We start from the raw sequence: 72,089 nt of genomic DNA, 5'->3' as shown, positions 1-72,089 counted from the left end.
ACTACCCCTGGTGGGCGGTTCGAGAACTGCCCCTGGTGGGCGGTTTGAGAACTACCCCTGGTGGGCGGTTCTAGAACTACCCCTGGTACTGGTCGGCAGTTCTAGAACTACCCCTGGTGGGTGGTTGCAGAACTACCCCTGGTGGGCGGTTGCAGAACTACCCCTGGTGGGCGGTTACAGAACTACCACTGGTGGGCGCTTGCAGAACTACCCCTGGTGTTGGTGGGCGGTTCGAGAGCTACCCCTTGCGGGCAGTTCGAGAACTACTCTTGGTGGGCGGTTCTAGTACAACTCCTGGTACTGGTGGGCGGTTCTAGAACTACCCCTGGCGGGCGGTTCCTAAACTACTCCTGGTGCCGGTGGGTGATTCTAGAACTACTCCTAGTGCTGGCGGGCGGTTCTAGAATTACTCCTGGTACAGGTGGGCGGTTCTAGAATTGCTCCTAGTGTACAGTTCTAGAAATACCCCTGGCAGGCGGTTCCTGAACTACTCCTGGTGCCAGTGGATGATTCTAGAACTACTCCTAGTGCTGGCGGGGGTTTTAGAATTACTCCTGGTGCTGGTGGGCAGTTCTAGAATTACTCCTTATGTGCAGTTCTAGAACTACCCCGGCGGGTGGTTCGAGAACTGCCCCTGGTGGGCGGTTTGAGAACTACCCCTGGTACTGGTGGGCAGTTCTAGAACTACCCCTGGTGGGCGGTTCTAGAACTACCCCTGGTGGGCGGTTGCAGAACTACCCCTGGTGGGCAGTTGCAGAACTACCCCTGGTGCTGGTGGGCGGTTAGAGAGCTACCCTTTGCGGGCGGTTCGAGAACTACTCTTGGTGGGCGGTTCTAGTACAACTCCTGGTACTGGTGGGCAGTTCCTAAACTACTCCTGGTGCCGGTGGGTGATTCTAGAACTACTCCTAGTGCTGGCGGGCGGTTCTAGAATTACTCCTGGTACTGGTGGGCGGTTCTAGAATTACTCCTAGTGTACAGTTCTAGAACTACCCCTGGCGGGTGGTTCTAGAACTATCCCTGGCAGGCGGTTCCTGAACTACTCCTGGTGCCAGTGGGTGATTCTAGAACTACTCCTAGTGCTGGCAGGCGGTTCTAGAATTACTCCTGGTGCTAGTGGGCAATTCTAGAATTACTCCTAGTGTGCAGTTCTAGAACTACCCCTGGCGGGCGGTTCTAGAACTACCCCTGGCGGTAGTAGAACTACTCCCAGTGTGCAGTTCTAGTACTACTACTCCTGGCGGGCGGTTCTAAAACTACTCCTGGCGGGGCAGTTCTAGTAATGCTTCTAGTATGCAGTTCTAGTACTGCTCCTGGTGCTGGCGGTTCTAGAACAACCAATGGAGGGCGGTTCTAGAACAACCCCTGGTGCTGGTGGGTGGTTCTAGAACTACTCCTAGTGTGCAGTTCTAGTACTGCTCCTGGTGGGCGGCTCTAGAGCAAAACCTGGTACCGGTGGACGGTTCTGGTGACTGTGGAGCGGTCATAAAACTACCCTCTGGTGACTGTGGGGCGGTCATAAAACTACCCTCTGGTGACTGTGGGGCGGTCATAAAACATACCCCCTGGTGACTGGTTGGGCGGTCATAAAACATACCCCCTGGTGATTGGTGGGGCGGTCATATAAAACATACCCCCTGGTGACTGGTGGGGCGGTCATTAAACATACCCCCTGGTGACTGGTGGGGCGGTTCTCAAACATACCCCCTGGTGACTGGTGGGGCGGTTCTCAAACATACCCTCTGGTGACTCGTGGGGCGGTTCTCAAACATACCCCCTGGTGACTGGTGGGGCGGTTCTCAAACATACCCCCTGGAGACTGGTGGGGCAGTTTTCAAACATACCTCTTGGTGACTGGTGGGGCGGTTCTCAAACTACCCTCTGGTGACTGTGGGGTGGTCAAAAAACTACCCTCTGGTGCCTGTGGGGCGGTCATAAAACTACCCTCTGATGTCTGTGGGGCGGTCATAAAACTACCTTTTGGTGCCTGTGGGGCGGTCATAAAACTACCCTCTGGTGCCTGTGGGGCGGTCATAAAACTACCCTCTGGTGCCTGTGGGGCGGTCATAAAACTACCCTCTGGTGCCTGTGGGGCGGTCATAAAACTACCCTCTGGTGCCTGTGGGGCGGTCATAAAACTACCCTCTGGTGCCTGTAGGGCGGTCATAAAACTAACCTCTGGTGACTGTGGGGCGGTCATAAAACTACCCTCTGGTGACTGTGGGGCGGTCATAAAACTACCCTCTGGTGACTGTGGGGCGGTCATAAAACTACCCTCTGGTGACTGTGGGGCGGTCATAAATCTACCCTCTGGTGACTGTGGGGCGGTCATAAAACTACCCTCTGGTGACTGTGGGGCGGTCATTAAACTACCCTCTGGGTGACTGTGGGGCGGTCATAAAACTACCCTCTGGTGACTGTGGGGTGGTCAAAAAACTACCCTCTGGTGCCTGTGGGGCGGTCATAAAACTACCCTCTGATGTCTGTGGGGCGGTCATAAAACTACCCTTTGGTGCCTGTGGGGCGGTCATAAAACTACCCTCTGGTGCCTGTGGGGCGGTCATAAAACTACCCTCTGGTGCCTGTGGGGCGGTCATAAAACTACCCTCTGGTGCCTGTGGGGCGGTCATAAAACTACCCTCTGGTGCCTGTGGGGCGTTCATAAAACTACCCTCTGGTGCCTGTAGGGCGGTCATAAAACTAACCTCTGGTGACTGTGGGGCGGTCATAAAACTACCCTCTGGTGACTGTGGGGCGGTCATAAAACTACCCTCTGGTGACTGTGGGGCGGTCATAAAACTACCCTCTGGTGACTGTGGGGCGGTCATAAATCTACCCTCTGGTGACTGTGGGGCGGTCATAAAACTACCCTCTGGTGACTGTGGGGCGGTCATTAAACTACCCTCTGGGTGACTGTGGGGCGGTCATAAAACTACCCTCTGGGTGACAGTGGGGCGGTCATAAAACTTCCCTCTGGGTGACAGTGGGGCGGTCATAAAACTACCCTCTGGTGACTGTGGGGCAGTCATAAAACTACCCTCTGGTGACTGTGGGGCGGTCATAAAACTACCCTCTGGTGACTGTGGGGCGGTCATAAAACTACCCTCTGGTGACTGTGGGGCGGTCATAAAACTACCCTCTGGGTGACTGTGGGGCGGTCATAAAACTACCCTCTGGGTGACTGTGGGGCGGTCATAAAACTACCCTCTGGTGACTGTGGGGCGGTCATAAAACTACCCTCTGGTGACTGTGGGGCGGTCATAAAACTACCCTCTGGTGACTGTGGGGCGGTCATAAAACTACCCTCTGGGTGACTGTGGAGCGGTCATAAAACTACCCTCTGGTGACTGTGGGGCGGTCATAAAACTACCCTCTGGTGACTGTGAGGCGGTCATAAAACTACCCTCTGGGTGACTGTGGGGCGGTCATAAAACTACCCTCTGGTGACTGTGGGGCGGTCAAAAAACTACCCTCTGGTGACTGTGGGGCAGTCAAAAAACTACCCTCTGGTGACTGTGGGGCGGTCAAAAAACTACCCTCTGGTGACTGTGGGGCGGTCAAAAAACTACCCTCTGGTGACTGTGGGGCGGTCATAAAACTACCCTCTGGTGACTGTGGGGCGGTCATAATTTACCATTTGGTGATTGTGGGGCGGTCATAAACCTACCCTCTGGTGACTGTGGGCGGTTCTCGAACTACTCCTAGTGTTGGCGGGCGGTTCTCGAACTACTCCTATTGCTGGCGGGCAGGTTCTAGTACTGCTCCTGGCGGGGAGGTTCTAGTACTGCTCCTGGCGATGCGGTTCTAGTACTGCTCCTGGCGGGGCGGTTCTATTACTGCTCCTGGTGGGGCGGTTCTAGTACTGCTCCTGGCGGGGCGGATCTAGAACTGCTCCTGGTGCTGGTGGTTCTAGTCCTGCTCCTGGTGCTGGCGGTTATAGTACTGCTCCTGGTGCTGGTGGGCGGTTCTAGAACTACTCCTAGTGTGCAGTTCTAGTACTGCTCCTGGTGGGTGGTTCCAGAACTACTCCTAGTGCTGGTGGGCGGTTCTAGAATTACTCCTGTTGCTGGTGGGTGGTTCTAGAACAACCCCTGGTGGGCAGTTCTAGAATGACTCCTAGTGTGCAGTTCTAGTACTGCTCCTGGTGGGTGGTTCTAGAACTACTCCGAGTGCTGGTGGGCAGTTCTAGAACCCCTGACGGGCAGTTCTAGAATTACTCCTAGTGTGCAGTTCTACAGCTACCCCTGGCGGGCGGTTCTAGAATTACCCCTGGTGCTGGTGGGCGGTTCTAGAACAACCCCTGGCGGTTGTAGAACTACTCCCAGTGTTCAGTTCTAGAGCTGCACCTGGTGGGCGGTTTTCGAACTACTCCTAGTGCTGGCGGGCTGTTATATTACAACCCATGGCGGGCGGTTCTAGAACTGCTCCTGGCGGGGCGGTTTTAGTACTGCTCCTGGCGGGGAGGTTCTAGTACTGCTCCTGGTGCTGGCGGTTCTAGTACTGCTCCTCGTGCTGGCGGTTCTAGTACTGCACCTGGTGGGGCGGTTCTAGTACTGCACCTGGCGGGGCAGTTTTAGTACTGCTCCTGGTGGGGCGGTTCTAGTACTGCTCCTGGTGGGGCGGTTCTAGTACTGCACCTGGCGGGGCGGTTCTAGTACTGCTCTTGGCGGGGAGGTTTTAGTACTGCTCCTGGTGCTGGCGGTTCTAGTACTGCTCCTGGTGCTGGCGGTTCTAGAACAACCCCTGGTGCTGGTGGGCGGTTCTAGAAGTACTCCTAGTGTGCAGTTCTAGTACTGCTCCTGGTGGGCGCTTCTAGAACACCTGGTACCGGTGGGCGGTTCTAGAATTAATCTTGGTGCTGGAGGGTGGTTCTAAAACAACCCCTGGCGGTTGTAGAACTACTCCCAGTGTGCAGTTCTAGTACTCCATCTGGTGGGCAGTTCTCGAACTACTCCTAGTGCTGGTGGGCGGTTCTAGTACTGCTCCTGGCGGGACGGTTCTAGTACTGCTCCTGGGGGGTTGGTTCTAGTACTGCTCCTGGCGGGGCGGTTCTAGTACTGCTCCTGGCGGGGCGGTTCTAGTACTGCTCCTGGCGGGGCGGTTCTAGTACTGCTCCTGGCGGGGTGGTTCTAGTACTGCTCCTGGCGGGGCGGTTCTAGTACTGCTCCTGGCGGGGCGGTTCTAGTACTGCTCCTGGCGGGGCGGTTCTAGTACTGCACCTGGCGGGGCGGTTCTAGTACTGCACCTGGCGGGGCGGTTCTAGTACTGCACCTGGTGATGGCGGTTCTAGTACTGCTCCTGGTGATGGCGGTTCTAGTACTGCTCCTGGTGATGGCGGTTCTAGTACTGCTCCTGGTGATGTTGGTTCTAGTACTGCTCCTGGTGATGGCGGTTCTAGTACTGCTCCTGGCAGGGCGGTTCTAGTACTGCTCCTGGCAGGGCGGTTCTAGTACTGCTCCTGGCAGGGCGGTTCTAGTACTGCTCCTGGTGATGGCGGTTCTAGTACTGCTCCTGGTGATGGCGGTTCTAGTACTGCTCCTGGTGCTGGCAGTTCTAGTACTGCTCCTGGTGCTGGCGGTTCTAGGACTGCTCCTGGTGCTGGCAGTTCTAGGACTGCTCCTGGTGCTGGCAGTTCTAGTACTGCTCCTGGTGCTGGCAGCTCTAGAACAACCCCTGGTGGGCGGTTCTGGAACAACCCCTGGTGCTGATGGGCGGTTTTAGAACTACTCCTAGTGTGCAGTTCTAGTACTGCTCCTGGTGGGTGGTTCTAGAACAACACCTGGTGTCGGTGGGCGGTTCTGGAACTATTCCTAGTGAGTGGTTCTAGAACTACTCCTAATTTTGGTGGGCGGTTCTAGAACTACCCCTGGTGGGCGGTTCCAGAACAACCCCTGGTGCCGGTGGGCGGTTCTAGAATTACTCCTGGTGCTGGAGGGTGGTTCTAGATCTACCCCTGTCGGGCGGTTCCTGAACAACCCCTGGTGCCGGTTTTAGAATTATTCCTAGTGTGCAAGTCCTGGTGGGTGGTTCTAGTACTGTTCCTGGTACGCTCCTGGTGGGCGGTTCAAGAACTACCCCAGGTGCCATCGGGCGGTTCCAGAACTACCCCAGGTGCCATCGGGCGGATCCAGAACTACCCCAGGTGCCATCGGGCGGATCCAGAACTACCCCAGGTGCCATCGGACGGTTCCAGAACTACCCCAGGTGCCATTGGCCGGTTCCAGAACTACCCCAGGTGCCATTGGCCGGTTCCAGAACTACCCCTGGCGCCAGTGGGCGGTTCCAGTACTACCCCTGGCGCCAGTGGGTGGTTCCAGTACTCCCCCTGGCGCCAGTGGGCGGTTCCAGAATTACCCCTGGCGCCAGTGGGCGGTTCCAGTACTACCCCTGGCACCAGTGGGCGGTTCCAGTACTACCCCTGGTGCCAGTGGGCGGTTCCAGTACTACCCCTGGCGTCAGTGGGCGGTTCCAATACTACCTCTGGCGCCAGTGGGCAGTTCCAGTACTACCCCTGGCGCCAGTGGGCGGTTCCAGTACTAACCCTGGCGGGCAGTTCTACAACTACCCCTGGTGTGCGTTCTAGAACTACTCCTGGTAGTATACATCTATTCTATATTTTTCTATTTTAACTATTGTATGTACATTGGTGTGAGTGCCTGTCTCTACGGTGTCACTTACTTAACAATGTATTCATTATAAGTTTTTTAAATTTCCTATTCATGCAGAATTTGACTATTTTGTTCAGTTGTTCTTGATTGGTTCTTTGGCATTCCTAGTTTGCCTATGGGCTCAATGCAACAAAATGAGTCATCTAGCGTCAATGAACTTTAACCACCTTCACTGCACACGTCAGTGTTGTGCCCTCCTCTCCCCACCCCCAAATAGCTGCAAAGTCCGAACCTGTATAGTGGAGCCCAAGACCACACTCTGGATCTCTGGCACTCCTGATGTCACGTGCAAGGGCCCCAGGAGCCTCTGAACACCACACTGATATATGTCTGCTCTTCTCCACAACTGAGCAGCAGCAGAAGCCCAGCTAACAGACATTGCTGTCACTGCAAACACTCATTGGATTAACTGACACGATGTCAGTGAGTTTCTGAAGATCCGGATACTGCAGCCATGAGATCTGTGGCTGCATTAGGCAGATGGGACATTGCAGCTAATAGAGAGTAAGAGTGTAACAGAGATGGCCCTAAACTGCATTTAAAGGGAATCTGTCACCAGGTTTATTGCCACCTGATCTGAGAGCAGCACAACGTGGGGACAAAGATCCCCAATTGCAGTGACGTGTTGCTTTCTGGGCTGACTGCTGTAGTTTTGATAAGAGATCATCCACCAGCAGGAGACTGCCACCAGAGGACTAGTAAAGCTTCTGCCATGTAGGCCAACCCTGTCCACACAATGGATGGATAGTTATGTACACTGTGCATAGGCAGAAAGCTACCAATCAGTGGTGTGGGTGGGGTTATACAGAGCCCAGCATTCAGAGCATTTGTAGATCTGCAGCACACACAGTTACTCTGAACTGCACCAAGCGATCCATCACTGTAATCAGGGTCTCTGCCCCTAAGTCATGCTGCTCTCAGATGGGACAGCAAAATCCTGGTGACAAATTCACTAACCCCATCCAGCTTCAGGTGCAAGTATTAGAATTGATTCTCATGCTCAAAATGTAAAGGCAAGTGGCTAATGGCAGGCAATAGGTACAGCAAGGTGTGGAAGAGTTACCTGCAGGATTGTAGGGAACAAACTTCTCAATGTCGGGGTACTGCTGCTCGTCTGTCTTATCAGAAGTGCCAGAAACCTAGTGGGGAACATGGGGTACTGCTGCTCGTCTGTCTTATCAGAAGTACCAGAAACCTAGTGGGGAACAGGAACCAGGTCACAAGCTTCATTTATCCAGTGTTTACCATTAGGTTCTCCATATATGATCTGAAAAGGCGTCAGCCAAGCCCTTGTGGCATAGCTGTGGCCTGGCCATACACTGTTTGGCTAGCAGCCATCTCTCCCAACATACAGATGAGCTCTCATGTGTTCTGTGGGGAGGAGGGTAATCAGCTGCCTCTAAGCAATTTGTGCCTAGCGAACAAGGAGCGGGTATTTGAACTGAACATTTGTTAGGGCAGCCAGGAGCCCCCATACACATTACACAGCTAGATTAGCCAGATATTAGCCCACTTTAATCCAACAGATAATAATGGGACTTGTAATAGTAGAAAATGCCATGTGATCTTCTTGCAGATGTTCCTGTGGCATTTTAGGATTATGTAGATACAAGTCTGTACATCAGTACAGGGCAGAACACAAGAGCGGTGTATGATCAGAGCTGCGGTAATATATTATACCTGTATAACAGATGGCGCAGGCTTTGGCACTTTCCGGTCTCCTTTCAGAGGCTGTCCGTTCTTCTGGGTCATTACTTGCTTGTTGACATTTCCTAGAGCTTTTCTTGATGTTTTCCCACATGATACAGAACCGCGCACTTTGTCCTGGTGGCTTTTGACAAGTGACTTTCCTTTAGGGAAATATAGATCATGTGAGGACGGTTCCTGAGCCAACCATGAGGAGCATCAATGGGCATGATTGTGAAAGATTGCCAACACCAAAGCTGCAGAGGCAAAAGTCTTCCAATGCACAAGGAACAGAATTATGCCCACCTGGATGTCAGGTGTACTAGTAATCCCAGCATCCTGCCCTCATGCCCAAAAGGACTACGTCATTTCTGCACTAAAAGGATTTCACGTGACAAAACCCCACTGGAGTGGCACTTTAACCCCTTACCAACATGATTTGCAGTTACATCGTATGCCAGATGTGACTTCTTGCCTGGAAAATGATGGCTGTGATATTTAGCCATCATCTGCCTTTAATAGCCACATGTAGGCCAGAGCTCCACCTGTTATTAGAGATGGACAGTGGCATTAACAGCGAAATGAGAAGGGAGTCATGCCATGTGCCCATCTGTGCCCCTGTAACACGATTGTGGGATGCCATCACTGCCAGGAAGGAGTCTGCTGAAAAGACCCATGCCTGTCATGACAGATCTGTGAATGCTGGCTATATACTGCAGTATTGCTGTACATAACACAAGAAATCAGATGATTGCATGTTCAAGTCCCCTAAGGGGACAAAAAGGAAAAAGTATAATCTGAACATTCAAATCACCCCTGCCCCTCTATGACCCATTTTAAAATAAAACATATGGGCGTTACTTCTGTAAAAGTCCAATCAAAATATAAAAATAATTTACCTGATCAGTGAACGGCATAAAAACAAAAACTCTCATATGGCTGTATTGACAGAAAAATAAAGTTACTGCTCTTAGAAGAGTAAGAAAAATGCAGAGACAGGAAATAACATGGTCAGGAAGGGGTTAAATTCTGCCACTTCTATAGAAAAATTTAACCCATGTCGCTGACTGCCTTCAATGGCAGCCAAATAAGGCAGAGGGTTAGAGGAATACCGACCTTATATTGTAGCGATCAGGGGTGGTCTTGTAGACTTCTAGGATGCTTAAGAAGTGGACATTCCCTTTAAGCTACATTGTGCAGACAAAGCCATGGCAGTGTAGAAGGCCGACAAGATCTCAGTGGAAAGGCTGCAGGTTTGCGTCTGCATTAGGCAAGTTATAGAGGTAGAAGAGGGAGGAGGAGCAGTGCCATGTTTAGTAATCTGAGCAGGATAGTCAGTGTTCAGCCAGCACTGATGGAGACTGACACCCCAACTCATTACCCAATACATGACAGTCTTAAAGAACCTCTCCCATCAGAGCTTATCCTCTTAATATATTGTAATCATATTATACAGCACTGTACTTACAGTTGCTCATTATACCTTTCTACTGGGCTAATTATTCTCTTTTCTCTGCTCTATGTAGAATTAGGAAGACTCTTCCCTGCAAAAATCATTCCCCTCCTGACCCAGCTGCTCTCATCCCCCTGCCAGGGACTTTTGCAGTGACTTATGACTCATACAAGGAAAACTGACCTCCTGTTTCTACATACAGCTTATAAATATTATCAAAAATGTCCAATCACATTGTAAATATAACGACATCCAAAAATGGGTGTGTCGCAATGGACACATGGACAGTGTAGAGGGTTATGTAAAAGAATGGGAAGCCACTAGGTGGCAGCACAACCTCACATAACAGGATTTTTTATCCAGATGGTTGTGAATCTACTAGTCATTAGGTTACCTGACTCAGGGTCCTTCTAAGAATGAAATAATCATTCATAGATCCCAACAGCCAAATGTAGATGTATTGAAGTACAACAGTGAGACATAATACCTGTGTAGGATTGCAGTGTCAAACCCAGGAAAAAAAAACACAACCCAGACGTACATTTCGGCTTCTGCCTTTAAAATTTTAAGTGCTATACAATATGATGATTGCAATATATTGAGAATAAAAACTTTGATGATTGCTTCTTTAAAGATGGGTGGGCAGAAGAAGCCAAGTTCACTATGAGGTGGACCCCCAATTAACACTTGTGGGGAGGCGCAATTAATTTGTAAAAAAACAAAACACTGGAGTGGTGCTTTTTTTACTGCATTGCTGGAGTGGCGCTTTATATACAATTGCACTGTCTCATACTCACTTGCTGCCGCCTTTGTTTTCCAGAGTTGCTCCCATCATTGTCTGGTGAAGAGTGACCTGTTGGCTGCTCCAGTGTTTCATGGAGCTGCGGAGGTCACTTTCCCATACAAGTCTATGAGAGCCTTGTTCTGGCTTCCATAGAATTGCATTGAGATCTTGTGTCGTAGCTTCTGACTTATGGCCAGTCAGCTGCGCTCACAAGATATTGTCATAGGAACATAACAGTGCCGAAAAACAGTGAAGACGCCGGAGGGCGAGTATATGACCAGAGGCCCTACATTTAAAAGAGCCATCCCAGCGCTGAAAACCAAACAACAATTGGGGACAGGACCGTATATGCCAAACACAGTACAAGACGAACGAGACAGTACAAGGGGCAGACCAAAAACCACCTTGCATACAAAAAACTTACACCACTACAACGGAGGGAACACCAACGGGTAAGGGGATAAAGAATAAAGCGAGGAAAGGAAAAAACCACACCGAGTACTCTTTGCTCCTACTTCACAATACCACGTATCACTCCGATAGTCTGCATGAAAAGCTTTCACCGACAACCACCCTATCAGAACGGCAGGTATTTGAAGGAGTCCCAATACTGCAGAATTAACTGCAGCTGGGCAAGGCTGGGCCTCGTCTAGCACAGAGAGAGAGAATTAACTACCTCCCTGCCAAAAAACACGAAGCACCAAAAACTCAGCTGCGAGAAGTCAGGCTGTTTAATCGCGACGATCTTCGTGGCGACACACCCGTGACAGTACCCCCCCTTCTACGAGGGGCCTCCGGACCCTCAGGGCCAGGTTTATCCGGGTGAGTCGTGTGGAAGGCCCGAATTAATCGGTCTGCGTTAATATCCGACGCAGGAACCCACATCCTCTCCTCAGGACCATACCCCTTCCAATGAACCAGGTACTGAAGGGACCGGTGATTAAAACGTGAATCGATGACCTTCGATACCTGAAACTCCAAGTTACCATTGACCACCACAGGAGGAGGAGGTAAAGGTGACGTTATCACCGGCGCCACATACCTTTTAAGCAAAGATCTGTGGAACACGTTGTGAATTTTAAAAGTAGAGGGGAGGTCAAGACGAAATGCCACCGGATTAATTATAGAGCAGATCCTATAAGGCCCGATGAACCTGGGACCCAGTTTCCAGGAGGGAACCTTAAGTTTTATATTCTTGGTAGACAACCATACCCGATCGTTCACACTTAGGTCCGGACCAGACACTCTCTTCCTATCAGCCATACGTTTGTATCGGTTCCCCATAGAACTTAGATTATACAGCAACCCTTTCCATATCGAAGCGAGTGATGACGAAAATCGTTCCTCCTCAGGAACCCCCGAAGAGCCCCCCCTACTGAAAGTACAAAACTGGGGGTGAAAACCATATGCCCCAAAAAACGGGGACTTACCAGTGGACTCACTCCGCCTATTATTAAGAGCAAACTCCGCCAGAGGTAAGAAAGAAGCCCAGTCCTCCTGGTTCTCTGACACAAAACACCGGAGATATGTCTCCAAACTCTGGTTCACACGTTCTGTCTGACCATTGGTCTGAGGATGAAAAGCCGAAGAAAACGATAAATGCATCCCCCGCCGTGTACAAAATGCCCTCCAGAATTTGGACACAAACTGAGACCCCCGATCAGACACCACATCAGAGGGTACACCGTGAAGCCTTACAATCTCCCCAATGAACACCTGCGCAAGAGTTTTAGCATTAGGAAGAGCAGGAAGAGCGATAAAATGTGCCATCTTGCTGAACCTGTCCACTATAACGAGTATGACCATTTTACCCGAAGATGGCGGGAGATCCGTAATAAAGTCCATAGACAGATGAGTCCAAGGACGCTCCGGGATCTTCAAAGGTAAGAGAGCCCCAGACGGACGGGTACGTGGGGTCTTAGAGCGCGCACAAACCCCACAGGACGCAACAAAAGTTCCCACCTCCCTATGTAAATTAGGCCACCAAAACCGATGCGAAAGGAGATCCACAGTTGCTTTACTCCCTGGGTGTCCTGCCAAAGCTGAGTTATGGTGTGCCTCGATCACCTTTTGTCGCAACTGATCTGGAACAAACAGTCTCCCAGGAGGTCCAACAGGGGCGTCCCCCTGAGCCTCCAATACTTCCTCCTCAAGCTCAGAGAATACTGCCGACACCACCACCCCCTCCTGAAGGATAGGAACTGGGTCATCCGTATTCCCGGCCCCAGGGAAACTACGAGATAAGGCATCCGCCTTTACATTTTTTGATCCAGGACGATATGTGACGACAAAATTAAACCTGGTAAAAAACAATGACCACCTAGCTTGTCTGGGATTCAGACGTTTTGCGGACTCCAGATATAGCAGGTTCTTGTGATCGGTGATGACAGTGACCGGATGGATAGCCCCCTCCAAAAAATGGCGCCACTCCTCAAAAGCTAACTTAATGGCCAAGAGTTCCCTATTGCCGACATCGTAATTCCTCTCAGCGGACGACAATTTTTTAGAGAAAAAAGCGCACGGACGCCATTTACCAGGAGACGAACCTTGTGATAATACTGCCCCTACCCCTACCTCAGAAGCGTCTACCTCTACAATGAATGGCTGTGACGCATCAGGTTGAATGAGTATGGGTGCCGAGGCAAAACATTTTTTCAAGGAGGAGAAAGCTTGACAAGCCTTGTCAGACCACCTAGAAAAATCCGTCCCTTTTTTTGTCATGTGTGTGAGAGGTTTAACCATGGACGAGAAATTACGAATGAACTTTCGGTAATAATTAGCAAACCCCAGAAAACGTTGTAGTGCCTTAAGATTCTCTGGCAGATCCCACTCAAGAGCTGCCCGCACTTTCCCAGGGTCCATACGAAAACCAGACGCTGACACCAGGAAGCCTAGAAACTGGAGTTCCTGAACGGCGAACACACACTTTTCCCAATTGGCGTACAGTTTATTATCCTGCAAGATCTGTAACACCTGCCTAACATGCTCCTGATGAGACACAAGATCAGGCGAGTAAATTAAGATGTCATCCAGATAAATAACAACAAACTGACCCACCAGGCAGCGAAAAATGTCATTAACAAAGTGTTGGAACACTGCCGGGGCATTAGTCAGACCAAATGGCATGACAAGGTTCTCATAATGTCCCTCCGGAGTGTTAAAAGCCGTCTTCCACTCATCCCCCTCCTTCATCCTAATCAGATTGTACGCCCCCCTGAGATCCAATTTAGAGAACCATTTGGCGCCCACGATCTGATTGAAGAGATCGGGGATAAGTAGGAGCGGATACGGATCTCGGACCGTAATCCAATTAAGTTCAAGGAAATCCAGGCAAGGGCGTAGGCCACCATCTTTTTTCTTCACAAAGAAGAACCCCGCGGCCACCGGGGAAGATGAAGGTCTAATATGCCCCTTAGCCAGACTCTCTGAAATATAATCCTTCATGGCCTGCCTCTCCGGACCAGACAAATTATACAACCTAGATTTAGGTAACTTGACCCCAGGAAGCAGTTTTACCGAACAGTCATACACGCGATGAGGAGGTAGTTCCTGACACCCGCTTTCCGAGAACACATCCTCAAAGTCAGCCAGAAATGGGGGTAAGACCCTAGGAGCGACCGTACCGATGACCGTATTCATGCAGTTTTTTTTACAGAATTCACTCCATTGGCTTATCTCTCTAGATTGCCAATTAATAACCGGGTTATGCTTAGTTAACCAAGGAAGGCCCAACACAATAGGAGTGGGAAGACCCTCCAACACGTAACAAGACAACAGTTCTTTATGTATCGCCCCCACCTGAAGATTTATGTTATGCACCGCTTGCGAAAAACTTCCCTGACCGAGAGGCCTGGCGTCGATCGAGAATATGGGGATGGGTTTAGCCAACACACTCAATCGCATACCTTGAACCCGAGCAAACCGAGCGTCCACCAGATTAGCCCCGGCCCCACTATCCAGAAGAACAGATAACCTCTCAGTTCTCGTACCCACCACCACCTCCGCCGGTACAAGAAACTGAGACGAACCTAGGGACGAAATACCTACTCCCAGATTGCCGTCCACCACACAACCTGGAATCAATAGTTTTCCGACGACTCTTTGCTCTGCGAAGGACGGGAAGGACACCCCCCAATAAAATGTTCCTTTCTCCCGCAGAAGAAACACCTTCCTGTCTTGTGGCGCACCGCCGGTCCCCTCCCCCGAAAGGATGTTCCTCCTAACTGCATAGGCTCCTCTGGACTAACCAGGGGAACCTCCATATAAGGGACCCTTGTAGAAGGTGGAGTCATCACAGGGGGTGGAGTTATCCCGCACCTCTCCCGAAGCTGTCTGTCAATGCGAATAGCAAGGGCCATAGCGGCTTCCAGCGACGCGGGAGAGTCATACTGTGCCAACATATCCTTTAATTTGTCAGATAAACCTTGACAAAACTGGCTCCGAAGAGCCGGGTCATTCCACTGGGTGTCCGTGGCCCACCTACGGAACTCTGAATAGAATTCCTCCGCTGGACGATCTCCCTGCTGGATCCTACGTAACTTAGATTCAGCAAGGGAGATCCGATCCGGGTCATCATATACAAGACCCAGAGCAGAGAAAAACCCATCCACTGACCGGAGAGCCAGAGAGCCCGGGGGAAGAGAGAACGCCCAAGATTGGGGGTCCCCTTGAAGGAGCGAGATGACTATTCCCACCCTTTGTTCTTCACTCCCCGATGCCCGAGGCTGCAGCCGAAAGTACAACTTACATGCCTCCCGGAAAACAAAAAACTTGTCCCGCCCCCCCGTGAACCTGTCAGGGAGAGCTACTTTGGGTTCTGATCCGGCTTGCTCCAGGGGATACAAAACCTTGGACTTAACGTCCGCCAGCTCCAAGGACAAACTCTGCAACTGTCGAGCTATATTGGCTACTGGATCCATGGTGGCTGGAGAGAATCTTTTAGTGGGTCGGTGAAAATGTCACGCTGTCTCGGCGTTCAGGAGGTCAGGAGCCTATGCTGACCCTACACTGAGGCCCTGCCTAATCCCTCTACCTGGAGGTACTGTTGATGGTACAGAGGTCCAGGCCGCCAGCGTAAACCTACCTCCTGAGAATCCCTGAACCTCAGTAATCTAGTCCTGAGAAGGACCCCGATCACAACAATTGGGGACAGGACCGTATATGCCAAACACAGTACAAGACGAACGAGACAGTACAAGGGGCAAACCAAAAACCACCTTGCATACAAAAAACTTACACCACTACAACGGAGGGAACACCAACGGGTAAGGGGATAAAGAATAAAGCGAGGAAGGGAAAAAACCACACCGAGTACTCTTTGCTCCTACTTCACAATACCACGTATCACTCCGATAGTCTGCATGAAAAGCTTTCACCGACAACCACCCTATCAGAACGGCAGGTATTTGAAGGAGTCCCAATACTGCAGAATTAACTGCAGCTGGGCGAGGCTGGGCCTCGTCTAGCACAGGGAGAGAGAATTAACTCCCTCCCTGCCGAAAAACACCAAGCACCAAAAACTCAGCTGCGAGAAGTCAGGCTGTGTAATCGCGACGATCTTCGTGGCGACACACCCGTGACAGCGCCCTGCTATCACTTATCACCAGGACGGGGCGCCCTTGTCTGCAGGGCCTGTGGGAGCTGATGCGCAGGCTTTGAACAATAACCCGGCTACAGACCTGCACCACCAGGTCCAAGAGCTGACTAAGAGCGTTGCCGCGCTAACCAGACCTGTGCAGTCTTTACAGGTCTCTTCTCCAGGAAAGATCCAGCTGGCATCCGGACCGGAGGACGTCCCGTGGCGCCGACTGAGGAGGACCCCACCTGCCAGAGGAAGACCCAGCGACCGATACAACGAGGACGGACAACCCATCTGCCGCCGCTGCAATCAACCCGGACATATGGCAAGGTACTGTCATTTAAACGGGCACAACCTGGGGTAGAGGGCCAATCCCCAGGCATAAGATCATCAGGCCCATCGAGCTGGCGTGACAAATACGTAGGGGGACGTCCGGTCTTGCCTGTGGTACTGCATGGCATTCCTATGAGTGCCCTACTAGACACTGGGTCACAGGTGACTACCATCCCGTACGTGCTCATCAAGCGGTACTGGAATGACTCGGACATAACCCGCTACCCAGATGACAACCTGAGCATTATCGCCAGCAATGGTCAGCCCGTGCCACAGATAGGATTTAAAGAGGTGACCATCAAGGTCGGTAAAGTTGAACTGCCGGCACAAGGACTGATCATTGTGGACATTAACCGTCGCGAGAGTCACCCAAAAATAACCCTAGGTACTAACGTAATTGAAAACTGTCTTGCAGAGGTGATTCTTATTTTGCAACAGGTTGCCAAGAACACCAGTTCCAGCCAGTAGCGTGTGCTCCAAAAGGAGATCCGGGCACTGATGAAGCGGCAACAAGTGGAATTATCTGGTGGTGAGATAGGTAGCGTGAGAATGTGTGACCCGTTCCCTATTGCCATGCCCCCGAAGAGTGAGATGATGATTTGATGCCGGGCAGCTATTGGTCTGAGAGGTAGAGACTACCAAGCAATGGTGGAACCCATCTACTCAGACAGTAGGCCCACCATTTTGACAGCGCGGGGGGTGGTCGATGTACGCCATGGGAGGGTACCAGTCCGCATCATAAACATCGGGGAGAGAGAAGTACACCTGCCCCGGTATGCCACGCTAGCCAAATTGTTCACCATAAACCAGAACTCCGTACAGGCCGTGGAACCTTTGCCTCCATTTCAACCAGAGGAAGGTAACGGCTCTAAGAAACAAATGAGGGACTGGTGCCAGCAACTGCATTTGGGTACTGACTCCACTCCCTCACACCAAAAACAGGGAGTCTACCGGGTGGTTCAGGAGTACGAGAGAGTGTTTAGTAAACACCCGCTAGACTTCGGGCGAGTAAAGGGGGTAGAACATCACATCCCCACAGGAGACCATCCTCCCATAAAGGAGAGATACCGACCCGTACCCCCTGCACACTATCAGCACACCAAGGGGATGTTAAAAGACATGAAGGAGGCTGGGGTAATCAGGGACAGCTGTAGCCCCTGGGCAGCTCCAATAGTCTTAGTGAAAAAGAAAAACAACACCATGAGAATGTGTGTAGACTACAGGAAGGTCAACCGTATCACACACAAAGATGCGTACCCGTTACCAAGGATAGAAGAGTCCTTAGCTGCACTAAAATCTGCTAACTTCTTCTCTACTTTGGATCTCACTAGCGGGTACTGGCAGGTTCCTGTAGCAGAGGCAGATCGGGAGAAGACCGCATTCACCACCCCGATGGGACTCAGCGAATTTAACTGTATGCCGTTCGGGCTCTGCAACACACCAGGAACCTTCCAACGGTTGATGGAATGCTGTCTGGGACACCGGAACTTCGAGACGGTCCTATTATACCTGGACGATGTCATCATCTATTCCAAGACCTATGAGGACCATCTGGAACACCTGGCAGAAGTGTTTGAAGCCCTGGCAAACTATGGCCTAAAGGTAAAACCCTCAAAGTGTCATCTACTGAAGCCAAAGGTACAGTACCTGGGACACGTGGTGAGTGCTGACGGAGTGGCTCCCGACCCTGACAAGATCACCGTGATTAAGGACTGGCCAAGAACATCCAGCATAAAGGAAGTGCGGCAGTTCCTCGGGTTGGTAGGCTACTACCGAAGATTCATTCCCGGTTTTACCAAGAAGGCAGCTCCTATGCAGGACCTCCTGATAGGCCAGTCCAGGAAGGCCAAAAACCAGAAGCCACCCTTCAGATGGGAAAAGCTGGAAGAGGAGTCATTCCGCCAGCTGAAGATGGCCCTCACAGGGGATGAAATCCTGGCGTACCCTGATTACAGCCAGCCCTTTATCCTCCACACGGACGCAAGCAACATCGGGCTAGAAGCCATACTGTCCCAGATCCAGCAGGGGAGAGAACGGGTAATTGCTTACGCCAGCCGAAAACTGTGACCCACGGAAAGAAACCCTGAGAATTACAGCTCGTTCAAGCTAGAGTTCCTGGCAGTGGTGTGGGCGGTAACCAAACATTTTAAGCATTACCTTGCCTCTTCCAGGTTCACGGTGTACACGGACCACAACCCGTTGACACACCTGGACACTGCAAGACTGGGTACCCTGGAGCAGAGATGGATGGCCCGCCTGTCCAATTATGAGTTCACGATCAAATACCGGGCAGGACGCTCCAATACCAACGCGGACGCCCTGTCCAGGATGCCAAACCGACCGGACGGAGGGGGAAGATCCAGAAGAACTGGAAGAGGTCGAACTCCCTGCGTTCCACCGTCATGGGATTACCCAGTATTCCCACCGTGTGAGGGGCCAGCGATCCGCTACGTTCAACCCCTTACCCCACTACAACTGGGCGGAGACGCAAGACAGTGACCCCGCAGTCCATCTGGTGAAGGAGATGCTGACCCAGGCTGACGCCCGCCTGGACCCAGACGCTACGGAAGAGACCAAGCAACTGTGGACGGAAAAAAGCAGACTGTTTCTCTACAAGGAGAAGTTGTGCCGCAGAATGGTCAATTCCCGGACACATGAACTGATCTGGCAGGTTGTGGTACCGAGATGGGACGCAGCTATGGTGCTGGAGGCTTACCACAATGGGGCAGGGCACTTCGGATGGAAGAAGCTGGAGTTCCTGCTGCGTGAACGGTTCTACTGGATAGGCATGAGAGGAGCCATTGAGAGATGGTGTAGAGACTGTGGCCCATGCAATCTAAGAAGAAGGGACCGTGCCAGCCAGAGGACTCCCCTGCAGCCCATCATCACCAGGCAGCCGCTGGAACTGGTCGCTCTGGACCATGTTAAACTGGCTCCAAGCAGAAGCGGGTATGTCTACGCCCTAACCATCGTGGATCACTACTCCCGGTTCCTAGTGGTGGTCCCCGTCAAAGACTTAACAGCTCAAACAGCAGCTAGGGCCTTCCAGCAGCATTTCTACCACCCACATGGGTATCCGGAATAGGTGTTGACAGACCAAGGACCAGCCTTCGAAGCGGAGGTCTTCCAGGAGTTCTGCAACCTGTACGGCTGCCGGAAGATAAGGACAACGCCCTATCACCCCCAAACCAATGGACTCTGCGAGAAGATGAACCAGGTGGTGATAGATCTGCTAAAAACATTGCCCCTGGAAGAACGCAGTCTGTGGCCTGAGAAACTGCCTGATCTGGTGGACCTGTATAACCACATCCCGGTAGGTTCCACCAACTGTACCCCGGCTTACCTAATGCGAGCAAGACCTGGTAAGCTGCCTGTTGACCTGGATATGGGAGTCCTGACACCCGAGGACACCTCGCCAGAGGCAGACTGGGATACAGAACGGCAGCAGCGGTACCGGAAAGTACAGGAGAGCGTCGAGCGAAGTCTCTGTCAATCAAGAGAAAGGCAGGAGAGGACTTATAACCAACCTGCTCCCGCTGTTCCCCTGGTACCTGGAGAGCAGGTCTTGAAAAGAAAAAGGTGGCTCCATATGTTAGACGACCAATGGGAAAAGGACCCGTACACCGTACTGCCCACAAGCCACAATAAACCAAAGGTGTACGTCATCAGCAGGGATGGAGGAGAGACCACAGCCACTGTCTCCAGAGACCACCTGAAAAAGTGCCCCGAGAAGTTGCAAAGCACGGATGAAGATCAGGAAAACCCTCAACCCGTAGAGGAAAAGGAGGAAATGATCAGCACTGTACTCGGAGACTTTCCCCGGTCCTGGACACAAGTAAACAATGCTATCGTGGTGCCCGTCCTCACCTTTCTCCAGCCAGCCCCTCAAGTGCCTACAGAAGACCAGGTAGAGCTGGAAGAGCAGCCGGCCCAGGAGGCAGAAGAGTCCACACCAGCAGCGCAGGAGGATCAACCCTCTGCTAGTAGTGAGCCTGCCGTACCCCCAGTGAGCCAAAGAGTACGCAGACAGCAGCCAAGCTTACCCATAACACCTCCTACCCCCTGTAGTGCAGGACCAGTTAGTGAGCTCCATAGGTCCACTAGAGTCACTAGAGGTCAGATGCACGCTCGCTGGAGAATATAAAGTAGTGAACTGTAAATTTACCTGTTTCTTGAAAATGTTTATGGTTTTTGTTGTTGCCTGTTATTAATTATGTTTCTCAGTTACCCTGCAGATTTCTATGGACTAACAGGTTATGGACGCTGGATAACCGGAACAATTCTTGTAGATAGTTGCACATAGTGCCTCTTGCGAAGATGGCCGCAGAAGAGAAAACCTGTCTGGCGTGGCCTCCTTGTGGCCCAAAGTAGTTAGCTCGCCTTGCAGCCACGCCCAAGGCCAACGCAAGGGGTTTTCTTTGGACAGGTCCCCTACCTATTCTCAAAAACTTCACCTTTGGTGATATGGACACCCGGTTACGGACACGCCGTGACCACAAAATGTACTTTTTCATGTTGTCTTGTTATTGTTATACCCTGCATTTAAGTTTCTTTAAAAATATGTTTAGTCCCGGAGTACTAAATTTCACTAGGGGGGAATGTGGCACCCCAGGGGTCTGGTTGCCACAGTAATAGAAATATTACATCTGAGAGCAAGTGGGAGGTTTCTCTGGTCAGGAGCCCTAAGCATGCAACACCGCCCGCCCAGACCTGGGAGGGGAGGAATCTGCCCTTATAAACTGGGTCTGGGGCGGGATTAGGTGAGTCAGAGCCTGGAGAGGGAAAGTTACAGCAGGAGCTCTGTAGGAGCAGGAGCGAGTGCCAGGGGCTGGAAGCCAGATAGCTCGCCCTGGCTGAAGACACTAAGACTGGACACGGAGTCCGAGGCTGTGGGGACATCCAGGTCCAGCAGCAGAATCCAACCGGCAAGGGATTCCAGGTCCTCTGGCCATAGAAGCCCGGAGGCATGGTCACAAGCAAGGGACCAGCACCGCCATCGTGGAGCAGAGGCTAACAGAAGGCCCCAAGTCACCGGCCATACGGGTGAGCACCACACGGTACACTCAGGGACGTGGGCTACTTCTACCCGCATACAGCAAGGTAGCCAGGAAGAGTGCAGATAGACGGGGAGGCCTACAACTCCACCTGGCCAGGGGAGATCCTGCTTGCTCACAGACTGACCAGGCCTCTACTGCTAACCAGTACTCCTGGGAGGGTCTGCTTTATAACACCAGTAAAGACCCTGAACTGCACTGCACAGACTCTGAGTTGTTCCTGCTGCGCTCGTGCACCATCACTCCCATCATCCACACCAACTGCCCTGAGGCTATACTTCTCCCGTGGGGAGTCATCCCATTCTTAGCTGCACACACAACACCGGCCTCAGCGGTCTGCCTTGCAGCGGCGGTCCCCACTGACCGCAATCCACGGGTGGCGTAGTCGGACCATCATCATACTAATAACCCTGCCACTGATTTGACCACCCTGGGCACGGACCGGGTCCAGACAGATCCATAGTGCTATGAGCAGACCTGATCAGCCGCCATGTCTACACTGCAGCAATTACCCATTACAAGGTCCTGACAGATCCATAGTGCTATGAGCAGCACTGATCAGCAGCCATGTCTACACTGCAGCAATTACCTATTACAGGGACCTGACAGATCCATAGTGCTATGAGCAGACCTGATCAGCAGCCATGCTTACACTGCAGCAATTACCCATTACAGGGACCTGACAGATCCATAGAGCTATGAGCAGCACTGATCAGCAGCCATGTCTACACTGCAGAAATTACCCATTACAGGGACCTGACAGATCCATAGTGCTATGAGCAGCACTGATCAGCAGCCATGTCTACACTGCAGCAATTACCCATTACAGGGACCTGACAGATCCATAGAGCTATGAGCAGCACTGATCAGCCGCCATGTCTACACTGCAGCAATTACCCATTGCAGGGACCTGACAGATCCATAGAGCTATGAGCAGCACTGATCAGCAGCCATGTCTACACTGCAGCAATTACCCATTACAGGGACCTGACAGATCCATAGAGCTATGAGCAGCACTGATCAGCTGCCATGTCTACACTGCAGCAATTACCCTTTACAGGGACCTGACAGATCCATAGAGCTATGAGCAGCACTGATCAGTAGCCATGTCTACACTGCAGCAATTACCCATTACAGGGTCCTGACAGATCCATAGTGCTATGAGCAGCACTGATTAGCCGCCATGTCTACACTGCAGCAATTACCCATTACATGGTACTGACAGATCCATAGTGCTATGAGCAGCACTGATCAGCAGCCATGTCTACACTACAGCAATTACCCATTACAGGGAACTGACAGATCCATAGTGCTATGGGCAGCACTGATCAGCAGCCATGTCTACACTGCAGCAATTACCCATTATAGGGTCCTGACAGTTCCAAAGAGCTATGAGCAGCACTGATCAGCACCCATGTCTACACTGCAGCAATTACCCATTACAGGGACCTGACAGATCCACAGTGCTATGAGCAGCACTGATCAGCAGCCATGTCTACCCTGCAGCAATTACCCATTACAGGGTCCTGACAGATCCATAGTGTTATGAGCAGCACTGATCAGCAGCCATGTCTACACTGCAGCAATTACCCATTACAGGGACCTGACAGATCCATAGTGCTATGAGCAGCACTGATCAGCCGCCATGTCTACACTGCAGCAATTACCCATTACAGGGACCTGACAGATCCATAGTGCTATGAGCAGCACTGATCAGCAGCCATGTCTAAACTGCAGCAGTTACCCATTACAGGGACCTGACAGATCCATAGAGCTATGAGCAGCACTGATCAGCCGCCATGTCTACACTGCAGCAATTACCCATTACAGGGACCTGACAGATCCATAGAGCTATGAGCAGCACTGATCAGCCACCATGTCTACACTGCAGCAATTACCCATTACAGGGACCTGACAGATCCATAGAGCTATGAGCAGCACTGATCAGCAGCCATGTCTACACTGCAGCAATTACCCATTTTTGGGACCAGACAGATCCACAGTGCTATGGGCAGCACTGATCAGTAGCCATGTCTACACTGCAGCAATTACCCATTACAGGGACCTGACAGTTCCATAGTGCTATGGGCAGCATTGAATAGCAGCCATGTCTACACTGCAGCAATTACCCATTACAGGGTCCTGACAGATCCATAGTGTTATCAGCAGCACTGATCAGCAGCCATGTTTACACTGCAGCAATTACCCATTACAGGGACCTGACATATCCATAGTGCTATGAGCAGCACTGACCAGCCGCCATGTCTACACTGCAGCAATTACCCATTAAAGGGATCTGACAGATGCATAGTGCTATGAGCAGCACTGATCAGCAGCCATGTCTACACTGCAGCAATTAACCATTACAGGGTCCTGACAAATCCGTAGAGCTATGAGCAGCACTGATCAGCAGCCATGTCTACACTGCAGCAATTACCCATTATAGGGTCCTGACAGTTCCAAAGAGCTATGAGCAGCACTGATCAGCACCCATGTCTACACTGCAGCAATTACCCATTACAGGGACCTGACAGATCCACAGTGCTATGAGCAGCACTGATCAGCAGCCATGTTTACCCTGCAGCAATTACCCATTACAGGGTCCTGACAGATCCATAGTGTTATGAGCAGCACTGATCAGCAGCCATGTCTACAATGCAGCAATTACCCATTACAGGGACCTGACAGATCCATAGTGCTATGAGCAGCACTGATCAGCCGCCATGTCTACACTGCAGCAATTACCCATTACAGGGACCTGACAGATCCATAGTGCTATGAGCAGCATTGATCAGCAGCCATGTCTACACTGCAGCAATTACCCATTACAGGGTCCTGACAGATCCATAGAGCTATGAGCAGCACTGATCAGCAGCCATGTCTACACTGCAGCAATTACCCATTACTGGGTCCTGACAGATCCATAGAGCTATGAGCAGCACTGATCAGCCGCCATGTCTACACTGCAGCAATTACCCATTACAGGGTCCTGACAGATCCATAGAGCTATGAGCAGCACTGATCAGCAGCCATGTCTACACTGCAGCAATTACCCATTACAGGGTCCTGACAGATCCATAGTGCTATGACCAGCACTGATCAGCAGCCATGTCTACAGTGCAGCAATTACCCATTACAGGGACCTGACAGATCCATAGAGCTATGACCAGCACTGATCAGCCGCCATGTCTACACTGCAGCAATTCATCCTTCACTTCTTACAACCACCCCTAATCCCTACACCTAGTAAGGAACTCTTCATCTCTCCCTCGATTCTCCCCACCCATCTCACCTTCTCCTCAGAGCTATTCCTCAATATACAATCCTTTGTCTCCAAACACAGACAGCCACCTCATGCCCTCTTCTGCTCCCACCTACTAACGCTTTCTCTGCTTCTCCTTACTGCCGGCGACATCTCTCCAAACCCCGGCCCTCCTCACCACATCCCTACAATCACTTCCACCTCCTACCCACGATCTATCCCAAACTCTTGTAACCCTTCTAACCTTAGACCTATACGCCCAGCCCCCGCTTCCCCAGTTCCACCAACAGGAGCTCTATGGAACGCTCGCTCGGTCTGCAATAAACTTTCCTACATTCACGATCTCTTCATCACTAACAAGCTTTCCTTCCTCGGCATCACTGAAACCTGGCTCACCCCCTCCGACACAGCCTCTCCTGCTGCACTTTCGTATGGCGGATTCCACCTCTCCCATACCCCCCGCCCCACCGGCAAGCACGGTGGAGGAATAGGTTTCCTCCTCTCAGAAAAGTGCTCCTTCACCCATATCCCACTGCCGCCCGCAATTACTCTCCCCTCTTTTGAAGTGCACTGCGTGCGCATCTATTCCCCCTCCAACCTCCAACTGGCTGTCATCTACCGCCCCCCAGGATCAACCACCACTTTCTTTGACCACTTCACCACCTGGCTACTTCATTTCCTCTCCGTTGACATCCCCACTATCCTCATGGGCGACTTTAACATCCCCATTGACACTTCCCTCTCAGCTGCCTCTAAGCTTCTATCCCTCACTTCCTCCTTTGGTCTTACTCAGTGGTCTTCCACACCCACCCACAAAGATGGCCACACACTGGACCTCATCTTCACCCGCCTCTGTTCCCTATCTAACCTCTCTAACTCACCTCTCCCTCTCTCTGACCACAACCTACTCACATTCTCTTCTCTCTCCTCCCCGGGGCAACAATCCCCACTCCACAAACTTGCATACCCTCGTAGAAATCTCAAACACCTTGACCTACACTCTCACTCTGAATCCCTCCTCCCTCTTACAGACATTAGTTCCTTACATGATGCAGATGCTGCTGCCACTTTATACAACACCACAACAGCAGCAGCTCTCGATTCGGTCGCCCCCCTCACACATACCAAGGCTCGCACAATCAACAGACAACCCAGGCACACCAGCCTAACTAAAGAACTGCGACGGGCCTCCAGGGTTGCTGAACGTAGATGGAAAAGGTCCCACTCCCATGAGCACTTCATCGCATTCAAACAGTCCCTCACTACCTTCAAGTCCACACTCACTGCAGCAAAACAAACATACTTTGCATCTCTCATATCCTCCCTGTCTCACAACCCTAAACAACTATTCAACACCTTCAATTCTCTCCTCCGTCCCCCAGTGCCTCCTCCCTCTCCTCTTATTTCAGCCAAAGACTTTGCCTCATTCTTCAAGCAGAAGATTGACACCATCAGACAAAGTTTTTGCCTAAAGCCCCCACAGCCCCCCCCACACCTACTCAAACCTCCTCCTCCAAAACCACATTCTCCACCATTTCTGAAGATCAACTTTCCTCCTTACTCTCCAAATCACATCTCACCACCTGTAAACTTGACCCAATCCCGTCCCACCTCATCCCAAACCTTACCACTATCTTCATCCCAGCCCTAGCCCACCTCTTCAACCTGTCACTAACAACTGGTGTCTTCCCCTCAGGCTTCAAACATGCCTCAATCACACCCATCCTCAAAAAGCCCACCCTTGACCCATCCTCCGTGTATAGCTATCGCCTCATATCACTTCTCCCCTATGCCTCAAAACTACTGGAACAACACGTCCATTCTGAACTGTCCTCCCACCTCTCCTCCTGCTCCCTCTTTGACCGCCTACAATCTGGTTTCCGACCGCACCATTCTACTGAAACTGCACTGACTAAAGTCACAAACGACCTACTAACCGCCAAATCTAAGCGACACTACTCTGTCCTCCTCCTCCTAGACCTGTCATCTGCCTTTGACACAGTGGACCATTCCCTCTTACTCCAGACTCTCTCATCTCTCGGCATCACAGACTTGGCCCTATCCTGGATCTCCTCATACCTAACAGACCGGACATTCAGTGTCTCCCACTCACAGACCACCTCCTCATCTCGCCCCCTATCTGTCGGTGTCTCCCAAGGTTTAGTTCTAGGACCCCTGATCTTCTCCATCTACACCTTAGGCCTGGGACAGCTCATAGAGTCTCATGGCTTTCATTATCACCTCTATGCTGATGACACACAGATCTACCACTCTGGACCCAATATCACCTCCTTACTAACCAAAATCCCACAATGTCTGTCTGCTATTTCATCCTTCTTCTCTGCCAGATTTCTAAAACTTAACATGGACAAAACAGAATTCATCATCTTTCCGCCATCTCATTCAACCCTCCCAACTGACCTATCTATCAACGTCAATGGCTGCCCACTCTCCCCAGTCCCTCAAGCTCGCTGCCTTGGGGTAACCCTGGACTCGGAACTCTCCTTCAAACCACATATCCAAGCCCTTTCCACTTCCTGCCGACTCCAACTCAAAAATATCTCCTGGATCCGCACATTCCTAAACCATGAATCTGCAAAAACACTAGTGCATGCCCTCATCATCTCCCGCCTTGACTACTGCAACCTCCTGCTCTGTGGCCTCCCCTCTAACACTCTCGCACCCCTCCATTCTATCGTAAACTCTGCTGCTCGACTAATCAACCTGTCCCCCCGCTATTCCCCGGCCTCTCCTCTCTGTCAATCTCTTCACTGGCTCCCCATTGCTCAGAGACTCCAGTTCAAAACCCTAACCATGACATACAAAGCCATTCACAACCTGTCTCCTCCATATATCTCCGACCTAGTCTCCCGTTACATACCTGCACGCAACCTCCGATCCTCACAAGATCTCCTGCTCTACTCCCCTCTTATCTCCTCCTCCCACAACAGTATACAAGATTTCTCCCATGCTTCCTCCCTACTCTGGAACTCTCTACCCCAATGTATCAGACTCTCGCCTACCGTGGAAACCTTCAAAAGGAACCTGAAGACCCACCTCTTCCGACAAGCCTACAACCTGCAGTAACCACCGCTCCACCATACCGCTGCACGACCAGCTCTACCCTCACCTACTGTATCCTCACCCTTCCCTCGTAGATTGTGAGCCCTCGCGGGCAGGGTCCTCGCTCCTCCTGTACCAGTCGCTGTCACATTGTGTTCAAGATTATTGTTATTGTAATTGTTCTTGTATTATACCCCTTTTTCACATGTAAAGCGCCATGGAATAAATGGCGCTATAATAATAAATAATAATAATAATAATTACCCATTACAGGGACCTGACAGATCCATAGTGCTATGGGCAGCACTGAACAGCCGCCATGTCTACACTGCAGCAATTACCCATTACAGGGTCCTGACAGATCCATAGTGCTAGGAGCAGCACTGATGAGCAGCCATGTCTACACTGCAGCAATTACCCATTACAGGGACCTGACAGATCCATAGAGCTATGAGCAGCACTGATCAGCCGCCATGTCTACACTGCAGCAATTACCCATTACAGGGACCTGACAGATCCATAGAGCTATGAGCAGCACTGATCAGCCGCCATGTCTACACTGCAGCAATTACCCATTACAGGGACCTGACAGATCCATAGAGCTATGAGCAGCACTGATCAGCCGCCATGTCTACACTGCAGCAATTACCCATTACAGGGACCTGACAGATCCATAGAGCTATGACCAGCACTGATCAGCCGCCATGTCTACACTGCAGCAATTACCCATTACAGGGACCTGACAGATCCATAGAGCTATGAGCAGCACTGATCAGCAGCCATGTCTACACTGCAGCAATTACCCATTACAGGGTCGTGACAGATCCATAGTGCTATGAGCAGCACTGATCAGCAGCCATGTCTACACTGAAGCAATTACCCATTACAGGGTCCTGACAGATCCATAGAGCTATGAGCAGCACTGATCAGCCGCCATGTCTACACTGCAGCAGCTCAAAACCATTGGACAAGGAGCAAGGTGGTGGATGTGACTGGTCTGACACCAGCCTACTTCTAGTCACCATGTGATTGGTCTGTACATCAGGAGAGACCGGCCACATCTGTCATGGGACCAGTCAGGTCTCTTTCTATAGTCCATAAACTACATTATCTCTGAAGTGTCAGGATAAAACACATCTGGCTCCATTTCATGCTGTCTGTGGTTTGGGCAACATGAACCTAGTGACAGGTTCCCTCTAAATGCCGTAGACATTGTTTGACAGCAGCTTTATCATGATCCGGATGGCAACAGTTTAGAGCACCCATCGGTTCCCCCTGAAATGCAATCGTAGGGTACTAATGGGTAGGCATGGGGGAACCATCACAGGCTCTGGCACAGCCATAAAGGACCAATTAAAATGTGACCCTTCTGGGTAGAAAGTAGAAACCAGCTCTGATTGGCATCACTAACACTGACCTGAACAATCAGTGCCAAAAATAGAAAAACAAACAAACCCGGATTAAATTGTGTGCATGGGGGAGGGTGTTTCTTGCCATTTCACTGCATCTGGAGATTCCCCATTTATGGGGTAAAATGAATGGTGTCATTCAAAATTACAACCCATGAGAACAAGCCCTTTCATGGCTGTGTGCACAGGAAACTAAAGCATAAAGTGGAACAGTTCATGAACATGGTGCGGCCAGAAATGCGATAAGTGATCCTCGGATCAGCGCTCCACAGACCAAGAGCAGTGCGGTGGCCTCAGCTCCTCCGCCAGGCAGCACAGGGCTGCAGCACAGCTCAAGATAGGAGGCGCCGCAGCAGTGTAAGAAGTTATGGCCCTAGAAAGGCAACAACCAGCACAGGTGAGGAGCACAGAGACTGCAGGGTCCTGGTGTCTGCACAGCGCAGGGAATGGGTTTAGGATACAGCAGCAAACACCATCACAGGACAAGAGCGACAAATCAGAGCTTTTACTCCAGAAGAGGCATAAGACAGGAAGTCTTTTTTACATAATGCAAATTTGCACAGTGTGATGGCAGCAAGACACAGAAGTAGCTTCATTCAGAGACATGAACCTCTTAATGATCATCCTCCAGTAAGATCGGCACAAGCACAACTTCAGTCTTATCAGCCCAAATGATTGCTGTGTGGATACTCCTAATCCAAGTCACTGTCTAGGGGAAGTCCTGCCAAACACATCACCAGACCACTGTACTGGAATACAAAGAGTGTTCAGTCACCAGACTCCTCGATGGCCCCACATCCATTACTGCAATGAAGTAAAGGAATCTGTCACCAGGCTTTTACCACCTAATCTAAGAGCAGCATAATGTACAAACAGACCAGGATTCCAGCAATGTGTCACTTACTGGGCTGCTTGTGTGGCGCCCCTGCGAGTTTAGTCACCACAGAGGTACTGCATCTCAGCCAAAGGTGTGGTATCCCACTCTCAGGTAAGGAAGGAGTACTGCCAGGACCCACCCACCTGCATCCAACACTACACCCTTCCAGACCAGCAGGCGGGGCAAGAAGCACTGGCTTATGCTGAGCTCTGTCCCTGGTTGGAAGTGGGGGGAACCATGTAGTGGGCGTAGGTGGAGGAAGCAGGACAGGGGAGCACTTTGAGTAGGAGTACAAAAGGGAACCATCTTGGGAGTGTTCAGGACAGTCTAAGGGGAGAAGGAGTGGGAACAAGAGCTCTGTAGGAGCTCTGCTCAGAGAAGAGGGCCTAGATTGAGAGGCCCAGGAGGACAGGCTGGAAGAGGACGGGAGCAGAGGGAAGGCTCCAGAAGTGAGGGGATCCCAGGGGCACGGCGAGTGCGGAAGCCACCCGTGCACCTAAATCTACAAGAATGTGGAGGGATCAGGCCGCAGAGGGGACCGGCCCCTAACTAGTGGAGAACTACAAGGCTCAGCTAGAAACCGGAGGCTTCTGTACTTTCAAGGTGCAGCTGCTCACAACCGCAACTAAATCGCTAAAAAGGTAGCCACACAGGATTCAGGGGACTGCAGGTTGCCCGCCAAAATAAAAGGTTACTGGCTTGGGACACTGGTTGCGAGGCGCAGGGCAGGAGGGTGAGAGCCAGTGCAGGAAGACGACCGAGGAAGGCACACAGAATGGAGTACCGTTATGTACTCCTGAAACACCTGGGAGTTTGCTGAACCATTGCCTTGGTAAACACAGGACAGCGTGGGAGATTACCCTGGTACTGGGAACCTGGAGTCCAACAACTGTGAGTAAATCTGAAGACTGCACCCCACTGTGTCCTAGAATTATTATCTGCGCCATCACTTACACCACACTGCACAGCAACATCTACCTCATTAATCATCACTACACTGCCCTGGAGCTTAGCTCTGCCAGTGGAGAGCTGAACCAACTCTGCTGCGTCAACATCAGCTCCAGGGGATCTGAACCGCAGCGGTGGCTCCATATAGCCGCATACCACAGGTGGCATCACGAACATTATATATAAAAACTTTATTCCCTTTTCTTAATTCCCCTTTTATTGACCGCCCTGGGCCATGGACCGGGTCACTCCCACTGTGATATCCCCAGCACAGACCAGTCTGGCTACCGAGTTCCCCATGGCCCAGGGGGCGCATCACTTGCTGTAGTTATAAAGTCAGTTTTATCAGCAGGAGATTATCTAGACAAGTAAATCTGCACCAGGTAGTCCAACCCCACCACCAATTATAAGATTTCTGTGTACACTGCATACTCTGAAATCTGCCAACCAGCGGTGTTATACAGAGCTCAGCAGTCAGAGAAATGCCGCAGGTAGAATTTTTTAATCAAAATTGCAGCAAGTGACATTCACTGGAATCAGGGTCTCTGCACCTACATTGTGTCACTCTCCGATGGGGTAGCAAAAACCTGGTGAGATTCCCTTTAAGGGTGCAGTTATCTAGTAGGGCTTTAAAGAGAACCTGTCACCAGTTTGAGCCCATGAAGAAATGCCACCACTTTTACTGCTTCCCACAAACGTGTCCATCAGCTTCTGACTCCCCCTGTGTACCTCAAATAGCATTTGATCTGCTCCCACACTATGTAAATGAGGGTGGTCCAGTCTTATGATCGTCCTCGCTGCGGCCTCTGTCCCTCTCTGCTCCTAATCAGCAGTGCGCCTAGCAGCATCGGAATAAGCTACTGCACAGGCCAGCGATATCAGCTCGCTGCTCACGTGAAACAAAGCTATGCGCGGTGTTGTTGTATGCCCTGCTCACAGTAGGGCAGAGCAGAGTACGCCCGTGCGGTGCTGTGAAGCTACTGCGCAGGCGCGAGCTCTCGGTTCACTATGTGGATGACACGTCACATCAATCATAGCAGGAGGATGCGATTAGGAGCGGAGAGAGGGACAGACACCGCAGCGAGGACACCCATCAGACCGGACCACCCTCATTTACATACAGAGCAGATCAAGTGGTATTATTTGGGGTACACAGGGGGAATCAGGAGCTGACACGTTTGTGGGATGCAGCACAGGAGCAGTAAAGGTGGTGGCATTTGTTCATAGACTCACACTGGTGACAGGTTCCCTTTAATAGCTAGAATCCCACAGATGTAAATGGTACGGGCTGATGCAGCAAAGCTTTCACCAGAAATCTGACAAACGCTGCAAAGTTTAAGCCCAACTCAGATGAGCCATCATGTCAGTTACTCCCAGAGTAAACAAAATGGGCAGAGGTGGCACAGGGGCATGGCGGCCGCTGCTCATCATACAGGACAAGCAGAGACGTTCACTACAAGTCTTACGCCAGCATGGGCTGTATTAGGATTATGGGAACAGGTGTACAGCATCATCCAACACTCCTGACTCATGAAAAGGTTTGCCTGACGAGCTATGACTCACTCCAGGACAGCCGCTCATCAAGACCAGCACCAACAACACTGGTCTTCATTAGTGATGGGCGCGCACTAAAATGCTCGGGTACTCGTTGCTCGGGTCGAGAACATTGGAATACTCGGGTGCTCGACCCGAGCAACGAGCCTAATGTAAGTCTATGGGAAACTCGAGGATTTTTCAGGCGGCTCCCCCTGGCGGTCTGCAGAGGGCCTAAAAATTGCCCAAATCGATGGGAACAGTGCTCAAATGGCATGGGAACAGCATGGGGAAGACCCCCTGGAAGCATCTCTGACTCCCAGGTCACTGCTGTCAACAATGTTGTCAGAGGTATTACGCCACTTTTACGGACTCACAATAAAACATATAAAAACTAAACTAAAATGGATTTTTCTGGGAAATATGTTAAGGAATATCCTTTCCAGGGTAATGACTTGTATAACAGGCAAAATAAATATACAAAAACAAAAATACTCCTCCACACCTTGGGCTATGTTCACACAGTGTTTTTGATGCGTTTTTGCACTTTTGCATTGCTTTCAACCATGACAAATGCATTCACCGGGAAATATCATTTTAACATTTTACAACCTTATCTGGCCATGTGGTGTAGGACACATCACACACATCCTGTTTCAATTATGATGGAGGGACTCTGAAAGTCACAAACCTATTTTTATAGGGCCAGCAGGCAGCCTTTACTATTCTTAGAGAGCCATCAGCCGGCTAGGCTTTGTTGTTCCCATTACTAAAGAGTGGGTCTCCTATACTGTTATTGCGTATACAGTGAGTGTCTGCGCTGCCAAAAATTTGGAGGCACTCCAATGCCCCTTGGAAGAGACGTGGAGGTCAGAGGGCCTCCTGAAAATAAAGTTCCCATTATTAGGAAGTGGATCTCCCATAGTGTTGGCCTATGCAATGAATGCAAGGGCTGCCAAAAATTGGGAGGCACTCCAATGCCCCTTAAAAGAGATGTGGAGGAGGGCCTCAAAAAAAAGGTTCCCATTAGAAAGGAGCGGGTCTCCTATACTTGTAATGCCCATGCACTAAGTGTATGGGCTGACAAACATTTACCCCTGGGGGGTATACATGAACATACGATATAAAAAAAATTTTTACGGGCATCATAAACACCCTTTAAAAAAAATTTGTGGGTGTTGCATCACGGACCACGGTCACCCTGGTGATATGGTGGTGGATGATGAGGAGAAGGAGGAGGACAAGAGCAAATAGCCACCAAAATCAGGAAGCTTATACCCATGTGTGGGTGTGAAAAGGTGCATGTGAATACACCTCCCAAAAAAAGACACTGGATTTGAGTTTATGTTACACTGCTTTCATTCTGTGGTGTTGAGAAGTTTGGCCCAATCCAGCCCTTGTTCATTTTTATAAGAGTCAGCCTGTCAGCATTTTCAGTTGACAGGTGGATGTGCTTACCAGTTATAATTCCACCAGCGGCACTAAAAACCTGCTCTGATAAAACGCTGGTGGCAGGGCAGGCCAGGACCTCCAAGGCGTAGAGAGCCAGTTCATTCCACGTATCCAGCTTGGATACCAAACAATTATAAGGCACAGAGGAATTACAGAGGACGCTGGTACGGTCGGCAAGGTACTCCCTCAGCATCTTCCCAAACTTTGCTCTCCTTGTGAGAGTACCCCGAGCCTCAGGTCCTGGGAGGGGCTGAGAAAATTCTCCCAGAACTTGGACAGTGTTCCACTGCCTCTGCTGGATTGGAGTTGTGTCTCTCTCGCCTGTACTCCTTGGTTGTCCAACGAACTGTGACCTCTGCCACCAGCGTTTTCAGATTTTTAATAGTTCCGCAACAAGGGCCTTCTGGTACTGCCCCATTTTTGTAGACCTGTCCGCCTCAGGAATAAGAGATAGAAAGTTCTCCTTGTAGCGTGGGTCTAGAAGTGTCACCAACCAGTAATGACAGTCACCCAAAATTTTGAGAACGCGAGGGTCATGGGAAAGGCAGCGTAACAAACTCAGCCATGCGTGCCAGACTGCTAACAGGCAATACTTCCATGTCCTCACCAATAGGACCACTGACCATGCTCTCCTCCTCTCTGTCCTCAGGCCATCCACGCTGAACAGACGGTATGACAGTAGTGCAGGTAGTACCATCTATAGCGCAGGAAACTAGCTCCTGTTCTTACTCCTCCTCTTCCTCATTGTCACCCAATCCACATTGGGATGAGATGAGGCTGGGCTGTGTGTAATCACCCTGTATGGTTCCTTGCTCCATCTCATCGTGCTCCGCCAGCAATGCATACTCTTTTATTGTGAACAGAGAACATTTCAGAAGACGGATGGTGACGCTAATTATGGCGTCATCGCCACTCACCATCTTGGTGGAGTCCTCAAAGTTTTGGAGGATATGTCTGACATCCATGTCCACTCCTGAGGTCTTATGTGTGGAGTCTGAACTGAATACCGACGGCCTTGTTGATGCTGGTAGTCAACAACTGCCCTCTTCTGCTCACAAATCCTTCCCAACATCTGCAGTGTAGAGTTCCAACACGTAGGGACATCACATACCAGTCTATGAGCCGGAAACTGCAAACGCTGCTGAAACACGGCAAGGGTGGCGGAAGCTGTAGGTGATTTTCTAAAATGGGCACGCAGGCGGCGTACTTTAACAAGCAGATCCGGCAGCTCCAGGTAGGATTTGAGAAACCGCTGAACCACGAGGTTAAGCACATGGGCTAGGCATGGTACGTGTGTGAGCTCGCCTCAGAGCTGCCACCAGGTTCCGGCCATTGTCACACACGACCATGCCTGGCTTTAGGCTCGGCGGTGTGAGCCACAGATCTACCTGCTCTTTCAGAGCGGTCCACAACTCTTCAGCATTGTGCGGTTTGTCACCTAAGCATATTAGCTTCAGCAGAGCCTGTTGCCGCTTGGCCGAGGCAGTGCTGCACTGCTTCCAGCTTGTAACTGATGTGGTCATTTCGGAGATGGAGGCTGAAGAGGAGGAGGAGGCTGAGGTGCAGGAGCTGTAGACTGTGGGTGCAACCCTGATTGACCTAGGGCCCGCAATCCTTGGCGTAGGGAGTACGTATTTCGTCCCAAGGTTCGACTGGGTCCCAGATTCCACTATGTTAACCCAGTGTGCCGTGAGCGAGATGTACCGTCCCTGCCCACAAGCACTTGTCCAAGTATCCGTGGTTAGGTGGACTTTCCCAGTAACTGCGTTGTTGAATGCACGGCTAATGTTTTGGGACACATGCTTGTGTAATGCGGCACACGGGGCGAAATAGTTTCGGCTGGGGACCGAGTACCAAGAACGGCCACCACCATCAGGTTGCGAAATGCTTCTATCTCCATGAGCCTAAAAGACAGCATTTCGAGCGTAAGCTGTCGTGAAATGTGGGAATTTAGTAGTGTGGCCTGTGAGGCGTTGGCTGCGTATTTGCGCTTGCGTTCCAAGGTCTGGAGTATGGACAACTGAACGCTGTGCTGGGACAAGGACGTGCTTCCTGGTGCTGCTACTTGAGAGTGTGCAACGACAGGTGCAGGGCAGGAGGCATCTTCGCATGCACTATGGACGGGATTGGCTTGCTTGCACAACAGCGGAAGAAGCAGTGGTGCCACCTGCAGACACTGTTCCTGGACCCTGGGGTTCAGCCCGCAAAGTCAGGTGCTTTGCTGTCATGTGCCTGATCATGCTGATGGTGGTCAGGCTGCTAGCTTTGCCACCCCTGCTGATGCTGGCCTGGCAGATGGTGCAAATGGCCTTTTTGGGGTTATCGGCAGAGTCTTTAAAAAATAACCAAACTTGGGAAGACCTAACAGTTGTACTGGCAACTTCCTTCGTGTTATGGGGAACGGTTGCCTGCCTTCTGTCTGCGGCCACCACACTGCTTCTTCCTGCTTGTTGGGGTACTCTGCCTCCCTCCCGGTGTGCTGCTGTCCTCGCTCTGTATCTCCTCCTGCCAGGTTGGGTCAGTTACTATATCATCCACCACCTCATCTTCCACTTTCAGACCCTGGTCCTCCTGACTTTCTGGCAATTGTGTCTCATCATCGTCCACCTCTTGTGACAGTTTCCCCACCATCGCCTTTGTATGACCGTGGCCGAATCTATAAATGGAAAAGTGAACAGCTCTTCGGAGTGTCCAAGTGTGGGATCAGTTGTCTTCGGGCACTCGGCATGGTGGGAGGAAGGAGGTTCAGGGTGAGGAATATGCAGTCCAGACTCACGGCTACTGAAACTTGACCATGTGGAAGACAGGGTGGTGGCTAAGTGACTGGAAGCATTATCTGCTATCCAAACAATAACCTTTTCACACTGCTCTGTGTTCAATAGTGGTGTTCTGCGGTCCCCTATTAATTGGGACAGGAAGATCGAGCGAGAAGAAGTGGGTGTTTGTTGTGGCACAATTTCAGCCACGGCCTTGGTCTCTGCATGCACCATCACCATCGCATCCAGTTCCCCCATCTCTTGCCACGCGCCTTGCCCATTTTAGCAAACTGGTGTCAATTGCTTCATTGATACACTGCAACAAAATTTTAATGGAGGCCAGAAATGGCAATATTTTCAGCGCAATAATATGTGATCCGTGTGACGGACAAACCACAGTTTTAAATAGATGGATTTTTAGCGCTGTAATATGGAAAGGACCTGCTGTATTCTGCAGTGCCAACAAGCAAATGCTGCAGAAAAACGGTGTTCTCTGGATTGCTTTTTGAGCAAATAATTAGGATTAAGATCCCCAAAAAATTATTCCTGGCCCCTGAGACGTGGGGGTATGTCTAGAATTGTCTAACAGCAGCAGCAGACAGAACTGGAATGGAGCCTCTTGTGCTATTTGCACTGCAGTCTGCTATATACCCTGCCTGCCTGCCTATATACCCTGTCTGCCTGCCTATATGCCCTGCCTGACTGATATCTCTGCAGATGGATTAGTCCTCAGAAGGACTGTTTGTTGAGATGGATATGTGTAACATACTTCTGTACTACCTAATAAACAAGCATATCTCTCTCCAGCTCAGCAGCACCTCTCCCTACACTGTCTGATTGCGGAGTAGACTGACGAGCACAGCGGCCCCAGGTCTGATATAGACCTGATGACTCTGTGCGGCCAGCCAATCACTGTAATGCCACAACCAACATGGCTGCGGCATTACAATGAGTGGCAGGCAATCCCTGCATGTTCATTAGCTCGGTAAAGAGCAACAAACATGCAGGGAGGGGACTCGAGCTCCCGCCGAGAAACACCGGAATACTCGGCGAGCGGCGAGCATCTCAAGCAGTGAGATGCTGGGGCGAGCACCGAGCAGTAGCGAGCATGCTCGCTCATCACTAGTCTGACTCTTCATGCATCAGGTCCATGTATTTAGCAGTACATGATTCACCTGCACTACCACAGACTGTAGAGACAAGGAGAAGAGGAAACCCCAGAGAATTAGTAGGGAGGTTTCTCTCTAACTACAGAAGCCGGGCGAAGAGCAGCTCATCATTCAGCCCCATGCTATACCTGCATCCACCACCAGGGGGAGCCTAGGGAACAGACTTGGGTTATAGAGCCCATATATGAAATCCTATGCACAGGGCTCCCCCTACTGGTGTCTAGCAGCAGCGCAAGACTAGAGTAAGCCACAGGAGAGCCAACATGGCGACATAACAGCTCCCGGCACACCAGCACCATCAGGACATAGGCGGGCATGCTGGGAGTTGTAGTTTCACGGCAGCTGACAAGCCAGCGCTTGTCATGTAACGGAGGTAATAAGACGCCATAACACAAACCGCCCTCCACCAGCAGCGTAACAGGCAGGGAAGCCGGGAACGTATTCACAGACGGTTACTAGACACCGCCTGACAGCCGCTCCTGAGAGCGGAGCGGGCACCGATAAAGAGCACGGACGGGAAGCCGGAACCGCCGATACAGAACGCGGCTGTCGAGCGGCTGTCATCAGCTTTTATACCACACAGCGCGTCCTGATTGGTCGCTGCCCCGGCACCTCTGTAATCTGATTGGATAATGGACGGGCCGCTCTGATTGGCTGGAGACACGTTACCTACTCGCCTGTAATAGCGCTATAATAGTCCTGTTATCACTGTACAGGGGAGGAGCTTGGCTGTGCTTTATAAGCGGGGGGGGGGGGTATAGGATTTCATCCCTGGTGGGTCTCATCTGTTTTATCTTATGTAACGTAAATCTGTAGGCTCCAAGATACATAAAAGCACGCAGTTTCCTGTGTCCTTGCTGGGCTCTTGTGGTTATTCTCAGCTGGGGATACCCGTGTTACATTGTGGGGTCCAGCACAGAGTCTCGCAGTGTCTGCCAGTAAGGCTGTGTTCACACTGCGCCTCTCACAGGCGGATTCCGCTACAGAAAGCCCCTGAAGAAGTCGGAGCCGCTGCCAGGAATAGACGACGTCTCTGTACTCCCTCGCGGGGCCCATGGCGGCTCAGACACGTCTCTTATCAAACCGCAGAGAAGTCTCCCCTCCGTCCTCTGCTCCATCTTCCGCTCAGTCCTCTGCTCCATCTTCCGCTCAGTCCTCTGCTCCATCTTCCGCTCAGTCCTCTGCTCCATCTTCCGCTCAGTCCTCTGCTCTGTCCTCTGCTCCATCTTCCACTCCGTCCTCCGCTCCGTCCTCTGCTCCATCTTCCACTCCGTCCTCCGCTCCGTCCTCTGCTCCATCTTCCACTCCGTCCTCCGCTCCGTCCTCTGCTCCATCTTCCACTCCGTCCTCCGCTCCGTCCTCTGCTCCATCTTCCACTCCGTCCTCCGCTCCGTCCTCTGCTCCATCTTCCGCTCAGTCCTTCGCTCCTCTGGCCTCCGCTCTGGCCTCCCCTCCGCTCCGGCCTCCCCTCTGTCCTCCGCTCCGTCCTCTGCTCTGTCCTCCGCTCTGTCCTCTGCTCCATCTTCCACTCCGTCCTCCGCTCTGTCCTCTGCTCCATCTTCCGCTCAGTCCTCTGCTCTGTCCTCTGCTCCGTCCTCTGCTCCGTCCTCCGCTCTGTCCTCCGCTCTGTCCTCTGCTCCATCTTCCACTCCGTCCTCCGCTCTGTCCTCTGCTCCATCTTCCGCTCAGTCCTCTGCTCTGTCCTCCGCTCCTCTGGCCTCCGCTCCGTCCTCCGCTCCGTCCTCAGCTCTGTACTCCACTCGGCCTCCCCTCCGTCCTCAGCTCTGTCCTCTGCTCTGGCCTCCCCTCCGTCCTCAGCTCTGTCCTCCGCTCTGGCCTCAGCTCTGTCCTCCGCTCCGGCCTCCCCTCCGTCCTCAGCTCTGTCCTCAGCTCTGTCCTCCGCTCTGTCCTCCTCTCCGGCCTCCCCTCCGTCCTCCCCTCCATCCTCCCCTCCGTCCTCAGCTCTGTCCTCCGCTCCGGCCTCCCCTCCATCCTCCCCTCCGTCCTCAGCTCGTCCTCTGCTCTGGCCTCCCCTCCGTCCTCCGCTCTGTCCTCCGCTCCGGCCTATACGGGACAAGGCAGGAGAAGGAGCAGAAGATGTCGGGGGGTTTGGGCTTTTCCCATTGCTAATAAACCACAAGTGTCTCTTCATTATTCAGTGGAACGAGACCGAAAAACCACAATAAAGAAAACGCCACAAAAACCGTGAGAAAAACTATAAAAAAAAACTGCTGGAAAAACACTAAAGGGAAAATGCTCAGGAGACGACCGAAAAACACCCAAAAGAAGCTTCAGGTAACAACATGTCAGAGAGTCTAAGGAACGTGGTGTGAACATAGACCTGAGGCCGGAGACACTGAGGATTATACTGGGCTCTTCCAGCTAAACTCACTGCAGCAAAATCCACATAAACCTGCACTTCAGCTCTGGTTGTATACTGCTTGTATATATCCTGTATACAGCTTGTATGTATCCTGTATACAGCTTGTGTGTATCCTGTATACAGCTTGTATGTATCCTGTATACAGCTTGTATGTATCTTGTATACAGCTCGTGTGTATCCTGTATACAGCTTGTGTGTATCCTGTATACAGCTTGTGTATATCCTGTATACAGCTTGTATGTATCCTGCATGCAGCTTGTGTGTATCCTGTATACAGCTTGTATGTATCCTGTATACAGCTTGTATATATCCTGTATACAGCTTGTGTATATCCTGTATACAGCTTGTATATATCCTGTATACAGCTTGTGTGTATCCTATACACAGCTTGTGTGTATCCTGTATACAGCTTGTATGTATCCTGTATACAGCTTGTGTGTATACTGTATACAGCTTGTGTATATCCTGTATACAGCTTGTATGTATCCTATATACAGCTTGGGTGTATCCTGTATACAGCTTGTGTGTATCCTGTATACAGCTTGTATATATCCTGTATACAGCTTGTGTGTATCCTGTATACAGCTTGTATGTATCCTGTATACAGCTTGTATGTATCCTGTATACAGCTTGTGTGTATCCTGTATACAGCTTGTATGTATCATGTATACAGCTTGTATGTATCCTGTATACAGCTTGTGTGTATCCTGTATACAGCTTGTATGTATCCTGTATACAGCTTGTATGTATCCTGTATACAGCTTGTGTGTATCCTGTATACAGCTTGTGTGTATCCTGTATACAGCTTGTATGTATCCTGTATACAGCTTGTGTGTATCCTGTATACAGCTTGTGTGTATCCTGTATGCAGCTTGTGTGTATCCTGTATACAGCTTGTGTGTATCCTGTATACAGCTTGTATGTATCCTGTATACAGCTTGTGTGTATCCTGTATACAGCTTGTGTGTATCCTGTATACAGCTTGTGTGTATCCTGTATACAGCTTGTATGTATCCTGTATACAGCTTGTGTGTATCCTGTATACAGCTTGTGTGTATCCTGTATACAGCTTGTATGTATCCTGTATACAGCTTGTGTGTATCCTGTATACAGCTTGTGTGTATCCTGTATGCAGCTTGTGTGTATCCTGTATACAGCTTGTGTGTATCCTATATACAGCTTGTGTGTATCCTGTATACAGCTTGTGTGTATCCCTTATACAGCTTGTATATATCCTGTATACAGCTTGTGTGTATCCTGTATACAGCTTGTGTGTATCCTGTATACAGCTTGTGTGTATCCTGTATGCAGCTTGTGTGTATCCTGTATGCAGCTTGTGTGTATCCTGTATACTGCTTGTGTGTATCCGGTATACAGCTTGTGTGTATCCTGTATACAGCTTGTGTGTATCCTGTATACAGCTTGTATGTATCCTGTATGCAGCTTGTGTGTATCCTGTATACAGCTTGTATGTATCCTGTATACAGCTTGTATGTATCCTGTATACAGCTTGTGTGTATCCTGTATACAGCTTGTATGTATCCTGTATAGCTTGTATACAGTGGTGGCCAAAAGTATTGGCACCCCTGCAATTCTGTCAGATAATACTCAGTTTCTTCCTGAAAATGATTGCAATCACAAATTCTTTGGTATTATTCTCTTCATATAATTTGCTTGCAAGGAAAAAACACAAAAGAGAATGAAGCAAAAATCAAATCATTGATCATTTCGCACAAAACTCCAAAAATGGGCCAGACGAAAGTATTGGCACCCTCAGCCTAATACTTGGTTGAACAACCTTTAGCCAAAATAACTGCGAACAACTTTATTAACCCTTCAGGTGCTTCACAGGAATTTTTGGAATGTGGAAGAAAAAAATGAACATTTAACTTTTTTCACAAAAATGTTACTTTAGACCCAATTTTTTTTATTTTTGCAGGGGTAACAGGAAAAAATGGTCCCCAAAATTTGTTGTGCAATTTCCCCTGGGCACGCAGATACCCCATATGTGGGGAAAAACCACTGGGCGCAGGGCTCGGAAGGGAAGGAGAGCCATTTGACTTTTTGATTGTAAAATTTGCTTGAATAATTAGCGGACGCCATGTTGCGTTTGGAGAGCCCCTGATGTGCCTAAACAGTGGAAACCCCCCACAAGTGACCCCATTTTGGAAACTAGACCCCCCAAGGCCAAGGCACCTATCTAGATGCATAGTGAGAGCTTGGAACCCCTAGGTGCTTCACAAATTGATTCGTAAAAATGAAAAAGTATTTTTTTTTCCACTTTTTCATTTTTACGAATCAATTTGTGAAGCACCTGAGGGTTCCAAATGCTCACTATGCATCTAGATTGGTGCCTTGGGTGGTCTAGTTTCCAAAATGGGGTCACTTGTGGGGGAGCTCCACTGTTTAGGCACATCAGGGGCTCTCCAAACGCGACATGGTGTCAGCTAACAAATTGAATGGAAAATCGGCTCAAATTGTTAGCGGACACCATGTTGCGTTTGGAGAGCCCCTGATGTGCCTAAACAGTGGAAACCCCCCACAAGTGACCCCATTTTGGAAACTAGACCCCCCAAGGCACCTATCTAGATGCATTGTGAGAGCTTGGAACCCTCAGGTGCTTCACAAATTGATTCGTAAAAATGAAAAAGTGGAAAAAAAAATACTTTTTCATTTTTACGAATCAATTTGTGAAGCACCTAGGGGTTCCAAGCTCTCACTATGCATCTAGGTGCCTTGGGTGGTCTAGTTTCCAAAATGGGGTCACTTGTGGGGCAGCTCCAATGTTTAGGCACACAGGGGCTCTCCAAACGCAACATGGTGTCCGCTAACAATTTGAGCCGATTTTCCATTCAATTTGTTAGCAGACACCATGTCGCGTTTGGAGAGCCCCTGATGTGCCTAAACAGTGGAGCTCCCCCACAAGTGACCCCATTTTGGAAACTATACCCCTCAAGGATTTTATTAAGGGGTATAGTGAACATTTTGAACCCAGAGGTACGACACAGAATTTGATAACATTAGGTCATGATATTGAATAAGTTGTCATTAGTCTTGAGCGCAAGTGCTCGCTACTTGAGTTTGCATCGGGTACTCAGGTATGCACCATGCAGGGGCGGAACTACCGCCCATGCAGCCGGTTCATTGAACGGGGGCCCCGAGGGAGAGGGGGCCCCTCCAGCCTCCAGCAGGGCCGCCATCAGGGCATGACTGCCCTGACTCCAGTATGGGGCCCAGCCGGTAGGGGCCCCCTCGGAGCCCCGTTGGGGGCCCCCCTCTTGTGCATCTCTCGCCTCATGAGGCCCCCGGCCCCATGCTAAGCGCCGGGTCCGGGACATCTCAGCGCTGCGCTGCGCTGCCGTGGCAGCGCCTTCATGATTCCCCTGACTTCCGGTCATGTGACGGCGCCGTCACATTGCCGGAAGTCAGGAGAACCTGGTGTCAGCAATTTGGATGAGCGCCAGGATTCTGCAGGGATTGCATGGGGGTAAGTATAACAAGTTTTATTTTTTTTAAAATACAATTAACTAGGAGTGGGGGGAATGGGAGATGCACATGTGGGGGGGGGGATGGGAGATGCACATGGGGGGGGATGAGAGATGCACATGTGGGGGGGATGAGAGATGGACATGTGGGGGGGGGGATAAGAGATGCACATGTGGGGGGGGAGATGAGAGATGCACATGTGGGGGGGGGAGATGAGAGATGCACATGTGGGGGGGGAGATGAGAGATGCACATGTGGGGGGGGATGTGAGATGCACATGTGGGGGGGTGAGAGATGCACATGTGGGGGGGATGAGAGATGCACATGTGGTGGAGGGGGATGAGAGAGGTGCACATGTGGGGGAGGGGGATGAGAGAGGTGCACATGTGGGGGAGGGGGATGAGAGAGGTGCACATGTGGGGGAGGGGGATGAGAGAGGTGCACATGTGGGGGAGGGGGATGAGAGAGGTGCACATGTGGGGGAGGGGGATGAGAGAGGTGCACATGGGGGGGTGAGAGATGTGCACATGGGGGGGTGAGAGAGGTGCACATGGGGGGGTGGTGAGAGCTGCACATGTGGGGGGATGAGAGATGCACATGGGGGGATGAGAGAGGGGCACATGTGGGGGAGGGGGATGAGAGAGGGGCACATGGGGGGGTGAGAGATGTGCACATGGGGGGGTGAGAGATGTGCACATGGGGGGTGAGAGATGTGCACATGGGGGGGTGAGAGATGTGCACATGGGGGGGGTGGTGAGAGATGTGCACATGGGGGGGTGGTGAGAGATGTGCACATGGGGGGGTTTGAGAGCTGCACATGGGGGGGTTAGAGAGCTGCACATGGGGGGGGTTTGAGAGCTGCACATGGAGGAGTGAGAGCTGCACATGGGGGGGATGAGAGCTGCACATGGGGAATTGGGAGAAAATGAGCTGCACATGGGGGAATTGGGAGTAGGGGGATAATGAGCTGCACATAATGAATGTGGGGTGGGGGAGAGTAAATGATAAATGATGATGGGGTGGGGAGAGCACGGACATGATATAATTAATTGGGGCAGGGGGTGCATGTAAATAATGAATGCGGGGAGCAGGAAGCATAGAGTAGGGGGCGTTGCGGATGCAGGAGTGTAACTGGTAACAAATTGGCGGAAAGAGTAGAGGTTCTAATTAAATTATATATTGAGTGCCTATTTACAGTTAATGGGGGCACCGTGGTGGATTACAATTTATATTTGGAATGGTAGGTAGCATAATAACTAACCATATATTGATGGTGGATGCACGTCTGTATTCAGCTGCGTAATGTAGAAGTTGGGGAATGTGCTCTAGATAACTGTGTTATTTTATGCAGAGACGAGTCCTGGCTGGAAGACGTGATGGCGGTCTGTGCTGGATGAAGGAGAAAAGCGTAGCTGAAGGACTTCACCTAGAGACGTCACCAGTGAGTCAGTGTACTACATGTACACTTACACTATATACTATGTACCGGGCTCCTGTGTATAATGTCACTGGTGATCACTGTATTACCTGTACACTATATACAGAGCTCCTGTGTATAATGTCACTGGTGATCACTGTATTACCTGTACACTGACACTATATACAGAGCTCCTGTGTATAATGTCACTGGTGATCACTAGATTACCTGGACACTTACATTATACATACCATGTATAGAGCTCCCGTGTATAATGACACTTATGGTAATATTAGTAATGTGGTGGTAATATTAGTAATGTGGTGGTAATTAGAGATGAGCGGTGTTCGACTAGAACTGTTCGCCAATCTCAAATTCGAGCTGTTTTGGGCAGTGTTCGAGTTGTTCGACGAACCCGAACGATTTGCAAAAAATTCGGCTGTTCGAGGTTATGTTCGATAACTGTTCGTGCACCAAAAGCGTGTCCTGCATGTCTGGCGCTATTTAGAGCACCAATCATGCAGGGATTGTCTGCCACTCACTGTAATGCCACAGCCATGGTGGTTGTGGCATTACAGGGATTGCCCAAATCGATGGGAACAGTGCCAACAGTGAAACATGAAAAGCCGACAATTCATCAGCGCATACACCGGTACCCGACAATTTAGAACCGAAAGAATAGAGCTTCACACATAGATTAGATAGATATAAACATGTCAGCCACATATATACGAAGTACAGTGAAAGTGCTGCTTACTGTACTTGTCATTTAGCGTAAAGGATTTATCAAAAAAAATAATAGTGTTTTCATGCACCGTCTCTTTAAGAAAGCCGGCCGGCAATTCAGCATCTGTACCCGACAATTTATAACAGACAGAATAGAGCTTCACACATAGCTTAGATAGATAGAAACATGTCAGTCACATATATATGAAGTACAGTGACAGTGTTGCTTACTGTACTTGTCATTTAGCGTAAAGGATTTATCAAAAAAAATAATAGTGTTTTCATGCACCGTCTCTTTAAGAAAGCCGGCCGGCAATTCAGCATCTGTACCCGACAATTTATAACAGACAGAATAGAGCTTCACACATAGATTAGATAGATAGAAACATGTCAGTCACATATATATGAAGTACAGTGACAGTGTTGGTTACTGTACTTGTCATTTAGTATTAAAATAAAGGATTTATTATTAAAAAAATTGGCGTGGGGTTCCCCTTAATTTTAGGCTCTAGCGGAGGTTAAGCAGACGGCTGGGGCAGATGTTTGAAGCCTGGGAAGGGGGTAATACCCACGGAGCTTCCCAGGCTACTAATATCAGCCCCCAGCTGAATACATAGCCTTTACTAGCTATTAAAATGGGGGACCCCCCAAAAAAAATGACGTGGGGTCCCCCATAATTTAATAGCTAGCAAAGGCTAGGCAGACAGCTGGGGGCTGATATTAATAGCCCAGGAAGGGAGCCATGAATATTGGCCCCCTCCCAGGCTAGAAACACCAGCCGTCAGCCGCCCCAGAAATGGCGCATTCATAGGATGCGCCAATTCTGGCACTTAGCCTCGCTCTTCCACGCTGCCCTGGTGCGGTGGCAGGGGGTAATAGGGTTGGGGTTGATGTCAGCTTATAATGCCATCTGACATCAAGCCCAGGTTAGTAATGGAGAGGCGTCTATAAGACACCCCCATTACTAACCCCATAGTCAAAGTTAAAAAAAACACAAACACCCAGAATAAAGTCCTTTAATTGAAATAAAGACACAATCCTTTATTGTTCTAAATTAAACCATACTTACCGTCACGCCCATTCCAGCTGAAGCCAACGATCTCCTGCAATAAAAGAAAAATAATAAAGCAACCTCATCCTTACCTTTCCATGGTTCCCATGACAGCTTCAGCTCTGCTACATCGAGATGACAGGCTGGACCGCAGCAGAACGCTGCCATCCAGCCTCTCATCCCGCAGACACTGAGAAGCGCAGGCTTGCTTGCGCTGCTCAGCGTCTCTCTGTGACGACATCCAGATGAGCCGAGTTCATGTCCAATGAACTCGGCTCACCTCATGCACGTCACTGACAGCGTGGGAAAATTCTCACGCTGAAGCGCTGAGTGCAGGAGAATTCTCCCACGCTGTCAGTGACGTGCATAAGGTGAGCTCATGTCCAATGAACTCAGCTCACCTCCTGCACGTCACTGACAGCGTGGGAGAATTCTCCTGCACTCAGCGCTTCAGCGTGAGAATTCTCCCGCTGAAGCGCTGAGTGCAGGAGAATTTTCCCACGCTGTCAGTGACGTGCATAAGGTGAGCTCATGTCCAATGAACTCAGCTCACCTCCTGCACGTCACCGACAGCGTGGGAGAATTCTCCTGCACTCAGCGCTTCAGTGTGAGAATTTTCCCACGCTGTCAGTGACGTGCATGAGGTGAGCCGAGTTCATTGGACATTAACTCGGCTCATCTGGATGCCCTCACAGAGAGACACTGTGGAGCGCAAGCAAGCCTGCGCTTCTCAGTGTCTGCGGGATGACAGGCTGGATGGCAGCGTTCTGCTGCGGTCCAGCCTGTCATCTCGATGTAGCAGAGCTGAAGCTGTCATGGGAACCATGGAAAGGTAAGGATGATGTTGCTTTATTATTTTTCTTTTATTTCAGGAGATCGTTGGCTTCAGCTGGAATGGGCGTGATGGTAAGTATGGTTTAATTTAGAACAATAAAGAATTGTGTGTTTATTTCAATTAAAGGACTTTTTTCTGGGTGTTGTGTTTTTTTTAAATACTTTACTAGAAATTCATGGTGGTCATGTCTAATATTGGCGTGACCCCATGAATTTCGGGCTTAGGGCCAGCTGATAATGCCAACCTGGCTCTAACCCCTTTATTACCCAGTGAGCCACCGCATCAGGGCCCTGGATGAGTTGGGTACAGCGCCAGAAGATGGCGCTTCTATGAACGCGCCATTTTCCGGGGTGGCTGCGGACTGCAATTTGCAGCGGGGGTGGCCCAGAAAGCTTGGGCCTCCCTGCGCTGCGGATTCCAGCCCCCAGCTGCCTAGTTGTACCTGGCTGGACACAAAAACAGGGCGAAGCCCCACGTCAATTTTCTTTAAATTATTTCATGAAATAATTAAGAAAAAAAGGGCTTCCCTATATTGTTGTGTCCGGCCAGGTACAAATAGGCAGCTGGTGGTTGGGGGCAGCCCGTTCCTGCCTGCTGTACCTGGCTGGACACAAATATAGTGCGAAGCCCCACGTCAATTTTTTTTAAATTATTTTATGAATTTCCTGAAATAATTTAAAAAAATTGAAGTGGGGCTTTGCACTATATTTGTGTCCAGCCAGGTACAGCAGGCAGGAACGGGCTGCCCCCATCAATCAGCTGCCTATTTGTACCTGGCCGGACACAACAATATAGGGAAGCCCTTTTTTTCTTAATTATTTCATGAATTTCATGAAATAATTAAAAAAAATTGAAGTGGGGCTTCGCACTATATTTGTGTCCAGCCAGGTACAGCAGGCAGGAACGGGCTGCCCCCAACCACCAGCTGACTATTTGTACCTGGCCGGACACAACAATATAGGGAAGCCCTTTTTTTCTTAATTATTTCATGAATTTCATGAAATAATTAAAAAAAAAGTACGTGGGGCTTCGCCCTATTTTTGTGTCCAGCCAGGTACAACTAGGCAGCTGGGGGCTGGAATCTGCAGCGCAGGGAGGCCCAAGCTTTCTGGGCCCCCCCCCCCCGCTACAAATTGCAGTCCGCAGCCACCCCGGAAAATGGCACGTTCATAGAAGCGCCATCTTCTGGCGCTGTACCCAACTCATCCAGGGCCCTGGTGCGGTGGCTCACTGGGTAATAAAGGGGTTAGGGCCAGCTTGGTATTATCAGCTGGCCCCAAGCCCAAAATTCATGGGGTCACGCCAGTATTAGACATGACCGCCATGAATTTCTAGTAAAGTATTTAAAAAAAACACAACACCCAGAATAAAGTCCTTTAATTGAAATAAAGACACAATTCTTTATTGTTCTAAATTAAACCATACTTACCATCACACCCATTCCAGCTGAAGCCAACGATCTCCTGCAATAAAAGAAAAATAATAAACCAACCTCATCCTTACCTTTCCATGGTTCCCACGACAGCTTCAGCTCTGCTACATCGAGATGACAGGCTGGACCGCAGCAGAACGCTGCCATCCAGTCTGTCATCCCGCAGACACTGAGAAGCGCAGGCATGCTTGCGCTCCTCACTGTCTCGCTGTGACGGCATCCAGCTGAGCCGAGGTCATGTCCAATGAACTCGGCTCACCTCATGCACGTCACTGACAGCGTGGGAAAATTCTCACGCTGAAGTGCTGAGTGCAGGAGAATTCTCCCACGCTGTCAGTGATGTGCATGAGGTGAGCTCATGTCCAATGAACTCAGCTCACCTCCTGCACGTCACTGACAGCGTGGGAAAATTCTCCTGCAATCAGCGCTTCAGCGTGAGAATTCTCCCACGCTGTCGGTGACGTGCAGGAGGTGAGCTGAGTTCATTGGACATGAGCTCACCTTATGCACGTCACTGACAGCGTGGGAGAATTCTCCTGCACTCACCGCTTCAGCGTGAGAATTTTCCCACGCTGTCAGTGACGTGCATGAGGTGAGCCGAGTTCATTGGACATGAACTCGGCTCATCTGGATGTCGTCACAGAGAGACGCTGAGCAGCGCAAGCAAGCCTGCGCTTCTCAGTGTCTGCGGGATGAGAGGCTGGATGGCAGCGTTCTGCTGCGGTCCAGCCTGTCATCTCGATGTAGCAGAGCTGAAGCTGTCGTGGGATCCATGGAAAGGTAAGGATGAGGTTGCTTTATTATTTTTCTTTTATTGCAGGAGATCGTTGGCTTCAGCTGGAATGGGCGTGACGGTAAGTATGGTTTAATTTAGAACAATAAAGGATTGTGTCTTTATTTCAATTAAAGGACTTTATTCTGGGTGTTTGTGTTTTTTTTAACTTTGACTATGGGGTTAGTAATGGGGGTGTCTTATAGACGCCTCTCCATTACTAACCTGGGCTTGATGTCAGCTGGCATTATAAGCTGACATCAACCCCAACCCTATTACCCCCTGCCACCGCACCAGGGCAGCGTGGAAGAGCGAGGCTAAGTGCCAGAATTGGCGCATCCTATGAATGCGCCATTTCTGGGGCGGCTGACGGCTGGTGTTTCTAGCCTGGGAGGGGGCCAATATTCATGGCTCCCTTCCTGGGCTATTAATATCAGCCCCCAGCTGTCTGCCTAGCCTTTGCTAGCTATTAAATTAGGGGGGACCCCACGTCATTTTTTTTGGGGGGTCCCCCATTTTAATAGCTAGTAAAGGCTATGTATTCAGCTGGGGGCTGATATTAGTAGCCTGGGAAGCTCCGTGGGTATTACCCCCTTCCCAGGCTTCAAACATCTGCCCCAGCCGTCTGCTTAACCTCCGCTAGAGCCTAAAATTAAGGGGAACCCCACGCCAATTTTTTTAATAATAAATCCTTTATTTTAATACTAAATGACAAGTACAGTAACCAACACTATCACTGTACTTCATATATATGTGACTGACATGTTTCTATCTATCTAATCTATGTGTGATGCTCTATCTTTCTGTTCTAAATTGTCGGGTACCGCTGCTGAATTGCCGGCCGGCTTTTTTAAAGAGACAGTGCATGAAAACACTATTATTTTTTTAAATAAATCCTTTACACTAAATGCACTAAATGACAAGTACAGTAAGCAACACTGTCACAGTACTTATTATATATGTGACTGACATGTTTCTATCTATCTAATCTATGTGTGAAGCTCTATTCTGTCTGTTATAAATTGTCGGGTACAGATGCTGAATTGCCGGCCGGCTTTTTTAAAGAGACGGTGCATGAAAACACTAATATTTTTTTTAATAAATCCTTTACACTAAATGACAAGTGCAGTAACCAATACTGTCACTGTGCTTCTTATATGTGTGACTGACATGTTTCTATCTATCTAATCTATGTGTGATGCTCTATTCCTTCTTGTCTAAATTGTCGGGTACCGGTGTATGCCGCTGCTGAATTTGCAGGCCGGCTTTTTTAAAGAGAGTGTCTTCTGAGCAGTTTGTCAGCTTTTGGACACCTTTGCAGGTGTTTTCTATGTGTTTCTATGTGTTTTTGTTTGCCTGCCATTGGTTTTAACGGTGTTCGACGGTGTTCTAAGGTGTTCGACGAACAGTTCGACGAACAGTTCCTCGAACATCCCGGTGTTCGACGAACCGAACCCGAACACTACGGGGGTGGCTCAACACTAGTGGTAATATGTGGTCTGGTCATGGTGTGGCAGTTTTTCTCCCTTCTGTGTGGTATTATTCGGTCACTATGTTGTGGTAATATGTGGTCTGGTCATGGTGTGGCGGTATTCCCTGTATGTGGTATTATTGGTCGTTTTAAAAAAAAATGTATATGACACATTCCCTTAAAGAAAACTAAATAAACATATATCTAAAAAGAGTATTGGATATTTTAAGAAAATTTTAATAGGTTAGAGTAGGGCCCGGCCAGAAGAGTCTACCTTATCGTGGTGGCGGCTTTAAAAATCTTTTGGCCAAAACAAAAGCTGATGGCTATGTATGTGGCGCCGTCACATGGCCGAACGTCAGGAGAACGTGGTGGCAGCGACGTGGACGAGCGCCAGGATTCTGCAGGGATCGCATGGGGTTAAGTATAACAAGTTTTATTTTTTTTTAATACAATTAATTAACCAGGAGTGGGGGGAATCAGAGATGCACATGGGGGGGGTGAGAGATGCACATGGGGGGGATGAGAGATGCACATGGGGGAGGTGAGAGATGCACATGGGGGGGGGTGAGAGATGCACATGGGGGGGTGAGAGATGCACATGGGGGGGATGAGAGATGCACATGGGGGAGGTGAGAGATGCACATGGGGGGGTGAGAGATGCACATGGGGGGGTGAGAGATGCACATGGGGGGGATGAGAGATGCACATGGAGGGGATGAGAGATGCACATGGAGGGGGATGAGAGATGCACATGGGGGGGGTGAGAGATGCACATGGGAGGGAGATGAGAGATGCACATGGGGGGATGAGAGATGCACATGGGGGGGATGAGAGATGCACATGGGGGGGATGAGAGATGCACATGGGGGGATGTGAGATGCACATGGGAGGGATGAGAGATGCACATGGGGGGGATGAGAGATGCACATGGGGGGGATGAGAGATGCACGGGGGGGATGAGAGATGCACATGGGGGGATGAGAGATGCACGGGGGGGTGAGAGATGCACGGGGGGGATGAGAGATGCACGGGGGGATGAGAGATGCACGGGGGGGTGAGAGATGCACGGGGGGGATGAGAGATGCACGGGGGGGATGAGAGATGCACGGGGGGATGAGAGATGCACGGGGGGGTGAGCTGCACATGGGATGAGAGCTGCACATGGGGGGGATGAGAGCTGCACATGGGGGGGTTATGTTTACATAACTTTGTTGCCTTATGAAGGGCAGGGGGGCCCCAAAAAATTTCTTGCACAGGGGCCCACTACAGTCTGTGTCCGCCCCTGGCACCATGTATCACGGGTGCTCAAGTGAAATGCTCGAGTCCCTGCCCGCATGTTTCACGGTTATTAGACACCCCCAAAAAAACATGCAGGGATCGCTCGTGCATGGCAGGCAATCCCCGCAAGATTTTTTTGGCCGCGAAGAATATGGGGTGGAGACTCGAGCACCCGCGATACTCAGTGCATACCCGAGCACCCGATGCAAACTCAAGTAGCGAGCACTTGCGCTCAACACTAGTCGCCATATCGTCATCTTTTTTCTTTTTTTTTTACTTTTGAAAAAAAAAAACAACCCCAGCCCTAGCGTTTATTTTTTACGCCGTTCCTTGTGCGGTATAAGTGATGAGATTACTTTATTCTTCGGGTCGGTGCGATTACAGCGATACCAGAATCATATCGGGTTTTTATGATTGACAGCTGTCACACACTAAAAGACACATATTTTGTAAAATCTAGTTTTTGCGTCGCCATATTTTGTCCGACAGAGTCATGTGACGGCTTGTTTTTTGCGGGATGAGTTGACGTTTTTATTGGTGCCATTTTCAGGCACGTGACATTTTTTGATCACTTTCTATTCCTATTTTTGGGAGGCAGAATAAACAAAAACCAACAATTCAGGAATTGTGTTTTTTTACATTTTTTTATTCTGCTCCGGATGTGGTAAAATTGATAAGGTAGCTTTATTCTTCAGGTCAGTACGTTTACAACGGTACCACATTTATATTGTTTTTTATGTTTTGGCGCTTTTACACAATGAAAGCTATTTTATAGAAAAAATTATTCTTTTGCATCGCTTTATTCTGAGAGCTGTAACTTTTTGATTTTTTCGTATGATGGAGCTGTATGGCGGCTTGTTTTTTGAGGGACGAGATGACGTTTTCACTGGTACCATTTTTATTTATATTCGTCTTTTTGATCGCGTGTTATTCCATTTTTTGTTTGGTGGTATGATGATAAATCAATGTTGTTTGCTTTGTTTGTTTTTTGTTTTTTTTACCGTATTCACTGAAGGGGTTAACTAGTGGAACAGTTTTATAGGCCAGGTCATTACGGACGTGACGATACCAAATATGTGTACTTTTATTGTTTGTTTGTTTTTTTTTCATAATAATATTTATTGATGGGTACATTATATTTTTATTTTTAGTGGATTATTTATTTTATTTATTTTTTTATATTTTTAAAAAAATATTTTTTTTTTTTCAGTTTTTGGGAGTTTTTTTTACTTTTTTACTTTGTCCCACCATTGGACTTTCACTTTTTTTATTCTGATCGCCTGCACAGCATAGCGATGGAGCACCATCCCTGTGCCATGCAGGCAGTCAGCACTGGACAGGGAGAAGATAGTTTGGAGATGCACTGCGCATGTCCAAACAATCTTCCTGCTGTCTGGTGACCCAGATGTTGTCATGACGACATCGGGTCGTCATGGCAACACCCGGGAAGCCGCGGCACACAGCGCTGGAGGCCGGAAGAGGAGTTGAGTATCTGCGATCACCTCCCCTTGCCACCGCAATGCTGCGATCGACTTCGATCGCAGCATTGCGGGGGTTAATGTGCTGGGAGCGGTGAGGGAGCTGACACCCGGCGATCGCGCCCGCACAGCCTGTGTGCGCTCGCGATCGCGATGACGTACTAATACGGGTCAGGCTCTTAAAGCCCAGGGCACTGACGCGTATTAGTACGTCATGGGCTTTAAAGGGGTTAAACTTCTTCATGACACTGCGCACGGAAGACACAGGAACATTCAGGTCTTTGGAGATGGACTTGTAGCCTTGAGATTGCTCATGCTTCCTCACAATTTGGTTTCTCAAGTCCTCAGACAGTTCTTTGGTCTTCTTTCTTTTCTCCATGCTCAATGTGGTACACACAAGGACACAGGACAGAGGTTGAGTCAACTTTAATCCATGTTAACTGGCTGCAAGTGTGATTTAGTTATTGCCAACACCTGTTAGGAGCCACAGGTAAGTTACAGGTGCTGTTAATTACACGAATTAGAGAAGCATCACATGATTTTTCAAACAGTGCCAATACTTTTGTCCACCCCCTTTTTTAGGTTTGGTGTGGAATTATATCCAATTTGGCTTTAGGACAATTTTTTTGTGTTTTTTCATTGAAGACAAATTAAATGAAGATAATAATACCAAAGAATGTGTGATTGCAATCATTTTCAAGAAGAAACTGAGTATTATCTGACAGAATTGCAGGGGTGCCAATACTTTTGGTAACCACTGAATATCCTGTATACAGCTTGTATGTATCCTGTATAAAACTTGTATGTATCCTGTATACAGCTTGTGTGTATCCTGTATACAGCTTGTATATATCCTGTATACAGCTTATATGTATCCTGTATACAGCTTGTATGTATCCTGTATTCAGCTTGTATGTATCCTGTATACAGCTTGTGTGTATCCTGTATACAGCTTTTATATATCCTGTATACAGCTTGTATGTATCCTGTATACAGCTTGTGTGTATCCTGTATACAGCTTGTATGTATCCTGTATACAGCTTCTGTGTATCCTGTATACAGCTTCTGTGTATCCTGTATGCAGCTTGTATATATCCTGTATACAGCTTGTATGTATCCTGTATACAGCTTGTATGTATCCTGTATACAGCTTGTGTGTATCCTGTATACAGCTTGTATGTATCCTGTATACAGCTTGTGTGTATCCTGTATACAGCTTGTGTGTATCCTGTATACAGCTTGTATATATCCTGTATACAGCTTGTATGTATCCTGCATACAGCTTGTGTGTATCCTGTATACAGTTTGTGTATATCTTGTATACAGGTTGTGTGTATCCTGTATACAACTTGTGTGTATCCTGTATACAGCTTGTGTGTATCCTGTATACAGCTAGTATGTATCCTGTATACAGCTTGTATGTATCCTATATACAGCTTGTGTGTATCCTGTATACAGCTTGTGTGTATCCTGTATACAGCTTGTATATATCCTGTATACAGCTTGTATGTATCCTGTATACAGCTTGTGTATATCCTGTATACAGCTTGTGTGTATCCTGTATACAGCTTGTGTATATCTTGTATACAGCTTGTGTGTATCCTGTATACAGCTTGTATGTATCCTGTATACAGCTTGTATGTATCCTGTATATAGCTTGTATGTATCCTGTATACAGCTTTTGTGTATCCTGTATACAGCTTGTGTGTATCCTGTATACAGCTTGTATGTATCCTGTATGCAGCTTGTATGTATCCTGTATGCAGCTTGTATGTATCCTGTATACAGCTTGTGTGTATCTTGTATACAGCTTGTATGTATCCTGTATACAGCTTGTGTGTATCCTGTATACAGCTTGTGTGTACCTGTATGCAGCTTGTATGTATCCTGTATGCAGCTTGTGTGTATCCTGTATACAGCTTGTATGTATCCTGTATGCAGCTTGTATGTATCCTGTATACAGCTTGTGTGTATCCTGTATACAGCTTGTATGTATCCTGTATACAGCTTGTATGTATCCTGTATACAGCTTGTGTGTATCCTGTATACAGCTTGTGTGTATCCTGTATACAGCTTGTATGTATCCTGTATGCAGCTTGTGTGTATCCTGTATACTGCTCTTGCGTATCCTGTATACAGCTTGTATGTATCCTGTATACAGCTTGTGTGTATCCTGTGTACAGCTTCTGTGTATCCTGTGTTCAATCTTGTGTGTATCCTGTATACAGCTTGTATGTATCCTGTATGCAGCTTGTGTGTATCCTGTATGCAGCTTTATGTATCCTGTATACAGCATGTATGTATCCTGTATGCAGCTATTGTGTATCCTGTATGCAGCTATTGTGTATCCTGTATACAGCTTGTGTGTATCCTGTATACAGCTTGTGTGTATCCTGTATACAGCTTGTATGTATCCTGTATGCAGCTTGTGTGTATCCTGTATGCAGCGTGTATTTATCCTGTTTACAGCTTGTGTGTATCCTGTATACAGCTTGTATGTATCCTGTATACAGCTTGTATGTATCCTGATTACAGCTTGTGTGTATCCTGTATACAGCTTGTATGTATCCTGTATACAGCTTGTGTGTATCCTGTATACAGCTTGTGTGTATCCTGTATACAGCTTGTATGTATCCTGTATGCAGCTTGTGTGTATCCTGTATACAGCTTGTGTGTATCCTGTATACAGTTTGTGTGTATCCTGTATACAGCTTGTATGTATCCTGTATACAGCTTGTGTGTATCCTGTATACAGCTTGAGTGCATCCTGTATGCAGCTTATATGTATCCTGTATGCAGCTTGTGTGTATCCTGTATACAGCTTGTATGTATCCTGTATACAGCTTGTGTGTATCCTGTATACAGCTTGTGTTTATCCTGTGTACAGCTTGTGTGTATCCTGTATACAGCTTGTATGTATCCTGTATGCAGCTTGTGTGTATCCTGTATACAGCTTGTGTGTATCCTGTATGCAGCTTGTATGTATCCTGTATACAGCTTGTGTGTATCCTGTATACAGCTTGTGTATATCTTGTATACAGCTTGTATGTATCCTGTATACAGCTTGTATGTATCCTGTATACAGCTTGTTTGTATCCTGTATACAGCTTGTGTTTATTCTGTGTACAGCTTGTGTATATCTTGTATACAGCTTGTATGTATCCTGTATACAGCTTGTGTGTATCCTGTTTACAGCTTGTGTTTATTCTGTATACAGCTTGTGTATATCTTGTATACAGCTTGTATGTATCCTGTATACAGCTTGTATGTATCCTGTATGCAGCTTGTGTTTATCCTGTATACAGCTTGTGTGTATCCGGTATACAGCTTGTATATATCCTGTATACAGCTTGTGTGTATCCTGTATACAGCTTGTGCATATCTTGTATACAGCTTGTGTGTATCCTGTATACAGCTTGTATGTATCCTGTATACAGCTTGTATGTATCCTGTATATAGCTTGTATGTATCCTATATACAGCTTGTGTGTATCCTGTATACAGCTTTTGTGTATCCTGTATACAGCTTGTGTGTATCCTGTATACAGCTTGTATGTATCCTGTATGCAGCTTGTATGTATCCTGTATACAGCTTGTGTGTATCCTGTATACAGCTTGTATGTATCCTGTATACAGCTTGTTTGTATCCTGTATACAGCTTGTGTGTATCCTGTATGCAGCTTGTATGTATCCTGTATGCAGCTTGTGTGTATCCTGTATACAGCTTGTATGTATCCTGTATGCAGCTTGTATGTATCCTGTATGCAGCTTGTATATATCCTGTATACAGCTTGTATGTATCCTGTATACAGCTTGTGTGTATCCTGTATACTGCTCTTGCGTATCCTGTATACAGCTTGTATGTATCCTGTATACAGCTTGTGTGTATCCTGTGTACAGCTTCTGTGTATCCTGTGTTCAATCTTGTGTGTATACTGTATACAGCTTGTATGTATCCTGTATGCAGCTTGTGTGTATCCTGTATGCAGCTTTATGTATCCTGTATACAGCTTGTATGTATCCTGTATGCATCTATTGTGTATCCTGTATGCAGCTATTGTGTATCCTGTATACAGCTTGTGTGTATCCTGTATACAGCTTGTATGTATCCTGTATGCAGCTTGTGTGTATCCTGTATGCAGCGTGTATGTATCCTGTATACAGCTTGTGTGTATCCTGTATACAGCTTGTGTGTATCCTGTATACAGCTTGTATGTATCCTGTATACAGCTTGTGTGTATCCTGTATACAGCTTGTGTGTATCCTGTATACAGCTTGTATGTATCCAGTATGCAGCTTGTGTGTATCCTGTATACAGCTTGTGTGTATCCTGTATACAGCTTGTGTGTATCCTGTATACAGCTTGTGTGCATCCTGTATGCTGCTTGTATGTATCCTGTATGCAGCTTGTGTGTATCCTGTATACAGCTTGTATGTATCCTGTATACAGCTTGTGTGTATCCTGTATACAGCTTGTGTTTATCCTGTGTACAGCTTGTGTGTATCCTGTATACAGCTTGTATGTATCCTGTATGCAGCTTGTGTGTATCCTGTATACAGCTTGTGTATATCCTGTATGCAGCTTGTATGTATCCTGTATGCAGCTTGTGTGTATCCTGTATGCAGCGTGTATCTATCCTGTATACAGCTTATGTATCCTATATACAGCTTGTATGTATCCTGTATACAGCTTGTGTGTATCCTGTATACAGCTTGTATGTATCCTGTATACAGCTTGTGTGTATCCTGTATACAGCTTGTATGTATCCTGTATACGACTTGTGTGTATCCTGTATACAGCTTGTGTGTATCCTGTATACAGCTTATGTGTATCCTGTATACAGCTTGTATGTATCCTGTATACAGCTTGTATATATCCTGTATACAGCTTGTATGTATCCTGTATACAGCTTGTATGAATCCTGTATATGTGGCGCCCCTGAGGGTTCGACCACCACAGGCATGCTGCACCTCTTCAATGGGGTGTGGTATCCCTCCTTCGAGGTAAGATCGGTGCAATGGTCAGGACGCCACCTCTACATCCATCCCACCACAAGGGGGGGCTAATGGGCACCAGAGTGCTGCCTCCCCCGGGATATGGGAGACTGGGGAACCAAAATATAGGGGGAACCATGTAGAAGGTGAGGGTGGAGGACGCACATTTAGGTTACACTTAATAATTCATATTTAATAAACGGCCATCTTGGGCTCGTGGTTCTTTGGTTGTGATCTTCATCACTGAACGTGGCTTTCTGTGTGAACCTGCAGATGATGGAGACACGGTCCTCGTACTCTGGCCTTGAGTCGAGGAGCGGGTTTGAGTTAACGGCTGTCTCATCCCGGTCAAGGTCCCTGCCCAAGAAGGCCTGGAACTTGGGAGTGTAGCTCCATCGCAAAAAAATCCCAGAGGGATGCAGACGGAGCGGTATACGCCACCTGTCCTCGCTATTCTGATTTAGTCAGAGGGATTCTGGCTGCAAGAGGGGTACTGGCCCCCGACACCTGACTTTGCCACTCTACGTCTTAGTCAGGGAAGCCCGGCAGGCACAGAGGATCCCATCGGGTAACGGAAGGAGCTGAGCCGCCACCCGTACCCTTTTTCTGAGCGTAGTCCAGAGGGAGACCTGGCCTATCTACACACAAAGACAGGAGAGGACTCAGTCTGAAGTCTAGGAACACTCTGGTGCGGGGTCCTGATTAAGCACTTGAATTACTCGGAGGTTGTCGGACCCCCGTTTCTGGTGACCGCAGAACTCCGTGAGGAGCAGGGAGAAGCCTTGCAGCTGCACGCTCTACCTTGAGTAAAAACTCTGGAAGTCAACCCCTATGGCCTCTGGACTCTTTATTTCTGCACCGCACAGCACCAGACCCCCTTCACTACGACTCCCTCCATCCTCGTCTCTGCCCTGAGGCCCTGCTCCGCCTGTGGGGAGTAGTATCAACGTCTGCTGCCACAACATCCCACCTCAGAGGACTGCAGCAGCGCTGGTGGCCTTCACCTGGTACCACAGGTGGCGTAGTCGATAAGAACCACTCAACCCTGTAAGCCCATTACTTTGATGTGACGGCCCTGGGCATGGAACCGGGTCCAGGCCACGACTGCTCTCCCAACATCTGACCCGGCTCCGAGTTCCCCATCTCCCAGGGTAGGGCTGCGAGCGTCACACAACTTGGCGTAGTCGGCAGGATCGCGTGCCCGCAGCAACGGAAGGAAATTGCCCATTGCTACCAGGTACTGTGCGCCTTTCACCTTAGACTGTCGTTTCCACTCAAAATGGCGCCCGCCCAAGAAGAACGGACGCCATAACTCGTTGAAAGGACAGTCTCCTAGCACCTCCTATCGTGGGCCAGGCCCCCCCAATGGCGCCGAAAGAGCAGACCGCCCCTTCCATCAGAGACTATCCGAGGGGTAATGCCCGTCAAAACGGATGGGATGTCCGAAGGCGTGCCTGTCAGCTTACCGCCCTGGAGCCGCCCCAAAAAGAGGAGGGAATGGAAAAACAAGGTGCGGCCATAGCAGTTTGAGACTTACTATCCTCAGGAGGGGACATGGACGCTGCTGAAGTGAGTCAGCCGGAGCCTTCTGAACCCGGCCCAGGTTCTTCTCCCGTCGGTGAAGAAAGTGGCATGTCTCTAACATCGGGAGATATAGAGTTTCTCCGCCAGGAAACCCCGGACCTTGCTCGGAGAGTGGCTGAGGCCCAGCAAGCGACATCCGCTGAGTGGTGGGAAGAAATGCTGCAGCGCATCCGGACCCGCCGCCAAGGAGCAGCAGATCAGGTGGAGGAAGCAACAGAGGTCGTGTGCAGCCCAGGAGCGGGTGAGTGTGATACCCCTGTCTCGGCTGCTGAGCCCACCGTGCCCCTCCTGGATCTTATGACTGAGTTCTTGTTGCCCGGCGCGGTCACCTGGGAGCAGGTCTTTGCCCCGGAGCTTGAAGCCTCTGCTATCGGCGGGGACCTGCACTGCCTCCCAACTCCCGACTCGGAAGAACCTGAGTTTGCTGGGGTATCCACCGACCCCAACCCGGACTGGTCCACACTTCTTGAGGACATGCAGCAGCCCCTGCTGTCACCGCTGCCCGCACCTACAGTCACCTGGCCAGCGGCTGAAGAGTGGGCCTGGGACAACCAGGGGGGGGACCTGATAGGCTTTCCCCGGGAGACCCGGGGTGAAGCGCGTAGGAGGAGCGAGCTGTGTCGCCAGCAGATCCTCCAGCTCGATTGGGAGCAACGACAGAGGGAGGTCCGCTGCGAGTGCCTCGAGGTGCGCGCCAAGGCTGCAAAGTCCAGGGCCCGCCAGGAGGAGGCAACCCGTCCAAGCCCCCATGAGGAAGGGCAAGTTGTCCGCTTCCACCGTGGGGCGGGATGGGGCTTCATCAGGAGTCCCCAGTATGAGCAAGATGTCTTCGTCAGCCGGCGGGACGTCGAGCCGCGGCTGAAAAAGGGACACCCTGACCGGAACCTCTTCCCGGGTGACTTTGTGTCATACACCCGGCACCACGGGGTGCGGGGGTGGTACGCCCTGGATGTTCACAAGGTGTCCAGGAGTGATGCCCCCTCGCGCTCGGCAATGGAGGACCGGTCAGCCTTCGTCGGGAGGAATGAGCCTTTTCCCCGGTGGGGACCCTTGGATTAAGCGGCCCCGGCGGCTGTAACCTGTTGAAGTTATAATGTTTATGTTTACCATGTTTCTTCCCGGTTTCTAGAGACATTTGTCCCTGCGGACTTGCAGTAGACAGACTCTTCCACTGTATATAGTTTGCATCTCTTTAGGTGCTCCTTATTGGTTTTATGTAAAACCGCGGCTACTTCTACCTCAGACCTCAGAAGAAAAACCTGTCTGGAGTGACTCTCTGGGAGGTCCAACTCGGGATCTTCATGCCCTACAGCCACCCCAGGGCCTACGTTGGGGGTTTGGGACAGGTCCCTCGCGCTTCTGAACTGACTCTTCTTCCTTGCACTTTAACCCGTCTGTCTATGCATAATGTCTCTTGAAGGTTTTGTATTTTTATACTTTTATATTATGTGCAGTTTGTAACGTTAAAGGAGAAGTGCCTCCCATATTGGGAAGATTGTTATATTGTTAAAAAAATATATATATATATATATATATATATATATAAAAAGACTGTACCAGGTTTTACTCTCTTTGCAGCCCGCGGACGTGCTGTGTGTCACCAGGGGGGAATGTGGCGCCCCTGAGGGTTCGACCGCCACAGGGATGGTGCACCTCTTCAATGGGGTGTGGTATCCCTCCTTCGAGGTAAGATCGGTGCAGTGGTCAGGACCCCACATCTACATCGAACACCACACTTCTCCCACCACAAGGGGGGGCTAATGGGCACCAGAGTGCTGCCTCCCCCGGGATATGGGAGACTGGGGAACCAAAATATAGGGGGAACCATGTAGAAGGTGAGGGTGGAGGACGCACATTTAGGTTACACTTAATAATTCATATTTAATAAACGGCCATCTTGGGCTCGTGGTTCTTTGGTTGTGATCTTCATCACTGAACGTGGCTTTCTGTGTGAACCTGCAGATGATGGAGACACGGTCCTCGTACTCTGGCCTTGAGTCGAGGAGCGGGTTTGAGTTAACGGCTGTCTCATCCCGGTCAAGGTCCCTGCCCAAGAAGGCCTGGAGCTTGGGAGTGTAGCTCCATCGCAAAAGGATCCCAGAGGGATGCAGACGGAGCAGTATACGCCACCTGTCCTCGCTATTCTGATTTAGTCAGAGGGATTGTGGCTGCAAGAGGGGTACCGGCCCCCGACACCTGACTTTGCCACTCTACGTATTAGTCAGGGAAGCCCGGCAGGCACAGAGGATCCCATCGGGTAACGGAAGGAGTGGAGCCACCACGCGTACCCTTTTTCTGAGCGTAGTCCAGAGGGAAACCCGGCCTAACTACACACAAAGACAGGAGAGGACTTAGTCTGAAGTCTAGGAACACTCTGGTGCGGGGTCCTGATTAAGCACATGAATTACTCGGAGGTTGTCGGACCCCCGTTTCTGGTGACCGCAGAACTCCGTGAGGAGCAGAGAGAAGCCTTGCAGCTGCATGCAGTACCTTGATTAAAAACTCTGGAAGTCAAAGCCCTATGGCCTCTGGACTCTTTATTTCTGCAACGCACAGCACCAAACCCCCTTCACTACGACTCCCTCCATCCTCGTCTCTGCCCTGAGGCCCTGCTCCGCCTGTGGGGAGTAGTATCAACGTCGGCTGCCACAGAATCCCGCCTCAGAGGACTGCAGCAGTGCTGGTGGCCTTCACCTGGTACCACAGGTGGCGTAGTCGATAAGAACCACTCAACCCTGTAAGCCCATTACTTTGATGTGACGGCCCTGGGCACGGAACAGGGTCCAGGCAACGACTGCTCCCCCAACATCTGACCTGGCTCCGAGTTCCCCATCTTCCAGGGTAGGGCTGCGAGCGTCACATATACAGCTTGTATATATCCTGTATACAGCTTGTATGTATCCTGTATACAGCTTGTGTGTATCATGTATGCAGCTTGTGTGTATCCTGTATGCAGCTTGTGTGTATCCTGTATACAGCTTGTGTGTATCCTGTATACAGCTTGTATGTATCCTGTATACAGCTTGTGTGTATCCTGTATACAGCTTGTATGTATCCTGTATACAGCTTGTATGTATACAGCTTGTGTGTATCCCTTATACAGCTTGTGTGTATCCTGTATACAGCTTGTATATATCCTGTATACAGCTTGTGTGTATCCTGTATACAGCTTGTGTGTATCCTGTATACAGCTTGTATATATCCTGTATACAGCTTGTATGTATCTTGTATACAGCTTGTGTGTATCCTGTATACAGCTTGTGTGTATCCTGTATACAGCTTGTATGTATCCTGTATACAGCTTGTGTGTATCCTGTATACAGCTTGCGTGTATCCTGTATACAGCTTGTGTGTATCCTGTATGCAGCTTGTGTGCATCCTGTATGCAGCTTGTGTGTATCCTGTATACAGCTTGTATGTATCCTGTATACAGCTTGTGTGTATCCTGTATACAGCTTGTGTGTATCCTGTATACAGCTTGTATGTATCATGTATACAGCTTGTATGTATCCTGTATACAGCTTGTGTGTATCCTGTATGCAGCTTGTGTGTATCCTGTATACAGCTTGTGTGTATCCTGTATACAGCTTGTATGTATCCTGTATACAGCTTGTGTGCATCCTGTATACAGCTTGTATGTATCCTGTATACAGCTTGTATGTATCCTGTATACAGCTTGTGTGTATCCTGTATGCAGCTTGTGTGTATCCTGTATACAGCTTGTGTGTATCCTGTATACAGCTTGTATGTATCCTGTATACAGCTTGTGTGTATCCTGTATACAGCTTGTGTGTATCCTGTATACAGCTTGTATGTATCCTGTATACAGCTTGTGTGTATCCTGTATGCAGCTTGTATATATCCTGTACACACCTTGTGTGTATCCTGTATACAGCTTGTGTGTATCCTCTATACAGCTTGTATGTATCCTGTATACAGCTTGTGTGTATCCTGATATATACAAGCTGTGTACAGGATACACACAAGCTGTATACAGGATACACACAAGCTGCATACAGGATACACACAAGCTGTATACAGGATACATACAAGCTGCATACAGGATACACACAAGCTGTATACAGGATACACACAAGCTGTATACAGGATACACACAAGCTGTATACAGGATACATACAAGCTGTATACAGGATACACACAAGCTGTATACAGGATACACACAAGCTGCATACAGGATACACACAAGCTGTATACAGGATACACACAAGCTGCATACAGGATACACACAAGCTGTATACAGGATACACACAAGCTGTATACAGGATACACACAAGCTGTATACAGGATACACACAAGCTGTATACAGGATACATACAAGCTGTATACAGGATACACACAAGCTGTATACAGGATACACACAAGCTGTATACAGGATACATACAAGCTGTATACAGGATACACACAAGCTGTATACAGGATACACACAAGCTGCATACAGGATACACACAAGCTGCATACAGGATACACACAAGCTGTATACAGGATATACACAAGCTGTATACAGGATACACACAAGCTGTATACAGGATACACACAGGCTGCATACAGGAAAAACACCTGTATACAGCTTGTGTTTATCCTGTATACAGCTTGTGTGTATCCTGTATATAGCTTGTGTGCAGCTTATATGTGAATTGTAGGCAGATTGTGTGCCTCTTATATGTATCTTGTGTGCATCTTGTATGCTGCTTGTATGTAATGTCTATATCTATAAGGTCAACAATTACATCTCCCGAATAAATATATTTGGCACACAAACACAGGCTATATAAGCTCGGTTTAAAGGAAGATAAGATACAAATCCACTAAAATAAATTAATTTTTATTTCAATAATTTAAAAACTTAGTAAAAAACAGGTGCCTTCAAATTTCATCAATAAAACACTCCACACTGGCTCAAATTACATGCAACAGTAGTTATTTAACAACACATGTCTATAAGATCTAAAATATCAATATTGCACTTCTTCCCTAGATATAACGTGCTGTAAATAATTTAGTACCAATCCCCCCAAAATCCAAACATAAAGTGCAAGTGCATAAAAGAGAGATTCCTCTCCCTATATTTGGAAAAGATTGATTATATTAGTAAATATAAAATGCAAAGTGCAATTATCAAGAATATGAAAAACAGCAACAAAAATTCAGCACTAAATAAAGTTATAATGGAGAACTATGTGTATAAGGTTATATTATTCATATTTGAGAAGACTGACTATATTGATAGATATAAATGCAAAATGCAATTCTCATATAAGTATATGAAAAGCAGCAACAAGAATCAGCATTCACTGAAACTATTAGTGGAAAGCTATGTGCACAGGGTTTTATTATTCATAGGCATGAAATCCAAGTACAGTACTTACATATAGAGTGTTAGTGGCAGTGTACAGCCAATGGAGGTTTTAGAGAAACCAGCCCAGACGACGTCGTTTCGCCTTATGCTTCTTCAATAGGGGCGTAAGTTTGTGTGCGCAGTGTCCCGTTTATATGTATCCCCCACCAGCTGAATGGGATCGTTCTGATTGCCAGAGTGGTCACGGCGCATGCGTACGTTACTTGGAGTACCGTATGTGCAAAGAGACTTCCGGGATCCTGCGTCTGGCCCGCATGCGATGGAACGCATAGCGCGTCTACTGCGCAGGACCGGAAATCCAACGGGTCCGTTCACGCGCATGCGCACTCTCTGCTGCAAAATCCCCATATAGAGGTAGCGGGGTTTAGAGGAGGCGTGTCAAACATGTATGAATCAACTAATGTAGATACTGTCATAATTACATGAATTAACCATATTCACCCAGGTTGTCCACTTAGGAACCATTAAAGTACATTAAAAAAGTGCATATGTGTGATCTATAAAACTGATAATACTATCAATATTTGAAAAAATTCACTGTGTATAAACAAATGTGGTGCAAATGGTGTGAGTGTTTAAAGTAAAAGACAGTGTGAAAGTAAATCAAAAAAATGAAAAAACGATGAATAAATAGATAAAAACCAATTGCATTGTAAATACGTGAAAAAAGGCATTGTGTTGGTGTATAAATGTGTAACAATGAACTGCAATATAAGGATATGTAATCAGCATATATATAGACAATAATCAATATATACACTGAAAGTGTATAAAAGGTATGTAAAGTGCAAGTGACTACATATATAATCAAACAAGAGACAAAAAAAAAAAAAGATGAACAATATATTGAGATAATATGAACATGGCAGTGATTATCACCATAAATTGGTAAATATTACTATGAAGTTGATCCCAAAAATTTTTTTTGTAAGTCCATAATAATCACTCTTCTTGTCTCCTTTTCAGGCTGCGTGCCCACGTAGCGTTTTTCAAGCGTTTATGCTTTGGAATTTCCGCAGCGGAAACGCTTGTTAAACGCTAGGTAATCCGCACCCCATGGTCCCCAAGGGGATTCCGCATGTTCTATGCACATGCTGCGGATTTTTCCGCAGCGTTTACGCTGCGTACAAAAATCCGCAGCATGTCATTTAATTTTGCGGAAGCGCAGCGGAACTCCCGCCATTGACTTGCATTGAAACGCATAGAAACCGCGACTGTACATTTCTACAAGCGGCTTCTATGCGTCTGTATGTGCGGATGGTACCCAGTTCTGGAGGAGAGGAGACTCCCATCCAGACCTGGGTACCATTCTACCTGTAAAAAAAGAATAAAATAACAAATAAAGTTATATTCACCTGTCCGGCGGCTTCTCTCTGAATGCCGGCATCGCTTGAGGACCTGCGGTGACGTCACAGTCATGTGACCGCAGGCCCTTCACCGCTCTGTGTCGCGATATGCCGGCAGCCAGGAACCAGACAGGAACGAGCGCTGCTGCACACACCGGGGCCTCGGGGGTGAGTATAGCTTTATTTGTTTTAATTTTTACGGTTCACACTGTATAAATCCATGCTGTTTGCATGGATTTATACAGTGTGACCAAGTTGTCAAGCACTTTCCAAGTGATGCTATCGCCTGGAAAGCGCTTGTCAATCTGCATGCGGAAACGCATGTGAATCCGCATGTATTCTGCAGGAAAAATGCATGCACAATCTGCATGCGTTTTTCTGCCAGGGAGATGCAGAAATGCTGCAGAAATTTTCTGCTTCATTTCTGCATCGTGGGCACATAGCCTTAGGATCATCAATTTTCATAGTACGGACCTCCGCAAACGTCCACCTCCAGAACTCCCATCCGAGCACAGAGACCCATCAAGAAACCACACCAGGAACCATCACGTCCGACAATCATCATCAGGTGAGGACTGTATAAGAATAAAACCATACTTAAAATCACTTAATAAACGGACTATCTAAAAGGAATGTGCCACAGAATATAAGGGAAAATGAAGAAATATTAAGTTGTATAGCATTTAAATAGATTAAGTATTAAATATTTGGAAAAACTTGTACTGAGAATGAGATTTAATTTTAAAAATTAATGCTAATACAGGAAAGGAGAAGGTTACAACAGACACACAAAGACTTCTTCAATAGAATACCAGTTTCATAAAAAAGCAGAAAACCCGAACTGTTCATTCAAACCCTGGGGGGATATTGTACCCAGTCTAAATATCCATTTACTTTCCAGCTTAGCCAATGCCTGACTCAGATCTCCACCCCTAATGCCCATATCCATTTGGTCAATTCCTTTTATTTTCAAACCACTGGGATCACTGTTGTGATGAAGTCTGAAATGTCTGGGAAGAGTTCTCAACCCAGCCACTTCATCTATTAAGGTCGACTTTTCTATATCCAACACATGTTCCCTCGTTCTTACCTTCAGTTCCCGGGTTGTTAGACCAATGTAGATTTTCTTGCAAGGGCATTGTGCATAATAAATCACGCCTTTGGAATTACAGGAAAGGGTTTTTCTAATTTCATATGTCCTGCTATTATTGTAATTGCTAAATTCTTTAGCATTAATCATGTTTTTACAGGCTTTGCATTTGCCGCATATGGAAAAACCAAATTTCTTCCTGTCAGTTATTCGAGCACCTGAACTTTTCTCAAAGTAACTATGTACTAGGGAGTCTTTCAGATTTTTGGATCGTCTTGCAACCAAGAAGGGTCTCTGGGGTAGAATTTTTCGTAATATAGGGTCAGTTAACAACACTCACCAGTGTTTTTTCAAAATTTCGGTAAGTTCAGGCCATTGGGTATTATAGTCAGATATAAACCTGACAAATCCTTGGTTGTTATCCCTGGTTGTTACGCCCCTATTGAAGAAGCATATGGCGAAAAGGAGTCGTCGGGGCTGATTTCTCTAAAACCTCCATCGGCTGTACACTGCCACTAACACTCTATATGTAAGTACTGTACTTGGATTTCATGCCTATGAAGAATAGAACCCTGTGCACATAGCTTTCCACTAATAGTTTCAGTGAATGCTGATTCTTGTTGCTGCTTTTCATATACTTATATGAGAATTGCATTTTGCATTTATATCTATCAGTATAGTCAATCTTCTCAAATATGAATAATATAACCTTATACACATAGTTCTCCATTATAACTTTATTTAGTGCTGAATTTTTGTTGCTGTTTTTCATATTCTTGATAATTGCACTTTGCATTTTATATTTACTAATATAATCAATCTTTTCCAAATATAGGGAGAGGAATCTCTCTTTTATGCACTTGCACTTTATGTTTGGATTTTGGGGGGATTGGTACTAAATTATTTACAGCACGTTATATCTAGGGAAGAAGTGCAATATTGATATTTTAGATCTTATAGGCATGTGTTGTTAAATAACTACTGTTGCATGTAATTTGAGCCAGTGTGGAGTGTTTTATTGATGAAATTTGAAGGCACCTGTTTTTTACTAAGTTTTTAAATTATTGAAATAAACATTAATTTATTTTAGTGGATTTGTATCTTATCTTCCTTTAAACCGAGCTTATATAGCCTGTGTTTGTGTGCCAAATATATTTATTCGGGAGATGTAACTGTTGACCTTATTGATATATACTATCTAGCCCTAGTGTCTCTGCAATTCAAATATTTACATTATACCTCCTCACTATTATATGGTATTACTATATATATATGTGTGTGTGTGCTCTTTTCTTTTGCCGCCATGTACCCAAATTGTTATAATAAAGGTCTTTTTTAACACATTGACCCCTTGTCGGATGTACTATATATTGGTTGTTGTTGAGAGCAGCATGATGTAGAGACAAAGACCCTGATTCTAGGGACGTCTCACTTACAGGGCTGCTTGTTGCAGTTTTGATAAAAATCACACTTTTATCAGCAGAAGATTATCACTAGAGGACTAGTAAACCTGCTGCCAGGTAGTCCAACCACGCCCCCCACCACTGATTGGCAGTTTATATACAGTGTACACAGAAAGCTGCCAATCAGTGGTGTGGGTGGGGTTATTATACAAAGCTCAGCATTCAGAGATCTGCATGAGAAAAAAAACTGTAATTTTATCAAAATAACACCAAGCAGCCCAGTAAGTGATACATCGTTGGAATCAGGGCCTCGGATTATGCTGCTCTCAAATGGGGTAGCAAAAACCTGCTGATATATTCCATTTAAAGGGGCAGCTGCTACTAAATCCAGACATGGTGCAAAATTTAAATTCTGCTGCAGATTTACTGCTGTAGATTTTTAATTCCTAAAAATCCCTGTAGATTCAGAGGATCTCAACCTTTTCAATGCAAATTATTTTCAAGACTTATTCACAGATATTATGAAATATTACAGTAGAAAAAAAAATAAAGAAATAAAAAAGCACAATACCTAAACCCTCTCCTTAGGAAAAATATACGGCAAGTATAAGAAAGACAAAAATTTATTCTGGAGTCATATTGAAGTCTAAATAGAATTGTAACTATTCAATGTAAACAGCAGCGAATGTAAGTAGGATCCACTGGATCTATATAAGAGGAACGTTTGCCAAAGCTGATCTTCTGAGCCCACCGCTATGCTGGCTGGACCGGCATTGTGATCGTCAGCACTTGGAATATACGTCACGTTTTACTGCAGCTCATAGAAGCAATGATAAGACGCAGAGCAGTGCGAGGCTTGTGACTCGCTATACACAAAATATACGACATGTTTGATGAATGGCATAAAGGAAAGCCAATGCATTCAGATGTCTCTGGGCAACTATATGTTGTGATAGGATGCTGCCCCTCACCCTGACAGGAACTTATCTATCTGCTCACTCATCATGGCAGGTTTACAGCATGTTGACTCATGGACGTGATCAGTCAGTCAATCGATGACATAGATGCACGTTCTTGATTCCGACAGGTAGGTCAGAGATGTCCGTCTCAAACAGTTTACCTTCACCCATCTAGGATGGATGGCTGCTGACATCGTTGGCCATTATGTCCATACGCAATTATTATCCCCTAATTGTGATGTACAGTACAAATTTATATTGTGGTACCGTGTTATCCAGAAAATTTGATGTAAATACTTTTATGCCCAAAAATGGCAAAAGTATTCTCGGAGTAATACCTTTATTGGCTAACCAGCAAAAAATATATTACTCTGTCGCCTCATTGGGGGACACAGGACCTTGGGTGTTATGCTGCTGTCCAATAGGAGGCGACACTAGGCTTAATCTGAAAAAGATTAACGGTGGCTCCTCCTCTGCAGTATACACCCCCTGACGGCGTCAGCCATGTTCAGTTTTTTGCTTAGTGTCGCAAGGAGGCACACCTAAAGATTTTTACTCCATTTTTTTTCGGATTTTTTCTTTTTCCACGGAGTTACAGATGAAGATAAGTGGGTCTCTGGAGAGACCCCCGGCATGGCTCCTTCCTCTGCCCCCTTCTAGGGGTGCACAGTTGAAGTCGAGACGTCTCCTTACCATGTCGCTCCTTCCCCAGCCCCTCGGGTGTTGGTTCGAAGTTGAGACCCCCCCTCCTTCCCCAATTCCTTTTGGTCTTGGGTTGAGGTCGAGGAAGGATTACAGCCTCCTGACTGTGACGGCAGCACCCTCCCTAATCCCCTCATGGGGGCATTAGGTTGAGACACCGCAGGTAGGATTTGTGCAGACAGCAATATACAGCTCCCAGTAGCTGTCGCTCTGCACCAACGTTCAGGATTCGCAGCTCCGCTGCAGACTCCTGATGGACCGGGGGACAGTGCTGGCA

Source organism: Phyllobates terribilis, unplaced genomic scaffold, assembly GCF_046119375.1.
Source record: "Phyllobates terribilis strain yellow unplaced genomic scaffold, ASM4611937v1 Scaffold_12__6_contigs__length_324123572, whole genome shotgun sequence".
Taxonomy (NCBI): Eukaryota; Metazoa; Chordata; class Amphibia; order Anura; family Dendrobatidae; genus Phyllobates; species Phyllobates terribilis.
The sequence above is the reverse complement of the archived record's forward strand: the minus strand, read 5'-3'. Positions refer to the sequence as shown.